The sequence below is a fragment of the Muscardinus avellanarius genome (genome assembly GCF_963383645.1).
Source record: "Muscardinus avellanarius genome assembly, chromosome: 15".
NCBI classification, from domain to species: domain Eukaryota; kingdom Metazoa; phylum Chordata; class Mammalia; order Rodentia; family Gliridae; genus Muscardinus; species Muscardinus avellanarius.
The window spans coordinates 42,002,318-42,074,406 of record NC_137801.1 but is presented as its reverse complement, the minus strand read 5'-3'; the positions used below and the strand labels follow the sequence as shown (position 1 = coordinate 42,074,406).

The 72,089-nt window shown below is 43.7% G+C and overlaps 1 pseudogene across 1 annotated transcript; it reads left to right on the top strand.

Annotated features, from left to right (window-relative positions):
- The first annotated feature begins 12,643 nt into the window (after positions 1-12,643).
- Positions 12,644-49,445, top strand: LOC308273967 (survival motor neuron protein-like; annotated as a pseudogene). The gene is made up of 3 exons: positions 12,644-13,528; positions 42,303-42,327; positions 48,788-49,445. The product of its transcript is annotated as a survival motor neuron protein-like (transcript).
- The last annotated feature ends 22,644 nt before the right edge of the window (positions 49,446-72,089 follow it).

The following is a 72,089-nucleotide window of genomic DNA, read 5'->3' as shown; positions in this document are numbered from 1 at the left end:
ATGTGGTTTAATCGGTTGTTTGTGCTTTGAATTGAGGCCTTTACTTCATTAATTGCATCCTTTATCTCTTTTTGGCTCTCTCTGAGTTCTTTTCGAAGCACCTCTATTATTTCTACAGTTATTTTCCTGATTTGATCTTCTAGAAATCTGATTTTCTGTTTTATCGGGTTCTGATGTTGTGGGGTTGTGGGCATTCATTGCTCCATTGTTATTCCTCTTTCCCATGATTTCGGAAGTTTGTGCCTTCTCTGGGTTCTTCCCTTGGGTCACTATGACTTCACTTAAGGTGTTCTGGATCTCGAGTCTGTAGTATCTCTGACCCCACTACTCCTTTACTGGGTTGTATCACAGAGTCTCCGACCCAGGGAGTCGATAGAGGCTGCTTTAGACTATGGGGGGGGTGCCAGGTTGCACGTTCTCCTATGGTGTGATATCTCTGCCACTGCCACTCTCCCACTGGTTCAAGTCCCAGGGAGTACAGTACTGGGATTTCTCCTCTGTGGCCCGCAATTTGACTCACTGTTCTTGAGTACGCAGATGTACCTGTACTGGACTCGGTGAATTTGCTGCTGCTGCCGCCGGTGGCAATATGGCGCTGCTGCTATGCCCTCGGCCGTGAGGCTGGCGTATTTCTTCTTGGTTTTGAGTTCCACTCTGAGTTCCTACAGCGTGTGCTGAGCTCAGCCACTGGGAGCTTTAGATGCTCCCTGAGCCGAGAAATCCCGCCTGGCTGTTCCACAGCGGCTCACCTCGGCTTGTTGTAGCCGTCCGGTGAACTCGCCGCTGCCGCTGGCAGTAAAGCGCTGCTGCCGCGTCCTCGGACGTCAGACTGGTGTATCTCCTCTGTGGCTCTGAGCTCTGTTCTCAGTCCGCTTCCTCTCTGGAGCCTGGTGATTTTTTTGTTTCTCTGGTGATGGTGTTTTCTGGCTATGAAAGGCGCTGATTTTGTGGTAATGGAGATTGGTTGTTAGCGGGGCTCTTAAGCCCCGCTTTTCTCGGTCGCCATCTTCCCGGAAGTCGGTCTGGCAATTTTTTTTAAGGCAAGACATTTTCGTTTAAGCATACCCTTTGAGTCCAAAGTAGAAAGGTGTAAAAGGCATGTCATAGAGGACTCTGGGGAATTTTAAAAATAGATTGTCCAGTAAGACAACTGCCAGGAGACTAAGGCATTTCACCCAGCATTCCAGGTGAAGACTGCACTCCTTCTGGATCACTCACACCACTGGTGGGACCATAAATAGAAAGGCAGGTGTTCTCACATTTTTGTTTTGGCAGTGGAAAAAAATTCCCTGGAGAGAGAATTTTGGAGCCAGGGATTTTGGTAAGAGAGAGGGATCTCAGGAGCCAGGAATCCTGGGCAGTGGGAGGGGATTTGGGGGAGGCCTTTCTGTGTACTTCAGAAAGCGGGTGAGGGAAGGACTTACTGAGCCAAAATTGATGACCACTGTTTCATGCACAAGTCCCAGATGAGCAAAAAAATATTCCAAATGCTGGAGTTGTGCAAAGAAGAGGAGGAGGAGGGGAGGGGTGCTGGCCCATTGGAAGGTGACAGGCCTAAAACCTCTCTGCATCAGTTAACAATAAAGTTCTGGCTGCCACTGTTGTCCTGGAGTTCATTTCCAGGCCAATGTGCTATCTGTTGGGAAATACCAGGACAAGGAGTATACATCTCAACAGCAGGAAAATAATTTATTTGGGGTTAAATCTGAGAGGAGGTACCTGACCAGAAGAGAGAGTCCATGAGAGTTGGGGTCCCTGCCTTACAGACCAGGGGCTTTTTATGGGACATTGGTAAATGAGGGGAGAGATGGTTGTGCAGTTTCTCCATTGGTGGACTTGCAGGGCCAGGACAAATGATTTATGAGACTGGAGGCAGGCAATGGTTAGGGTACCTTTTCTGCCACTGCTGGGGTTCTTTTATTCTCAATCTCTTCTGGCCAGGCCTCATAGCCAGACCTCACAATCCCCACACCTTTGGCAATAGGCAAAGTAATATCAACCCCCACCCCACTCAGACCAAAGACTTTTTAGGGTCCTTGCTGGAATCTACTTAGCCACTACAGGATGGCCCTAGATCAAGGCAGCAGACTCAATATTTGCTTTAGACTGTGGGGTGTAAACTGGATGCCAAACCCTGATGTTCATCTCATTCACACACTCACACTCACCATTCACACACACTCAACCCAAATCCTGAACTGAATTATGGTTTTGTGTCCCTGACACTAAGGCAATTCCCTGAAAGGAGGTGATCAGACCCTTCTTCTGATAATCTTATACTGGGACCTGACTGAACCCTGGGGCAGCCTCCCATAATTCAGATGTGAGTGCTGGATGAATAAGACCTGCTCTTTCTCCTGCCTAAGATCCCCCCAAACAAAGGAACACCATGACTGGATTGGAAAAGTAGGCTACTTTATTCACCACTGAAGATCCAGAAAGCAAAAGCTTCCTCAAACATGGAAATTACAAGTTGTTTATACATATGTTCACTTAATTCTGGAAATGGTAAGCAAGATATTTATTACACCTAGTGTAAGCAAGATTATAAAATCAGAATAACTGTTAATCCATATATTCTCACTCTCTCTCCTTCTGTCTTGTGTCCTATCTTGCAGATGGCCTAGGAAGACTCTACCTTGTTTATAAGGGTGGAGGGACATGCTGGGTTGTACCTCCTGATCTGTCTAGGGGGGAAGCTGCTTTGTTTATATCTGAGTCATTGTTATTTTTACTCTATTGGACTGTCTGTTAATAGTCAAAAGAGGAAGGAAGACTGTGAAGGAGTTTTTATTCTTTCCATTTTGCTTTTAAATTCTTTTTTTTTATTATTGGTGTGTTATATTCAGACATCATATTGGGGTGAAAAAACTGATGTGTACATACATGTACACATCACTGATTTAACCCCTACCCAATTCCCAACCAGTTCCCTCCCCATCCCTCCTTCCCTTGCTTGGCTTAGTGGTTGACTTCGATATGTTTAAGTACATTGTGTGTTTTAGAGATTTTCCTCTTCCCCCTTCCTTTCTCCTCCTTTAGGTTGTCTTGTTTGCTCCTCTACAAGATTTCCATTTTCATGTAGAGTTCTTCCTATGACCCATTTCTCCCTAGCTCTCACATATTAGGGAAAGCATCTGATTTCTTATTTTTTGTGACTGACTAATCTCACTTAGCATAATGTCCTCCATTTCCATCCATTGCCCTGAAAATTATGTAATTGAGTTTTTTTTTTAATGAGGCTGAGTAAAATTCCGTTCTGTACATATCCCACAGTTTTGTAATCCATTCATCTGTTGATAGACATCTTGGCTGGTTCCATAGTTTGGCTATGGTAAATTGTGCAGCTATGAACATAGATACACATGCATTAGTTTGGTAGTTTGGCTTCCTATCTTTGGGTAGATACCAAGAAGTGGTATTGCTGGGTCAAATGGTAGATTTGTTCCCATTCCTCTGAGGATTCTCCACACTGTTTTACAAAGTGGTTGCACTAATTTGCAATCCCACCAACAATGTCTTAGAGTTCCCATTTATCCACATCCTCGCCAGCATTTGTTGTTCTTTGTGTTTTGAATGATTGCCATTCTAGTTGGAGTTAGGTGAAATCTCAGGGTAGTTTTGATTTGCATCTCTCTGATTGCCAGTGATGTTGGGCATTTTTTCAAGCATTTATTGGCCATTTGAATTTATTCTATTTATTTCACTTGCCCATTTTGTTATTGGATGCTTTATTTTCTTAGTGTTGAGTTTCTTGAGTTCTCTGTATATTCTAGATATTAGTCCTCTATCGGTGGCATAGGTGGCAAAAATCTTCTCCCATTCAGTTGGCTCTTGATTGAGGTTTTTGACAGTCCTTTGCTGAACAGAAGCTCTTCAGTTTCATGCAATCCCACGTATTGATTTGCCTTTTAATTTGTTGTGCCTTTGGGGTCTTGTTGAGAAAGTGTTTATCTGTGCCTTTGTGTTGCAATGTTGGACCTATGCCCTCTTCAAGGAGCTTCAATGTCTCTGGTTTGATTTCCAAGTCTTTAATCCATCTTGAATTGACTTTTGTACAGGGTGAGAGAGTGGGATTAATTTCCAATTTTCTGCATATGGTTAACCAGTTTTGCCAACACCATTTGTTGTACAGGCTATCTTTTCTCCAGTATGTTTTTGGCCCTTTGTCAAAAATCTATTGGCTGAAAGTGTGTGAACTTGTTTCTGGGTCTTCTATTCTGCTCCATTGGTCTATGAATCTGTATTTTTTTTTTTTTTTGGCCAGTACCATGCTGTTTTTATTAGAATGGCTTTGTAGTATACTTTAAAGTCAGGTATTGTGATTCCTCCTGCATGATTTTTGTTGCTGAGAACTGCTTTGGCTATTCTTGGCTTTTTGCTATTCCAATTTTTTTTTTTTTTTTTTTTTTTTGTGGTACTGGGGTTCCTGGAAGCCCTTCTACCTCCGGGCTACACTCCCAGACCTATTTTTACATTTTTATTTGGAAACAGAGTCTCCTAAGCCAGTGTGTGCAGCTGGCTGTGAACCTGCACAATCCTCTTGTCTCTGCCTCCTAAGCACAGGGATTACAAGCGTGCGCAACCCCCCGCCCTGGCTTATTCCAAATAAATTTAAGGACTGGTCTTTCTATGTCTGTGAGGAATGATCTTGGTAGTTTAATGGTCAGTGCATTGAATCTGTAGATCACTTTTTGGAGGATGGCAATCTTCATGATATTTATTCTGCCAATCCATGAACATGGAAGATCTTTTCAACTTCCAAGATCTTCTTTGATTTCATTTTTCAATGTTTTATAATTTTCTTTGTAGAGATCTTTTACCTCCTTGGTTAAGTTTATTCCTAAGTATTTTATTTTTTTTTATGAGAGATCCTGAGTGGTAGTGTTTTCTGAATTTCTTTTTCAGTGGATTTATGGTTGGTGTACAGGAAAGCTTCTGATTTTTCAAGATTGATTTTGTATCCAGATACCTTGCTAAATTTGTTGATCAGTTCTATAAGCCTTTTGGTTGAGTTTGTTGGGTTTTCTAAATATAGTGTCATGTCATCTGCAAATAGTGAAAGTTTGAGTTCTTCTTTTCTTATTTGTACTCCTGTGATTTCCTTTTCTTGCCTTATTGCTCTGGCTAGAGTCTCTAGTACAGTATTGAAGAGAAGTAGTGATAGTGGACATCCTTGTCTTGTTCCTGTTTTTAGGGTGAATTCTTGGAGTTTTTCCCCATCTAATATGATATTGGCAGTGGGTGTATATTGCCATAGTAATGTTGAGACATGTTCCTTCTATTCAAATTCTCTGCAGCGTTTTTATCATAAATGGATGTTGAATTTTATCAAATGCTTTTTCAGCATCTTTTGAAATGTTCATGTGATTTTTGTCTTTGATTCTGTTTATATGGTGATTACATGGATTGATTTTCATATGTTGAACCAGCCTTGCATCCCTGGGATGAACCCTACCTGGTCACTGTGTATGATTTTCTTGATGTGGTTTTGAATGCATGTTGCTAGTATTTCGTTTAATAGTTTTGCATCCAAGTTCATCAGAGAAATAGGCCTGTAGTTTTTCTTCCTTGAACTGTCTTTATTTGGTTTGGGTATTAGTGTGATGTTGGCTTCATAGAATGTATTTGAGAGAGTTCCACTTTTTTCTTTTCACAGAATAGTTTGAGGAGTATTGGGGTTAGCTCTTCTATAATGATTTTATGAGAGAGGAGGGGGACTAAGAACTGAGCTCAAATCCAGAGGGGAGATACGCCGGCCTCACAGCCGAGGACACAAAAGCAGTGTCATACTGCCAGTGGCAGCAGTGAGTACACCGAATGGCTCCAGATCAGCGAACTCAACAAACCACCAGGCTCCAGAGAGGAGGGGTGGACAGCAAGCTGAGGTGAGCAGCTGCGGAACAGCCAGAAGGAATTCAGCAGTTTTTTCTGTGCAAGGAGCATCTAAAGCTCCCTGGGGCTGGGCTCAGCACACCCTGCAGGGACTCAGAGCGGGGCTCAAAATGAGAGAAGAAATACACCAGCCTCACAGCCGAGGGCATGACAGTGGTGCCATATTGCCAGCAGCGGCAGCAGCAAGTTCACCGAGTCTGCAACAGCTACAGATCAGTGCACTCAACAACCGTGAGTCAAATTGTGACCCCTAGAGGAGAAATCCCAGGTCTGTACTCCCAGGGACTTGCGCAGATAGTCTCCCTGGGTCAGAGATTTTTGCAGTTCAACCCAGTGGGGGAGTGGCAGTGGCAGAGATATCACACCATAGTCACAGCTCCCTGTGGGAGAACACCCAGCCTGGCACCCCCATGTTCTAAAGCAGCCTCAATTGACTCCCTGGGTCTAAGACTTTGCGATTCAACCCAGTAAAGGAGTGGTGGTGACTGAGATACCACAGACTCGAGATCCAGAGCATCTTAAGTGAACTCGTAGTGACCCAGGGAAGAAACCAGAGAAGGCAAAAACTTCCAAAATCATGGGAAAGAGGAATAACAATGGAGTAATGAATGTTCACAACTCCACAACATCAGAACCTGATAATACAGAAATTCAGAGATTTCTAGAAGATCAAATCAGGAAAATAACTGTAGAAATAATAGAGGACTTTCTAAAAGATTTCAGAGAGAGTCTAAAAGAGATTTAAAAAATGCAATCATTGAAGTAAAGACCTCAATTAAAAGTATATAAACAACAGATTAGACCACATGTAGAATAGAATCTTGCTCCTAGAAGAGGATCACTCCAAAAATGAATGCATAGTCTCTAATTTAGAAAAAAAAATCCAGCCACAGGAATTTGACATTGAAGAAATTATGGGCCCATTTTAAGAGAGCTAACCTAAGAATAATTAGAATAGAGGAAGGAAAAGAAGGTGAAACCAAAGGGATCAATAATCTCTTCAAGAAAGTAATAGCAGAAAATTTTCCAAACATAGAGCAAGAGGTCGATACACAGGTCCAGGAACCTTATAGAACTACCTGTAGACAGGATCAGAGAAGAGGATCCTCACGCCACATAATTGTCAAAATGACCAATGTGAAAGCCAAGCAGAGAATCTTAAAGGCAACAAAAACAAAGAGCCAAGTGATATTCAGAGGCAAGCCAATTAGAATTACTCCAGACTTCCCAAACCAAGTCATGAAAGCCAGAAGGGCTTGGAGTAACATATTCCAAACTCTGAAAGAAAACAACTTCCAGCCAAAAATTTCCTACCCAGCAAAACTTTATATCAAATTAGATGGGGAAATAGGAAGTTTCCATGACAAACAGAAACTGAAGGAATTTATGTCTTCATAAATACTCAAGGAGAGCTGGGCGTGGTGGTGCACACTTGTAATCCCTGCGCTTGGGAGGCAGAGACAGGAGGATCATGTAGGTTCGAAGACAGCCGCGTGCACTGGCTTAGGAGACCCTGTTTCCAAATAAAAATCTAAAAAATAGGTCTGGGAGTGTAACCCGGAGGTAGAAGGGCTTCCAGGAACCCCAGTACCACTAAATTTATAATCAATCAATCAATAAATGAATATACTCAAGGAGATTAGCTGCAAAGAAGAAATAGGTAATAATATACACCAGAACCAAAGAAACAAGATTTCCATTTCAGCAGACAACAAAGCAAAGAAAAATAAACAGTTCAAACAGAAATAAAAACCTAACATGTTAGGAATTAAAAATAATCTCTCTATAAACACACTGTATGTAAATGGCCTCAACTCCCCAATAAAAAGACATAAAGTGGCAAAAATGGATTAAAAACCAGAATCCATTCATCTGCTGCTTATAAGAAACACACCTTACAAGTAAAGATAGGAACAAACTCAAGGTAAGGGGCTGGAGCAAGGTAATCCATGCTAATGGAACTTGAAGACAAGCAGGAATAGCAACTATGATATCAGACAAGGTAGACTTCAAACCCAAACTTATTAGAAGAGACAAAGAAGGTCATATTTTACTGGTAAAAGGAATAATCCAGCAAGAAGAAATAACAATAATCAACATCTATGCCCCAAACATAGGTTAAGCTACAATCATAAATCAAACTCTTTGAGACATGAAGTCACACATCAATCCCAATAAAATAATGCTGGGAGACTTCAACACACCTCTCACAACACTAGACCCATCTTCCAGACAAAGGGTCAGTAAAGATGCCTCAGAACTAAAGAACACCATTAAATAAATGAACCTGTAGGACACATATAGAATATTTCACCCAACTACAGCGGAGTTTACATTTTTCTCAGCTGTTCACGGAACCTTCTCCAAAATAGATCACATCCTGGAACACAAAATCAGCACTAGCAAATTTAAAAAGTGTTATATACTTCCCTGTGTCATTTGAGACCATAATGGAATGAAACTAGAAATCAACTATAAGAAGACCCAGAGAAACAACATAAACACGTGGAGACTGAACACCACACTTCTGAATGAAGAATGAGTCATAGAAGCTGTAAGAGGTGAAATCAAGAAATTTCTAGAAACAAATTAAAATAAAGATACAACATATCAAAAGCTCTGGGACACTTTGAAGGCAATATTAAGAGGAAAATTTATAGCACTGAGTACTCACATAAGAAAAACAGAAAATCTTCAAATAAATAGCCTAACAACACACCTCAAAGCCCTTGAAAAGCAGGAACAATTGAACCCCAAAGCCAACAGAAGATGGGAAAGTATTAAAATTAGAGCAGAAATTAAAGAAATAAAAAATAAAAAACACTACAGAAAACCAACAAAACCAAAAGCTAGTTTCTTGAAAAAATTAACAAGATAGATAAACCACTAGCCAACCTAACTAAGAAAGAGAGAGAATCAACCCAAATTATGAAGATAAGGGATGAAAAAGGAGACATTACTACTGACAGTGTAGAAATCCAGAAGATTATCAGAAACTACTATGAAAAACTATACTCCAACAAAATGGAAAATCTGGAGGAAATTGACAACTTCCTAGATAAATACAACCTTCCTAAACTGAGTCAAGAAGATATAGAACACTTAAACCAACCAATAACAATCAAAGGTATTGAAACAGCAATAAAGAGCTTACCATCAAAGAAAAGCCCAGGACCAGATGGTTTCCCAAGTAAATTCTATAAAACCTTTATAGAAGACCTAACCCCAGTACTCCTCAAACTATTTCGTGAAACAGAAAAAACCGGGACTCTCCCAAATACATTCTATGAAGCCAACATCACACTAATACCCAAACCAAATAAAGACAGTTCAAAGAAGGAAAACTACAGGCCTATATCTCTGATGAACTTGGATGCAAAACTATTAAACGAAATACTAGCAACATGCATTCAAAACCACATCAAGAAAATCATACACCGTGACCAGGTAGGGTTCATCCCAGGGATGCAAGGCTGGTTCAACATATGAAAATCAATCCATGTAATCACCATATAAACAGAATCAAAGACAAAAATCACATGAACATTTCAAAAGATGCTGAAAAAGCATTTGATAAAATTCAACATCCATTTATGATAAAAACACTGCAGAGAATTTGAATAGAAGGAACATGTCTCAACATTATTAAGGCAATCTACAATAAGCCCACTGCCAACATCATATTAGATGGGGAAAAACTTTAAGAATTCCCCCTAAAAACAGGAATGAGACAAGGATGTCCATTATCATCATGTCTCTAGCCAGAGCAATAAGGCAAGAAAAGGAAATCACAGGAGTACAAATAGGAAAAGAAGAACTCAAACTTTCACTATTTGCAGATGACATGATACTATATTTAGAAAACCCAACAAACTCAACCAAAAGGCTTATAGAACTGATCAACAAATTCAACAAAGTATCTGGATTAAAAAATCAACTCCTACTGTGTCACCATCTTGGCACTCAACGACCTCACACATGGTTGTCTTGGACCTACCATTTTTCCCTACCCACCCACCCCCATCCAAATTTTTTTTCCTGTTAATTTCACATGGATTTGCGCACTTAGTTAAGTCTGATTTATTTATGTTTTATCTAACTTTGTGCCTTCTTTTTGTTTTTTATTTTTTTTCTTTTGATATCTTTACTGAGGTCACCTCTCAGTTACATCCTGGATCAAAGGACAGAAGCCATCCTTTTTGGGAATCTCGGAAGGAATAAAAAATGGGAGTTTATCTACTGCAGTTTCTTCACCTGATCTCCATGGGGATTATAATACCCCTGAGGGAATTTAGGCAGGAAATCACCCCATATGTACTGAGAGGACAGCACAGCACGTAAGCCTGTAAACTATAATGAACTGGCCTCAGTGAAAATTCCACAGCATTTGGAGAGGTCTCAAAAAGCTTTTATTAAATGCACCACCCTGAGACCTAACTTCCCTAAAGGGACATAGGTCTAAATGATGAGTTCTCTAGAAAATTTGCCCCCAACACTAAAACAATCTCCTTGGTCTTTTTAGCTAAGACCAGGATCTAGAGGCAAAGGATAAATAAAAAGGAAAGTCCCATCAGTAGATTGCTTTAAAGGTCGACAGCCGACTCAGGTTGACACCCTGGGAGATTCTTCCCTAAGAAAGTTTCCAGACACTTAACTGGGAGCCTGGACACTGGTGAAGTAAATGTCTGGAGGAGACAAAGGGCCTGAGCACCCTGTCCTCTGTGCAAAGGCCGGATTGCTGGAAGACTACTCTGAGAGTCAAGGGGACCATGGGTCCCACTTCCCATGGCTGGTCCTGGACTAAGAACGCCCTTCATGCCAGTTGGTTTCTACATCAGAGATCACCATCAAATGGGTCAAACCCAGGGCAATCTTGGGCCAGTCAAGTTTTGCGTTCCAAATTTTCTTTAAGTCTAGAACCAGTCTATTCCATGCTAACTTCCTCTTCTGGAGTCCTTTCCTCTCTGTGTCCTGCCAGGTAATATGGGCACATAAAGGACCAAAAGAATGGTCATTTATACCTTCTTATACTATTCGTGGGGAAACTTTGTTTGCCCACTAATTTTTATTTATGTCAAAGCCCTCTCTTTATCCTAACTGCTGGAAGCTCATTTGGTTTTCTCTCCCCAGCCACAACTAAGAGACTGTTCATAGGTAAGGAACTCTTTTAAATTATAGTTTATCAGCCATGGTATCTTTATGCTCCAAAACAATCACTAAGTTCCAGGCCTCTACTCTGGCTCAGCCCATATGGTATAAGAGTTCTTACCCAGGGCATGACTGACAATTGAACTTCATTCAGTTATCCCTTTTTTCAGAGGTTATGAATTCTTTTGGGTCTTTATCAATACCTTCACAGGCTAAATAGAAGCCTTTCCAACAGGACAAAATGTACATGTGAGATATTGTGGCACTTCCTATACACTGACCTAATGCTTAATACAAAAAAGATTAGCCTAACCAAATATTTAACTTCTCTATATTAATTCTGATATGTATGCCCATGGACAAAAAGTCAACCAGGTAGTAAATCTAAAAGCCAAGCCCTTATCAAGCCTTGAAGAGGCAGCTTTCCTCGATTCCAGTTAACCCTTCTTGGAGGGCCCCCTTTACTGTCCGCTCCTACAGCCATTAAAGTACAAAAAAATAGGTTGGAGGCAGAATGCCCCTGGGTTCAATCCCTGGTACTGAAAAAAAAAGAAAAAAAAAGTCATAGTACAATAGTACATCATAGTAAATAATAAGCGGTGACTAAGTGCCAGGAATAAACAAAGCAGCTAAAAAAATTTTTAGAATAATGAGAAATTGATATTTAGCTGAATTACATGAAATTGGCAATATGTGATCATCTTCGACTTACAAAAATAGCAATTACATGTGGTTCTACCTAATAGATTAAAGTCAGGTCAGTCTGACTCTCAGGTTAGAATTATTTCCTGCAGGGAAGAGGAGTCAATCCTGACTGGCTGAGGTAATGATGACAAAAAGAGGCTAGTTGCAGTAATGCATGCCTTTAATTCCAGCTACTGCAGAGGCTGACACAGGAGGATCCCAAGTTCAAGGCCAGGCTGAACAATTTAGTAAGACCCTGTCTCGGAATTAAACAAAAAGGGCTGGGGGTATAGCTCAGTGGGAAAGCACTTGCCTAGCATGCATGAGGCCCTGGGTTTAAGCCCCAGTACTGCCAAAAAGGATGTCAAAAGCCTGAAAGAGGGAAGGCCAGACAGGTAGCAGAGCATAGAGCACAAGGGCAGAGTTAGGCCTGGGGACAAGTAATTGAGGGCAGGAATGTGCTCAGAGCCACATCCATAGCTTCAAGCAGATAAACCCTGGCAGCTCCATGTCCTTGGTGTGAGAAGATGTACACTTGACAATTCCTTTTATTTCTATTTTTTATATAGGCACTATTTCAACAAACATGGTCAAAACTGTTAGCATATTTGTTTGTTTTCTTCTTCTACAGTTAAATTAATCTAAAGGGCCAGGCATGGTAGCATATGCCTATTATTCCAGCACTGAGAGGCTGAGACAGGAGGATTGCAAGTTTGAGGACCTCCCCAGCAATTTAGCAAGGCTTTCAGCAACCTAGCAAGACCAGATTTCAAAACAAAACAAAACAAAGGGCTAGGGGACAGGTCAGAGGTAGAATGCCCCTGGGTTCAATCTCAAGTACCAAACTGAACAAACAAAACAAAATAAAATATAATCTAAAAAGAAATATCCCAATGCCTCCCTCCCAGGACTCACCATGCCAATGGACTGCGGCTGTGTCCTGGAGCCAAAACAGGAAGACACGGTGCTGTTCCAGTGTGGCAGGGGCCAGAGTGATGATTCTGAAATTTGGGGTGATAAAGCATTGATAATATCTTATGATAAAGCTGTGGCTTCCTTTAAGCATGCTGTAAAGAATGGTAAAACAAATTCCACAAATGTTTTGGGACATCTGTGAAAGTGCAGAGAAACCAAAGGGCATGCCTAGAAGAAAACCCATTTAAAAGAATAAAAGCCAAAAGAAGACCACAACTCCCTTGAAAGAGTGGAAAGTTGGTGACAAATGTTTTGCTATGTGGTCAGAAGATGGCTGTGTTTACCCAGCTACCATTGCTTCTGCTGATTTTAAGAGAGAAACCTGTGTTGTGATTTACACTGGATATGAAAATAGGAGCAAAATCTTTCTTATCTGCTTTCCCCAAACTGTGAAGTAGCTAATAATACACAACAGAATGTTCAGGAGAGTGAAAAGGAAAATCAGGTTTCAACAGACGAAAGTAAGAACTCCAAATCTCCTGGAAATAAACCAAATAGCATCAAGTCAAAGCAACCCCACAAAACTCTTTTCTCCCTCCACCTCTCCCAATGCCAGGGTCAGGATTGAGACCAGGAAAGCCAGGTCTAAAATTCAGTGGCCCACCACCCCCTCCACCACCCCACTTGCTATCATGCTGGCTGCCTCCATTTCCTTCTGGGCCACCCATAAGTCCCCCATTACCTCCCGTATGTGCAGATTCTCTCCATGATACTGATGCTCTGGGGAGCATGTTGATCTCCTGGTACATGAGTGGCTCTCATACTGGCTGTTATGTGGGTTTCAGGCAAAATAAGAAAGTAGGGGAGGTCCTCACATTTCAATTGAGTAAGTCTACCAATATTACAAATATGATTCCTACTTTTGTATAGATATTTTACTTGTGGAGAACATGTTTTTGGACTTTAAAAAATCCAAATGTTAAAAAGTTGAAATGTTAATGTAAAACCATATCTGACATTTTGGAGCAAAAAGTATTAGATAAAAATTGATTTACATCCCCGTTTAAATTATCTTGGTGTCAAAAGTGTCATCTCATCAAATACTTGCTGACTTGTCATGTGGACCAAACATGCCTTTACAAAAAAAAAATAAAGAAGAAGCCAGGCGTGGTGGCGCATGCTTGTAATCCCCGAGCTTGAGAGGCTGAGACAGGAGGATCACACGAGTTCAAAGCCAGCCTCAGCTACTTAGTGAGGCTCTCAGCAACTTAGTGAGACCCTGTTTCCAAATAAAATATAAAAAGGTCTAGGAATATAGCCCAGAGGTAGATAGATGTGGTGGCGCATGCTTGTAATCCAAGTACTTGGGGGGCTGAGACAGGAGAATCACAGGTTCAAGGACAAGCTTCAGCAAGTAGTGAGACTCTCATCAACCTAGGGAGATGCTGTTTCAAAATAAAAATAGGGGCGGCTGAGACAGAAGGACCAAGGGTTTGCTGCCAGCCTCAGCAACTTGTGAGACTCTCTGCAACTGAGTGAGATTTTATTACAAAATAAAGAATAAAAATAGGGCTGGGGATGTAGCTCAAAGTTAGAATTCCTCTGAGTTTAATCCCCAGTACTGCGGCAGACTGGCTCAATTGGAATGGCCGTGAGTCCACTCGGGATACATTTATCTCAGAAAAGATGGGCAAGGAATCAGGTGCCGTTCTGCAGCCACCTATCTGCAGCGATTCTTTCCCTTCTATGAAATAAATTCCTTTAAGTTCCTATTCACAGCGCTTTGGGAAAGAATCTGACATGGACAAAAGCTTCTTGAGCAATTGACACTTTATTACAAGAACCCAGAAAATTTATATCCTTTACCAGTGAGATTAATAGTAAGAAAAAAGAGAGAAGTGTAATCACTGCAAAACAATAGTGAATGACATGTAAACAAAGTAAAAAAAACTAGTCCGGCATTCAAGAGATTAGCTCTGGATCTTTCCGCAGATCCAGCTGCCCTTGCAGACAGGCAGTTCCAAAGGGCAAATTCCAGAAGACACAGGCACGCCCAGGGAGAATAGGCCGCTCATGGAATCTTCTTTAACTTTTTTGGAACTTTCCATCTTTAGGGCTTAGTCCATATGGCAGGCATGGAGAGATATGGCGATCCAGGGGGATGTGATGGAAGTCTCGCAGGTGTCGTCCACATTGCCTTCTAAAGTCTGAAAGCTTAAGCAAGCTCACAACACAATTTAGCAAGTAAACACCAAAAATTAACATGAAGTTTTTGGATTTAGTTGTCAGATGTACTTCTCTAGCTGCTGAACACTTTTCCTCAAACGATAGGCTTATTAGAAGTCTATTCATCTTATAAATAATCCATATTCCTATCACAGACCCTTACAATATCCTTTCCTTAGCCACGTGGCGCCTTCCTGTCTCAGGCAGTGCCCATACTGGGTGTAAAGGTCAAGAATCTTCCTAGCCTTCAGCTCTATTGTATTGGGCAGTATTAGCTGCTCATAAACTAGGTTGCTTTGATGTCACACCCAGCGTTTGTCTTCTCTGTATCTAGGCAGGATCACAAGAAGAGGGTAAACAGAGGCACCGGGTTGCCTCCCCTTTAGGGCTTTTGTTGGAAGTTAATGATTAGAATGAAGGTCAGAGATAGAGGGGAAGTCTGCGTTTTGTAATTGCTGTTACTGGAATGTTTTCCACAGCATCTGAATTCTGACTAGATTTTATTACCATTTGAACAAACCCGAGGACGTTTAGAGGCTTAGACAAATTACCAGAAAGTTTATTTTTCACAGACTCAGTTTCTCTCACAGTCCTGATCTTACATCACCGGAGCAATTCATGTGGAAAGTTAAAAGAATCTTTACCAAAAGAATAATAGTTATGAAAGAATAAATAAGAGTGGGGGGGTACTTTGGCCAGAGACAACACTTTCTCTTGGGACTTTGCTCACGTTGAGGACCAGCCAATTAACTGCGTGGGAGACCATCACACAGATGCCGAGAAGAAGCAAGTGGTCTCAGCACAGTATCACACACACACACACACACACACACACACACACACACACACACCCCTTAGTATCAATGACACTGTACATGACTATCAGTTAGACAACCAGACAGATTTTTATTTGAACTGCAGTATAAAGTATATTGAAACCTATGAAACTTTTTTTTAAAAAATGTTTAACTCAAGTTGGGCATGGTGGTGTACACTTGTAATACCAGTGCTGAGGCAGGAGGACCCCAAGTTTATGACCAGACTCAGCTACTTAGTGACACCCTATCGTCCCCTAAGACTCCGACCCACAGGGGCTTAGAGAATGACACAGACACCTCTTCAGCTGAAATATGAATTCTTCTTTAATGGATCCTTAATTCTTTTTCATAATATCTCTGAATGTGTCTCTTAATATGTCTGACAATGCGTAGAACAAGCACAATTTATATCAGCATCATAATCCCTCCTTCTATTCCCTACCAACCCCAAGCTTCCACAGCTAGGGCATGCACACTTCTGACTTTCTAATAGGCAGGCTGGTGGTAGGCGTCACTGATCATTCTGCAGGCACGTAGCATGGCACACTGTGCATGCTCAAGGAGACGTCCATCTTGTGAGTCTCATGACTTGGCTGCAAGTCTAGGCGCCATCTTGAATCCACGCTGGCAACAAGCCTGGGTACCATCTCGGTCCAGAGTGGGCCCCGACATCTCCCCCTTTTTGTTTTATTAAAATAAGGCTCGGGATCGTGCCTGTCTTAGGTCGTCGATCCTCAAGGACCAGTCTTACCCGTTATTGGGAGAACAATAGCATGATTGTTTCCCGGTCTTAGGTTGAAAGGTCCCGGGGAAGATCTTACCCGTCACTGACTACCGATCCAGCATACTGAGCCATACGTGGGGAGATGAGCCAGCTTCAAGGGCTGCCATAGCTTGCACCAATATACGCTGTTGTTGCAGTGTGCGTTGTCGAGTTTGTCTGATATATCCAACCAGGAAACAGCACGCTACCACCAGCAAGAATGCCCAGAATGCCATGCTACCCCAATCTTTTAAGAAACCCAATGTTCCATGTATCAAGTCCATCCATTGTTGTACTGTGGCAACTTCCACACAGGTAGAATTAATTGCAACGATGGACGCTCGAAGCTCAATCATGGTGTGTTTAAATTCACGGCTCCAAGTCCCTAGAAGCATCTTGCTTAATTGCCGAGACAAATTACCTGCATGGGAGAAATTCTGATATTGCACATACGTTATACATAATCCAGATAATTTATGAATACATGGTATCATGGCCATTTGCCCTAGAATGTCAACCTGTTCTTGTAACAGGTCTACTCTTTGATTTACCATTAATATGCCAGCTTTAAGTTGTCCATTTATTTGAGCTTGCTGAGCCATGGCAGTAGCCGCATGTGAGGATAGGGCATTCATAGTGGCTGCGGTATTTATAGACGTTGCCAAAGCGGCAGCAGCTGTAACTGCCGCGGTCACAGAGGCCACAATTACAGCAATAAGAGCAGAAATTTCAAAATTTCTCTTTTCTCGGTTCAGCAAAACTGGGAGGGAATTTACATCCACTCTTACTGGCCAAGGAACTGCTATAGGTAGTCGCATTACTACTGCCCAAGGATGCATAGAAGCATTCCAGCAGAAAGTTAGAAAACAGGTATCAATAAAACAACTTAGACTATCATTAACCAAGGAACTATTAGAAACAAGCCAAAAAAATGGAGTAGTTACACAAACAGGAGTGGGTCCAAACGGGAGTTGTGGTCCCATAGAACAATTTACTTTGACACTATCCTCAAAAGTATCGGAAAAATTCTGAGAATAGCTACGATTTTTTACAGTTCCCCCTAAAATCATAGACATAGCTGTTATATCAGTACAGCCTCCTGCTATTCCATAGAGAAGCCAAATATTAAAAGGATTGGGCGGCTTATACTGTATAGGATTTTGATATGTATAATTATATCCTGCCCAAGTATGATTGCGCATAGTAGATATGCCTGGAGAAAAACTTAAATCATAGCCTGAAGAGGCCCAGACTACCTTAGAATCTTGGCAGTCAGTCCATTTAACTGGCCAGCTACGTGGGCTATAACATTTTGGAGCCCACCGCGGCTGCAAAGGAGCTGTTTTATTTTGGGGATGTTCATATTTAGAAAATGCTAAAGGAGCATATCCTTCCAAGACAGTAACATTTCCTATGGGACTGGAATCATTAAATGGCTGAAATTTTCCCATAGTCTGATTATATAACTGCACACATGGATTAGGACTATCATAGGTATCATTCAAAATTTTATTAGCATAAAAACATAAACTACCACTTAAAGTTATATTGAAGAATGCATAAGGCCTAATTTCTTCATCAAAGGGAATCCAGGGCAAATTTAAGGAACTATTGGTCGTAAAGAACCGAGGAAAAATGGTGGCAGTGGTGGACACAGGTAAAGGAAGAGGGAAAGCAGAAATAATTCCCCAAAGATCTTTTCAACTCACTCCAATGTTGAACATTACCAACAGAGTTAGCCATATCCATTTGTTGCTTGGCATCTTCCATTGGTTCCTGTACATGGCGCACCAATCTTTCAGGAACCCAAATCAGCGAGTCTTTGTCCTGTGGGAAAACACACACCGACCCTCGACCCCACGTTAGCACTGGATCTGGACCATTCCATGCTCCTGTAAGAATATCTTTCCACATTGCTTGCCCCGCATAGCGCTCATGAGGCCTGTAATGTCTTTCCGCTGCTGTTCGTTCATTGGCGTCCAACGTTAAAAAATTTAGAATAAATAATATAAGATTTAGTTTATCTTTTGGTGTGGTCCATTGAGCCCCTATTCCCCCTTTTTGTTTTATTAAAGCAGATTTAATAGTGTCATGGGCTCGTTCTACTATGCCTTGGCCCTGTGGATTATATGGTAATCCATGATTTAATTGTATAGCCATTTGGGCACAAAAATGAGAAAATCTTTGAGAAACATAAGCAGGTCCATTATCAGTTTTAATTTGGTGAGGGATGCCCCAGGCAGCAAAAGCTTGCAGACAATGGGAAATTACATGTTGGGCCTTTTCTCCAGTATTAGCAGAGGCAAAGATAACTCCAGAACATGTATCCACAGAAACATGTACATATTTAAGAGATCCAAATTTAAGAACATGCGTGACATCCATTTGCCATAGGTGAAGAGGTCGCAAACCTCAAGGATTTACTCCTGTAGTAGGCTGTGGCAATAATGTTAAATAATTTTTGCATTGCAATACAATGCGTCGAGCTTGTTCTTTAGTGATTTTAAATTTTGGTCTCAGCGTTTGGGAATTTACATAAAATTTATTGTGAAATTTTTGAGCCTGTAAAACTTTGTCTTCATTTGAAAAAATAAGTACAGTTTGAGTATGAAAATCTGCAATAGCATTGCCTTTAGCAAGCGGTCCAGGAAGAACTGAATGAGCTCGTATGTGGGTTGCATAGAAAGAACATTTTCGGTTTCAAATATATTGTTGTAACTTAGCCAATAATAAAAGAATAGTAGATTGTCCCTTAATATGTCCTACACATTCAAGGCTATTAAGTGCCTGTACCACATATAAGCTATCTGAAATTAAATTGAATGGAGTGGAATCATAGAGCATAAATACTTGAATCACTGTCAAAATCTCTACTGCCTGTGCTGATGAATGGGGAAAAAGAATAGTTTGTGGATCAGAGCCTTTTTTGAATATCACTCCCATACCTCCTTTGGATCCATCTGTAAAAATATTTGGCGCTCCAGCAATCGGTGCAGATCGAGTGATTTTAGGAAAAATAATAGGATGAGCCAAAACAAACCTGAGCCATGAATGTTGTGGATAATGATTATCAAATTGTCCTGTGGCCATTACATGAACAATGGCCCAGTCAGAATTGGTGGCAGCTAGAGTGGCAAGCTGTTCTGTAGTATATGGAGTGATGATAAGATCAGGCTGCATCCCAAATGCAGTCAAAGTTGCCTTTAGTGCCTTAATAATTATTTGTGCAACACAGGCTAGATACCATGGCAACACTTTTTTGGGAGAATGAGGGAGGTGTACCCACATTATGGGACCATCTTGCCATAACACTCCAGTTGGTGTGAGATCTGTGGTAAGAATGCATAATAGCAATTTTTTCTGATAATCTATACGATCTACTTGTGCTTCAGATAATCTTTTCTCTACAAGTTGAATACATGCTCGTGCCTCAGGTGTTAAAGATCGTGAAGAAAATAAATCTGAATCCCCTTTTAGCAAATCAAACAAAGGTTTAAGGTCAGCATTATAAAGCCTGCAATATGGTCGAATCCAATTTATATCCCCTAAAAGTTTTTGGAAATCGTTTAAAGTTTGTAAATTGTCCACCCTTAAGCTAACCTTAAGAGGACGAATAATAGTATCTTCTAATTTAGTGCCAAGGTATTGTTTAACATTTTTGTTGTATTTTTTCTGGAGCTATAATTAAATTCCATTGTTTAAGACATGATATAGTTTTTATAAGCATATCATCCAAAATTTTTGGGGTTTTAGCACATAATAAAATATCATCCATATAGTGATAAATCATGGAAGAAGCAAATTCTCTTCTAATAGATTGTAGAGCTTTATCTACCATATATTTGGCACAACGTAGGACTATTAGCTATACCCTGTGGTAGTACTGTCCATTCATATCTTTGATCCACCTGCTGATGATTAATGGACGGTATAGTAAAAGCAAATCGAGGGGTATCTGCAGGATGCAGTGGGATAGAGAAGAAGCAGTCTTTGATGTCCAACACAACAGTGGGCCAATTGGCAGGGAGGGCCGATATAACTGGTAGCCCCAATTGCACTGGTCCCATGATCTCCATACTATTATTTACTGCTCGGAGATCATGTAACAATCTCCATTTACCTGATTTCTTTTTAATAACAAAAATAGGTGTATTCCATGGAGATGTGGAGGACTGTAAATGTCCTGCTGATAACTTTCGACCTTGTTCAAATCGGCCAAGCCCACCTGTCCCTGAATAGCCTGCATTGTGCATAAGTTGTTGACTTTGATGGCTATATACAGATTCAGTAGTCAATTTTACTCCCATTTGTTGCAGTACATCTCGTCCCCACAAGGATACAGGAAGCTCTAGAAGAAAAGGTTGGAATGTCCCTGAATGACCTTCTTGATCTGCCCAATTAAGGTGAACAGCACTGCAGCTTGGACTATTTGCATATCCTAACCCCTTAAGTAATTGATCTGTCTGTTTTAATCCCCAATCTTTTGGCCATTCAGATAATCTAATGATACTACAGTTTGCACCTGAGTCCAAGAGACCCCAAAAAGAGACTCCCTGTATGGTGAGTTGACACATGGGACGTGACCCCATGTTCATAGTGAGCCATGCTCCAGGAGGACCTGTAGAACCAAAGCCCTTATCTTTTCTTGCCTGTCTTTGGCTAGGACAAAGAGAGTGTTTACTAGGCAACAGAATTATCTGAGCAATTCGGTCTCCATTATTTATAACAGAAATCCCACGAGGGGAGGAAACTAATATTTTCACATTGCCTGTATAGTCCTGGTCAATAACTCCTGGATACACCACTAGACCCGATAAGGTAGTGGAACTTCGGCCTAGAAGCAGTCCTACAGTATTAGAAGGAAGGGGTCCATGAAAATCTGAATCTACTTTTTGAACTCCCATTTCAGGGGTTAATATGAGTTGGGCGGTGGCACAGACGTCCAATCCTCCACTCCCTGGGGTTGCTCTCCGTATGGTAGGAGAGGCTGCTGAAATCGAGGCACCTGCCTCATCTGTAGTCCTGCGGTCCCTGTCTCCTGTTGAATTGCCCCATACATTTGAGGGCCCTGAGGCACAGGGCCCCTCTGCCCATTTTTTGGCCTAGCATTTGATTGTGGTGGAGGAAGAGGCTTTTCATCTACATCCCATCGAGATCTGCATTTTACAGCCCAATGGTTGCCTTTTCTACATCGAGGACACAAATTGGGAATCTTCTGGGCCTGGTTATAAGATGCTCCAGAATTAATCTGTGTACAATCTCTTTTTAAGTGTCCTGGTTGACCACATCGGAAACAATTCCCTGAACTGCCTCTCTGCTTTTGATTATAAGGCTTGCCCTGCAACCCAGAAACAATGGCAGCAGCTATAGCTTGTCCTTGTATGACAGAATCAGTTATGTCTCTGCATATCTTGAGCCATATTTTTAGGCCCTTATTTTTATAGGGACGTATTGCATCCCGACAAGGCTTATTGGCTTGCTCATAAGCTAACTGTTTAATCAATGGCATGGCAGCATCCACATCAGGGAAAACCCGAGAAGCAGTTTTTACAAGCCGTGATAAAAAATCAGCAAAAGGCTCATTGGGTCCTTGAGTAACTTTTGACAGACTGGCTCCTAAATTACCTGTCCCTGATAACATCTTCCATGCCCTTAATGCTGCTTGATTAATTTGCCCATACACCTGCTGTGGGTACCCATTTTGATTATTAGCAAATGGTCCTTGTCCCATAAGCATATCCAGATTCCAAGCAGGTTGCCCTGTCTGAGCATTTACACGAGCTTGGTCAGAGCAATATTCTATATAGGCTGACTTCCAATTAAGATAGGTTCCACCAGACAATACAGCCCTGCACAAATTTGTCCAATCACTTGGAGTTATGGAGTATCTTTCAAAGGATTCTACCAGTGACAAGGTAAATGAAGCCTGCACTCCATATGTGGACACAGCTTCTTTTAATCTTTGAACAACCTTCCAATCTAATGGCTCATGATACCTTTGCTGATTCTGGTCAAGAAACAGGAAATGCTCCTGGCGTAGGCAAAATCTCTGCCCACAGACTAGCCTCAGATGTATTCCGCCTATCAGACTTTCCTTTCTCAGTAAGATATGGTGGCAGACTAGGAGAGAGAGGGGGAGGAGCAGAAGGTTCAGGATGTTTCTTCTTACTGTGACAAGACATTTGGATCCTGCACCAAGATTCTAACAAGGCTTCTTCCTCCTTATCTCTCTCTGGTGGAACAGGCCATGCCTCTTGTTCCTCGAAGGAATCGGGGGAGTCGCTTTCAGAGGACTCCTCGTCCCTGTGAGAATCTGCCTGTCGACCTTGCTCTGAAATCTCTTCTTTTGCTTTCTCTAAAGCATTAGAGCCTTCAGCCAGAACTTGACTATACCTTCCTGTTTTATCTGCCAGGCATGCTTTAATTAAACTCCAAATAGCCAATGTCCCAGGTGGGAGAGCCCCTTCGGCATCGGCCTTAAGAAGATCCTGACCGAGACGCTTCCATTGAGAAAGATTCACATATCCTTCCTCCATAAACCATGGAGATACCGCTCTAACTGTGCTAAGAAAATTTTTTAAAGTGGCTGCTTTCACTTTCACTCCTCCCTTAGACAGAATATTACAAAGAGCCTCTTTGACCTTCATGGTAGCAACCTTAGACCCCATGATAAATTTTACTTTGTTATAAACCCTACACCCCTTATCATCGGAATTACCTCCGAACTTATCGTCGCATTTACCACGAGCTTATCATTGCATTTACCTGCGAACTTTGACAGCTGTCCCTCGCTTACCTGCGAGCCTCGCTTTTCTGCGAGCCTTATTTTGTCGCTTACCTGTGAACTTTTTGGTTACATTGTTTTTCTTCCCGGGTTTCGGCACCACTTATCGTCCCCTAAGACTCCGACCCGCAGGGGCTTAGAGAACGACACAGACACCTCTTCAGCTGAAATATGAATTCTTCTTTAATGGATCCTTAATTCTTTTTCATAATATCTCTGAATATGTCTCTTAATATGTCTGACAATGCGTAGAACAAGCACAATTTATATCAGCATCATAATCCCTCCTTCTATTCCCTACCAACCCCAAGCTTTCACAGCTAGGGCATGCACACTTCTGACTTTCTAATAGGCAGGCTGGTAGTAGGCGTCACTGATCATTCTGCAGGCACGTAGCATGGCACACTGCGCATGCTCAAGGAGACGTCCATCTTGTGAGTCTCATGACTTGGCTGCAAGCCTAGGCGCCATCTTGAATCCACGCTGGCAACAAGCCTGGGTGCCATCTCGGTCCAGCCGAGTGGGCCCCAACAACACCCTTTGCAACTGAGTAAAACCCTGTTTCAGAATAGGGCTGGAGGTATAGCTCAGAGGTAGAAAGCCCTTGGGTTCAACAATGAATCCACAATGAAAGAAATAAAACAATCAATTCCTTTCACTATAACCTCAAAACCAATAAAATACCTATGAATAAATCTAACCAAAGATGTAAAAGACCTCTATCACAAAAACTATAAAACATTAAAGAAAGAAATTGAAGAAGACCTTGGAAGATGGAAAGACCTCCCGTGCTTGTGGATAGACAGAATAAATATCACAATGGCCATTCTGCCTAAAATGATTTATAGATTCAATGCAATTCCCATTAAAATACTAACAACATTCTTCACAGACCTAGAAGAAGCAATCATAAACTTTATATGGAGAAAGAAAAGACCCAGAATAGCCAAAGCAATTCTCAGCAATAAGAATCACGCAGGAGGTATCACAATCCCAGACTTCAAACTATACTATAGGTCAATAGTAATAAAAACAGCATGGTACTGGCACAATAAGAGGTACACTGACCAGTGGAACAGAATAGAAGATACAGAAACAAATCCACACACCTACAGTCAATTAATCTTTGACAAAGGGGCCAAACTCATATGCTGGAGAAAAGACAGCCTCTTCAACAAATGGTGCTGGGAGAACTGGCTATCCATTAGTAGAAAGATGGAACTAAACCCCTATATCTCACCATGCACAGGAATTAACTCGAGATGGATCAAAGACTTAGAAATTAGACCAGAGACTATGAAGTTATTAGAGGAGAGCATAGGCTCAACACTATAACCTATTGGCATAGGCAGTAACTTTCTCAACAAGACCTCCAAAGCTCAGGAAATTAAAGCAAGAATCAACAAGTGGGATAGCATCAAACTAAAAAGCTTCTTCTCATCAAAGGAAACCATCAAGAACCTAAAGAGGAAGCCTACAGAATGGGAGACGATCTTTACCAGTCACCACTCCAATAGGGGGCTAATATCCAGAATATACAAAGAGCTCAAAAGACTCTACACTAACAAAACAAACAACCCAATCAAGAAATGGGCAATTGAATTGAATAGACACTTTACAAAGGAAGAGATACAAATGGCCAATAGATTCATGAAAAGATGTTTCTTCATCATTAGCCATCAGGAAGATGCAAATCAAAACTATGCTGAGATTCCATCTAACCCGAGTCAGATTGGCAAGCATAAAAAAATCAAACAACAACAAATGCTGGCGAGGATGTGGGGAAAGAGGAACTCTTTTGCACTGTTGGTGGGAGTGCAAACTAGTTCAGCCACTATGAAGATCAGTGTGGAGATACCTTAGAAAACTGGGAATAGATCTACCATACGATCTGGCTATACCACTCCTGGGTATTTAGCCAAAGAGGTTGAAATCAGAGAACTACAGTAACATATGTATACCCATGTTCATAGCAGCACAATTTGTAATAGCCAAAATTTGGAAACAACCTAGGCTCCCATCAACAGGTGAATGGTTTGCAAAGTTATGGGAAATACACACAATGGAATTATATTCAGCTATAAAGAAGAACAAAATCACGTAATTCGTAAGAAGATGAAAAGTGCTGGAAAGCATTATGTTAAGTGAGATCAGCCAAACACAGAAAGATAAGGGACATATGTTTCCTCTAATATGCCCTAACTAGTGAGCATTGGGGATACTAGAGGGAATTCACATAATGGAAGGGAAATCTCAGCAAGTTTGAATGGAAAGCTAAGAGAGGAAGGAGGCTGAACTTGATTGATGAGGGGCTACTTCCAAATAGGTGTAAAGGTACGATATATAGCAAGGTTAGCCTGGGTATTAATTGCCAGGAGGGGGGAAGGGAAAACGAGGGGGGGGGGAGAGGGCACCAAATACAAATTAAATGTATAACATAAAATATAAAAAAGAAAGAAAGAAAGCAAAAAGAAATATTGAAATATTATCTCTAAGTGGTCAAAAGTTTGATATCAAACAAATGAATCTGTTATGTGAGATTATCATTGTTAATTTTAGATAAATTGCTATGATATTAGATGTCAACCACTAAGCCAAGCATGGGAAGGAGGGATGGGGAGATAATGGGGTGGGGATTGGGCCCATTATGATGTATGAATACAGTGCACCAATAAAAAAAAATTTTAATAAAAATATAAAATATAAAAATAATAAATAAATAAATAAATAAATATGGAATCAGAATAGATAAAATTTAGTTTTAGCTTGGTCACCTGTAAGTGACCTTGTCTACACAATTGGGAACAAGTTACTTTATGAGTCTGCACTCTCTTTTTTTAAAAAATTGAATAAGAATTTTTAATTTGTCAAATTCACAGGGATATTTTAATTTATAGCTATAACAAAGAACAAAAAAAGTCTTTTGGTAAAGCTTAAAAAAAAATACCCAGTACCGCAAAAAAAAAAAAAAAAAAAAAAAAAAAGCTTAACTGAAATTTAAATCAGTTCTCAAGGCCTAATTTCTTTTCTTTTCTTTCTTTATTTTTTAGGAGGGAGGTAAAAACACCAACTGGGTTATCAGAGACCGCTTCTTTATTTGGACCCGGCCCCTCTGGAGAGTCAGCCGGCCTTGGGGGAAGGGACCAATGGGCCATGCGTCTGGAGAGTTGCACATAATCCTGATTGGCCAGCTGAATCACCTCGAGGTCTAATTCCTAATTTGCAAGAAATACTAAGGATAAAGCAACAATTAAATGACACAACTATCCTAGACAGATCTAGGATAGAAAATGTAAAAGAGAACTGGCTTCATTTCTTCAAAATATCAATGTCAAGAAAAAAAATAGAAAGGGGTGAGTGGATCACTATTCCAGATTAAAAGTTAATTAGGAGACATAATGTGGGATTACACCCAGGGTCTGTGGCAAGTGCTCTACCACTGAGCTACACCTCCAGTCCTCAATGGAGGATCCCTCATTGGACCCTGGTTTTATTTATTTATTTTTTATTTATTTATTTATTTATTTATTTATTTATTTATTTATTTATTTGTGGTACTGGGGATGGAACCCAAGGGCATTCTACTTCTGAGCTATACCCCCAGCCCTATTGTTTATTCTTTATTTTGAAACAGGGTCTCACTGAGTTGCAAAGGACCTCACTAAACAGCTGAGGCTGGCTGCGAACTGCAATTCTCCTAAGTTTCTCAAATGCTGGGATTACAAGCATGCGCTACCATGCCAAGCTGGACCCTGGTTTGAAAAGCCTTCTGTAAAAAACTTTGTGGGGTGGGAGCATTGAGGAAATTTGAATATAGACTGGATGATATTAGGTAATTTCTAATTCTATGAGCTATGAGAAAAAATGTTGTTTATAAAAGAATGAATTTTAATTTGTATACTCAAATATTTAGGAGTAAAATGTTACAGTGTCTCTAATGTTTTGTTTTGTTATGTTTTGTTTTGCGGGTCTGGGGATGGAACCCAGGGGCATTTGATCTCCGAGCTACACTCCCTGCTCTATTTTTTATTCTTTATTTTGAAACTGGGTCTTACTGAGTTGCAGAGGGCCTCACTAAGTAGCTGAGGCTGTCTGCGAACCGTGATCCTCCAGGTCTCAGCCTCCCGAATGCTGGGATTACAAGTGTGCACCACCATGCCCAGCTGCTAATGTATTTTTAAATGGTTTAAGAAAGTGTATGTGTGTGAGGCATACATGGAAAAGTGTTAATGAATCTAACTGGTATGTATACTAATGTACTATTTTTCTATCTTCTGTATATTTAAAGGTATAGAATAAATATATTTAATTTTTCAAAAATCAGTAAAAAAATAAAGGGAACTACTCCATTTTTTTGTTTGTTTTTTGGTAGAATAATAAGAGTTGTCACAATGAAAGGCCAAGAATTACCCCTCCCGTGGTACTTGCAAAATGATGTAACTATGGATAAGTGGCCTGCAAAGGGCCATGTATCCAGACAACCATCTGAAGATAAGATGTCCATAAGGGATCACTTCTGACCCTGTGCAAGGTCACTCAGGAATTTCCCCCTCTTACCTTCCCCTTATCTAATTTCCTTGAGCTACCCTGTAATCACTAACTGTCATGTTTCAGCTTCTGTAAGTGTGCCAGTATTGGGAAGAGGCATCAAAATGTATTAAGGTGCTGGTATTGGAAAATTGCTTTGATAATTTCCAAAGTGTAAAATCTAGTCAGAGCTTAGGTGCTGTGCAAGCACTCAGGCAGGGAGGGGGCTGCAGCGATTACAACGCAGAGTTCCTCTCTGTCTTTGCCTTTCATTCTAATCATTAACCTATAGTAAAACCTTAGAGTCAACTGAAGCCTTTAGCTCTAAAACAACAATAGAGGCAACCGGTGCCTCTGTTTACCTCCTCTCCGCTGGGATCTGGCTTGGGCATAGGAAAGGTAAACTTTGTGTGCGGCTGCAAAGCACCCTAGTTGATGAGCAACCAATACCGCCCAATACAATAGAGCCGAGGGCCAGGTAGATTCTTGACCCTTGCACTTAGTAAGTGCGTTGTCTGGGGACAAAGAGGCACCACCTGGCTAAGGAATAAGTAACTAGCCCATTGCCCTGGTAACACTGATGAAAAAGATACCAATACAAAATCTATTTAAAGGTTGGGGTCCCCAAAAGGGGCCAGAGTTCCATTTTCGGGCTCTCCAGCATGCGGGTCAGCATGCTGCTTTTTCCTTCTCTTCGCTATTTCCTACTGATCCATTTCCTACTAATTTTGTAATAAAGATTTGTTAAAGCTGCACTGAGCTGCCTGTTAGTTTTAATTTTTCTGTTCAACCAACCTTAGTTGAATAAGAAAAAGAACCCATGTCATTTCAAACCATAACAGTAAGCCCACCTGCCTGCTTCTGCCCTTTTCTCAAATCTATAAAATGAGAGCTCACATGGAGTTTTTCAGGAGTTATCCTAACTTTGACCCACCTGTGTAATAAACTTTATGTTTCCCACCCTAACTGGTGTTGGGTCAATTATTTCAGAGGATTTCTCCAAGTTTGTTTGTTTGTTTGTTTGTTTGTTTGTTTGTTTTAAGAAGAAGGGGGAGCAGGGCATGGTGGTGCAAGCTTTAAATTCCAGCGCTTGGGAGGCTGAGACAAGAGGATCATACAGGTTCAAAGCCAGCCTCTGCTACTTAGTGAGGCTCTCAGCAACTTGATGAGACCCTGTTTCCAAATAAAAGTATAAAAATAGGCCTAGGAATATAGCCTGGAGGTAGAAAAGCCCTTGGGTTTCACCCCCAATACAAAAAAGAAAGAAAAGAAAAAAAAAGAGGAAGGGAAGAAATAGAGCTTACAAGCATAGTTTTTCTCTATCAAGATTTTATTTGAGGGGTGGCAGGAGTCCTGGGGATTGAACCCAGGGCATTCTTCCTCTGAGTTAGCTATACCCCCAGCCCTATTTTACTTTTTTATTTGGAAACAGGGTCTTGATATAGGGCACAGAAATGGCTCAATTCTATATGTAAAAAGAGATATACTGACACCCCTTCCCGCCATAGCTAGATTAAAATTGTAAGATAACTGCATCTGGTTTCTGAACCAGGAAAACAAGGCATGAGTTGATGATTTTATGGTTTGGGGAAAAACAAGGCATGGGTTAATGGGTTTACACAAAACAACCTCATTTGGATTTACACCTTGCTATCCTGGAGCAAACTGGGTTTTTTTTTTTTTGTAAGTTTTATGCAAAGCCCTACCAGCACCAGTGAGCCTTTGTAAACATTCCAGATGGTCTGCTGTTGGGGGCTATAAAACCTGTACTCTCTAGTAGCTCAGGGCTGCATTCAGAAGGTTCAGACCCTGAGTGGAGCCCTAGTATACCAAAGTTTCTCCCCATGGAATAAAATCTTTGACTTTACATTTTCTGAGTCGGTGGTCTCTTTTTCATGATATCCAGACCCCACAACATTTGGGGGCTTGTCCGGAATATCACCATCATGAGACCCAACCCAGAGACCCCAGGGACAGACACTGGTCTCCGCCATCTGCATATTTTTGGTCTGAGAGTCTGACTCTTTCAAGTGTCCCCATGGAACAGGTGATAACCTCTGGAGGTAAAAATCTGGTTGTGCACACATCTGGTGACTTGTCAGAAGCTGGACACAGCATTAATCTCTGAGTCAGAGGATTTGAGGGAACACTCTCAATCCTCTCTTGCCCTCTTCAGAATTTCTGAGGGAGAATCTGGTTCTGTCAGGCAGCAGTGCATCGTATTACGTTATCTGCTACTTTTGTGCTATGTTGTCTGTGTCAATATCTATTCTTTTTGCAGCTGGTTTATATTGCTTGTGATAAATTGGGTCCTGCACTCGTGTGACTGTGTCACATGACCTCTGCAGGGCAAGGGAGGGGCCAAAACCCTGGCGAGAATTGGGCATTCCCGCGAGTAAAACCCCCATCTCTCGAGATGCATACCTTGAAAAGGAGAGCCTGCGTCCTCTAGCTTCGGACAGGCACACGGGCCTCACGGTGCCTTGCCCTGATCCCCGGGAGAGCCATGCCATTAAAACTTTACATGCCATGTGTACCAGACTTCTCTTGTGTTTTTCACACTCCGCCGTACTCACATTATTTTTTATTTTACTCGCATAATATTTTTATTTTACTTAACAGTTTGTTCAGTTGTTCTATTTGATGTAAAGACATTTTTACTTTCAGCCTTCCATTCCTGGGTCTCTTGTCTCCTTCCCATACTATAGGAGGCTCTACTTACGGGGAGGCAAGGCTGGCACTTGCCGCAGCTGAGGCGGCACCCATTCTCCCCTTTCATGAAGCACCTCATAAAAGAAATTGGGGAAGGTCATCACCCCTTTATGATTTATGTCTTGTTTTCTACCAGTAGTTTATATAATTGGAAGACCTAGAATCCCCCATTCTCTGAAAAACCCCAAGTTCTAATTGGGCTACTTGAGATTGTCTTCCACACATACCAGCCTACCTGGGATGTCTGCCAACAGTTATTAGCCACTCTCTTTACAGGTAAAGAGAGAGATGGAATTTGGGTGGAGAAAAAAAGGCTTCTCTGGGCCTGGGGAACAGCAGACCCCCCACCCCAGAAGATGAGGAACACTCTAGAGACACCTTCACTTCTACCAGGCCTGATTAGGACCCCAATAAAGAAAATAGCAAGAAAAGTTTGGACAACTATCACCAGGTTCTATTTCTGGGATTAGGTGGGTGACCTATAAGTCCACTAACTTATCTAAGGACAGTGAGGACATTCAGAAACCTCAGGATTCTCCCACAGGATTTCTGGGATGGCTCTGGGAAGCCTATAGGGTTTATACCCTGATAGACCCAGATGCCATAGAAAACCAGTGGGCTATTAACATTGCCTTTGTCATCCAGTCAGCCCCAGATATTTAAAGGAAGTTGCAGAAGCTAGAGGGGCTTGAAGGCATAAATAGGTCACAGCTTCTGGAGATTTCCCAGAAGGTCTTTAATAACTATGACATGGCTGAAGATAGACAGAACCTATCAAGAGCTAGCCAGTGCAGTAGTAGCATCTATGAGAGGGGAAAATATGAGAGGTGACAGGAAGCATAACTCAATGGACATAGGACAATCAGGAGAGAAAAAGATTAGAAAAGGACCAGTATGCCCACTGTAAACAAAAGGGGCACTGAAAAAATGAGTGTCCTCAGAAGAAGGATGAAAAGGGAGGTGCCAAATCCTTCACCTGGAGAAAGACTGAGAGGGCCAGGGCTTCATGTAGTTAAGCCTCCGAGAGCCCAAGGTAAAGATGAGAGTTGGGGCATCCTTGTAACTTCCTCCTAGACACAGGGACTGCCTATTCTGTTCTCAAACATCCTCTAGGACCCATCACATCTCAATGAATTCCTATCCAGTGAACCACCGGAACAACAGCCTCATACCCTCAAACAATGTCACAGATGGTAAATCTTGGACAAGGTACTGTGACTCATTCTATTGATGGCCCATATCCTCTACTGGGTGGGGACCTCCTCCAAAAATTGGGAGGAACCATTCTCCTTAATATAAGCCCTGAGGGATCTCCACTGCTCCATAAGCATGATGGGGTATCACTGACATGCCCTTTGTCAGAAGAATATCTTTTATACCCTGAAGAGAAGGACCAAGAGACTTAAAGAAAAGCTCCCTCGGGTATGGGCAGAAAATAATCGTCCTGGGCTGGCTGCCCATTGGCCTCTGATCCTGGTTCTGCTTTTAAGTAGAGCAACTTCAGCATAAATAGGCCAAAAAGGACTTGCCAAAAATATAAATGAACTCAGAGAAGTTAAAATCCTGATTCCTTAGAACACATCACTGCTCCCAATTTTTCTGTTTGTTTTTTGTTTTGTTTTGGGGATTTTTTTTTTTTTGGTGGTACTGGAGTTCCTGGAAACCCTTCTACCTCCGGGCTACACTCCCAGACACCTATTTTTTATATTTTTATTTGGAAACAGGGTCTCTTAAACCAGCGTGGCTGGCTTCGAACCTGCGCGATCCTCCTGTCTCCGCCTCCCAAGTGCGGGGATTACAAGTGTGCGCCACCACGCCTGGCCTGCTCCCAGTTTTAAAATTAGGAACCAACCCAGGAGTATTGCCTGACCAAGACCCCTGGGAGGTCAACAATTGGATTTAGACTATTCATCCAACAGTCCCCAACCCACACACCCTCCTGAGCCTACTCCCCATGAAGAAAAGATTTATGCATTCTTTTCCTTGCCACTAGCCCTCATAAGTCAAGCTAGTTTTGCATTTGAGTGGACAGATCCTGAGAGAGGATTTTTGGGGTAATCAACTTGGACTTGGCTTCTCCAAGGGCTTAAGAACATCCCAATCCTGTTTGATGAAGCCCAGACTGCCAACCTTCTAGAGTCCTGGCAAGTGTACCCCAAAAGTGTGCTCCAGTATGTGGAGGTATGCAAGAGTCAATGAGGGGCTCCTGCAAATGCTCCAGGACCTGGGATAATGCATGCCCACCAAGAAAGCTCAGCTCTGTAGGACCTGTGTGAACTACTTGGGTCATAGAGGGAGGAAAGATGATCCCTCAGAGCCGCATTGCCATAATCCTCCAGATTCCAACACCAGAGACAAGTGCAGGCATTTGCAGGGGGGGGGGACAGTAAAGTATTGCTGACTCCATATTCTGGGCTTTGCAGAGATCATCAAGCCACTACACAGCAGTCTAGAGGGAGATGGCTTTCTCAAGTGGTTAGAAGCTTTTGAGACTTTAAAGGAGGCCTTAGTATCCTTCCCTGCCCTCGTGCTCCCTGATATTACTAAGCCATTTCATTTGTTTGTGAATGAAGCTGGGACATTGTTAAGGGAGAACTTTTTCAATCTTGGAAGTGGCCAGTAGCTTAGATTCTGTGGCCACAGGCTGGCCGGCCTGCCTGTGAGCTGTGGCTGCTGCCGCCATGTTGGCAAAGGAGACCAAAAGCTGACCCTGGGCCAAAAGTTGCTCCTGATCACCCCTCATTCAGTTGAGACCCTCCTGATGGGGACCTCAGAGTGGTGGGTGTCTAATGCACAAGGGATGCTTTTGCCACTGCTCATGCATATGGGGCATTGTACAAGGAAAGAGGACTCCTCACTTTGGCAGGCAAGGAGATGAAGGATGACAGAATCCTAGCCCTACTAAAGGCCATCTGGCTACCAAGACAAAATGGAGATTCCCTTGAAGCCAGAGGTAACAGGGCGGCCAACCAAAAGTCTTGGAAAGTGGCCCTAGCACTAGTGGGGCCCTATCCATCTTGGTCATGTATCCCGAACCAGAATTACCACAAAAGCCGATATATGTGGCTAAAAAGAAAGACTGGACAAAGCAGAAAGGTGCAATACTGGATGAAACAGGGTGGTGGATACTACTGGATGGAAAAAATTAATATTCCAGCTCCACCAGACCATTCACCAAGGGTCAACAAGACTCAGTGAACTCCTCAGACCCAGCTGCTCATCCCAAAGCTAGATCAAACTGTAAAAGGCCTGGTGTCCAGATGCCAAGCATGCACATGGCGAATCCAAAAAAAAAAAAGAAAAGAAATCCCTAGAAGGAATATAAGCATGCCAGGGGAGCACTGGGAACTGGACTTTACAGAGGTAAAACCAACTGCTTTAAATACAGGTAGCTTCTTGTGTTTGTGGACACATTTTCTGGATGGGTGGAAGCTTACCCTACCTGGACTGAGACTGCTTCAATTGTCACTGAGAAATGACTACAGAAACTCGTTTTTGGGTTTGGGTTGCCCTTCTCATTGGGTTCCGACAATGGCCTGGCCTTCATGGCCGAAGTCTCCCAAAATTTGACAAAGGCTTTAAATTTTAATTGGAAATTACATTGTGCATATAGACCTCAGAGTTCAGGATAGGTAGAAAAGATAAATAGGATTCTAAAAGAGACCTTGACTAAACTGGTCTCCAAAACTGGTAAAAGTTGGGCTGCTCTTCTCCCCTTTGCCCTCCTATTAGTAATGTATATGCCATATTGGGAAGGTTTCACTCTTTGAAATAATGTCACCTCTCCTCCCTAAATTACAAGATGTGCCCAAGGTTGAAGTATCTGACCATTCCCTTCTCAAGTCCTTGCAGGCACTCCAGCAAACCAGGAAAGCTAAACACCATGCTGAAAGGCTCCTACCTGTCCCAGTATTGGGAAATGGCTTCAAAATGTTTTTGAAAATAACTTTGGTATTAGAAAGCCAGAAGCTTGCATTTGGGGAGAAACTCAGTCAGGAAAGGGACCCTGCAGAGTTTCAGGCACCAAGGATGATTAGCAAAAAAAAAAAATAGAGAGAGCCCAGAGTCTTTTATATTTTAAAGGTAAGCAAAATTCCCCAAGGATGTGGGGAGATACCAAAAGCCTTCAAGAGATCCCAGACTCAGATAAGCAATTAACACATTTTGGGGTTGAACAAAAGGCTTGGGCTCTGTACCAGAGACAGGGCAGACCTACAGGAAGGAATCCCCACATCAAAAGACCTGCCCCAGAAGAGGCAGATCTGGTCGGGTCAGAAGATTAATTTGTAGATCAAGATGAAGGACCATGTATCTATAAAAACTGCTCTATATCCAAAAACTTTGGTGACTTCTTTTAAAGTCACCCCACTATGTCACCCTCTATGACATAGTTCTTTAAGTTATGTCCTGTCTTTCCATCTTTGTAATAATAAAATTGCTTAAGCTTACAGCAAACTGAGTTCAGGGAATTATTTTTTAAGATAGCTCAGAACAAGAACCCATGACTACATCTCACTGTTACAATTTGAGAGCCCAACAGGGCCCCATAACATTTCCCATCATTACATGACCCTTTCACCATTGGGGAGCCAGGGTACTTCTTCCATCCTAGAGATCTGGCATGGATAAAACAGATGCCCTCCTGGATTGTAGAATCAACCTGAAAAGGACCCTATTCCATCGCCCTCATCACCCCCATGGCAGTAAAGGTGATGGAATCTCGTCTTGGATCCACCACACCCAGCTAAAGAAATCCAGTGAAGGACAGCAGAAAGAGAGTAACTCGAACTCCAGATCCACTAAAGATAGACTCAGACAGGAGGCCTGATTTTTATGTTATCACTGTATGTTAAAAATGCAATGAAAATTTATGGGCCTTTGCAAAAGTGGGTATGGAAACTTAAAAAAAAAAAAACTAGGGGATAAAACAGTAATACAGATAAAGTGACTCCCCTCAGACCAGTTACAACACATACCAACCCTCTCTGTGCTGGTCTTTGCTCTCCCCCACGTCTATCAGGAAGACAAAGGGCAAAAACACTTTGTAATAGAGACCCGCTCAGAGTCTGGAGAGCACCTCTGGCGCATGGCCTTAGGGGAAACATGGTACATTTATGCTAATAAGGAGTTATTGGAGAAAGCTTAACTTTGGTCAAAAACAACCTTAAGAAAAAAAAGTGCCACCAAGAATCTGACAATCGGCATCAGTCACTATTTTTGCAGGCCCCTTGCTCCTATTACTGCCTATAACAGAGGGGCCTGCATCATAAATCATCTAGTGGATAATGTCAGGAAAAGAGTAAATGCAGTCCTGTTACTAGTTATTAGGGGACAATATAACCTATTGCCTACATATAATGAGTCCATGATTTGACTCAGTGATAAAAACCAGTGGGGAATGAAGCCATATGTCCCTTTTAGGCAGAAGCCTTAGGCAAGGGCATCCTGTAACTACACCTGTATATGTAAAGAAATTTTAACTGCTATAGCCAGACCCCTAGCCTTGTTGCTATTAGGTTTAACTATCAGACCATGCATTATCAATACCCTAGTTAAGTATATAAAAAATAGAGTATGCGCAATTAAACTCATGGTCACACACACTCATTATGTTAGTTTGGCAGAAGTAGACTCAGAGTCAAAGATTTGACTCTGTTACAAAGAAAAGGGGAGAATGATATAGGGCGCAGAAATGGCTCAAGTCTATATGTAAAAAGAGATGTACTGGCAGCCCCCTCACCCCACCAGCCACCACAGCCTAGATTAAAAACATAAGATAACTGCATCGGTTCCTGGACCAGAAATACAAGGCATGGGTTAATGGGTTTAGGAAAAACAACCTTATTTGTATTTACACTTTGCTATGCTGGAACAAACTTTTTTTTTTCCAAGTTTTGTGCAAAGCCCCACCAGTGCCAAGCCTTTGTAAACATTCCAGATTTGGGCTATAAAACCTGTACTCCCCGGTAGCTTGGGGCTGCATTTGGAAGGTTCAGATCCTACATGTAGCACTGGTGTGCCAGAGTTCCTCCCTGTGGAATGAAATCTTTGAGTTTACGTCTTCTGAGTCGGTGGTCTCTTTTGCGCGATATCCAGACCCCACAACAGGTCTCACTAAGTTGCTGAGGTTGGTTTCAAACTGGGGATCCTCGTATCTCAGTTCCGAGAACTGGGATTCCAGGAATGTGCTACCACATCCGGCTTCCATCAAGATTTCAGTAACTACGCCCTGATGGTTTCATGAATGGGAGCACTTCCACTATTTATTTTGGCAGAACATATTTTAAGTAACAGCAGCTTTTACATAACACTCCTTGCATGACAATTTTAAAAAGAGGAAATCATTTTTACATTTGGGGATAGAACTTAATTGCTAGGAATACAAGTATAACAACAACAAAACTGAAAAAAAAAAAAAAAAACTAAAGCAGGATTACCACTGAAGCCTGAAAGAAACTAGAAAGCTTGTAGTCCCATTCCTGAAATGCAAGAAATGGCATAATTAATATAATTTACAAAGAAGTTATTGTCAAAGGGGGCATACTGCCAACCCAATTAATTCATCTAATTTAGCTAATAACCACTCTGCCATACCTACTCCCATTTACATGCAGAAAAATACTTGATACATTCACATGAACTATGCCACAGACCCCTCATCAACTGTGCCAAGGCACTTATTTTTTCAGTTCTGGAGATTTAACCCAGGGGCATTCTAACTCTGAGCCGCACCCCCAGCTTTATTTTTTATTCTTTATTTTGAAACGGGGGTCTCACTAAGTTGTGGAGGGCCTCACTAAGTAGCTGAGGCTGGCCACAAACCTGCAATCCTCCTATCTCAGCCTCCCAAGTACTGGGATTACAAGCATGCACCACCACAGCCCGGCTTTGCAAAGGCATTTTCCACATTGCCTGAGGAAGGATTTTGAAATATTTGTCTAGAGCAGGATGGGAGAGAACAAGAACCTAGTGGAAATCTGCGCTTATAGCTCAGAAAGTATGGGTCAACAGCATCAGATGACACATAAGAATGGCAAGGGACTGCTGACTGCCAGCCCCTCACAATGCGCAGGACTTCCATTTTCCATCCCACCCTGCATGGCCATGTAGACCAAGCACTATCCATTTTATTTTCAGAGACATACATCAGTAAACATTTCATAAATAGAATCAGCCAGCTATCGCTCGCACCTGGTTGTTGGAATACTCCTGTCACTATTAGCCCCAAACATATTAGAGTGAAGCTCTGAGCAAGACCTAAGCAGGCAGCTGCCACTTCTACCTTTACATGACACTGAGGTTCAGGAACCACAGATCAGGTCCTGTGATGTGGTCCTAAGACTGTGGTCACTCTAACTCCATCTGCTCCTCTTCCTCTTATTTCTTTCTAGCTCCAAGCACAATTTCATCTGGAGAATAAAGGAAAATCCTAGTTTACAAACTAAAGCTAAACACTAAAGACCAGAAGTGATGAACTCAAAGATTTGGCCACTAGAGCCAGGCATGGTAGCACATGTCTGTAATCCTAGTACTAGGGAGACAGAGGCAGGAGGATCTCAGGTTCAAGGCCAGTCTCAGCAATTTAGCAAGGCTGTCAGAAACTTAGTGATTATCTCTTTTCAAATAAATTTAAAAACAAATAAAATAGGGCTGGGGGTATAGCTCAGAGATAGAGTGGTCCTGGTTTCAATCACCAGTACCAAACAAACAAAACAGATCTTGCGAGACATTTGTGAGGATGGTTAGATTCAAGATAGTCGATGACTAGGACAATGACACACTAAGGCTCTTCAGGACTTGCCTCTTCACAGGGCTGAGGCATCATAGTGAGATTGGCTGAGTCCTTCATTGGGCAGGAAGACAGGGGCTTCCATCCCTCTTGGCTTCTAAGTAATTGAGTGGCCTTGTTCAGGCCACATTCTCTCTTGGAACTTCCATTTCCTCATGAGTGAGATTCTTGAGTATAACTAGATGGGTAATTCTAGATGGGTAATTCTCAGCCTTTCTTCCCCCATTAACGCGTGACACGTTTCCAAGGCAGCCCCATGGTCATCCCAGAATATGAGGTGCTTTGATGAGACAGGGCTATGTTTCTTACACTTCTCTCTCTCTCCGTCTCCCTCTCTCTGTTTCTTTCTCTCTCTCTCTCTCTCTCTCTCTCTCTCTCTCTCTCTCTCTCTCTCTCTCTCTCTCCCTCTCTCTCCCTCTCTCTCCCTCCCACTCTCCCTTCCTCCCTCCCTCCCTCCCTTCCTCCCTCTCTCTCTCTCTCTCCCTCCCTCCCTCCCATCCTCTCTCTTAACGCAGGCCCTCTTTTGAAGACCATGACAATATAAAGGTGATCTGAGACTGTCTTTAACTGTCCCTGATTCTCAGTAGAAAAAGTGATTGTCCCAGTCTGCCTCCCAAAAAGAACAGAGTTGAATTGGGTAGCTTAAATGTCATCCCTCTTCTGGACTAGGGGAGATTCCTTTTTTACTTCTTCTTCACTGTCCTTTGTTAAACTTCTCCACCATCCCTTCCTCAGCCAAGAGGTGCTTGGGCAGCAGGACAGGTGCAATTTGGCATAGAAACTAAACTCCTGACTTTACTCCCTGGCTCTCTGAAGCACAATCCAACCCCCAGGAGATCCACACTGATCTTGTAAGAGAGTTGAAGGTCAGTTTTTCTTCCCCTTTCAGCAAGCAGCAGACAAGAATGTTCTGCAGAGGGCCAAAGCCAGATAGACTTACGTAGAACACACTGGCGTCTTTCTGTTCCCATTCTCCCTATATTTTGGAAGCTCCAGTGGGAATGTGGCCTGAATATAAGCACTCCCGGGCTGCAATCATTAACAGTGAGCACTTTTGTGAATTCATTCAGCCCCCCTGCCTGTCTTATTTCGTGGCCTTGAATGATCTGTTGTCTCTGAACAATTCACTTGTTGTACTCCAGAGAGCAGGCAGATCCCAACTCTGCATTGTTTCTTATATGGGCAACAAAAGCTATCTTCTTATCCCAGAACACCACACTGATAAAAGACTGATTAAAGCTTCTTTTGTGGTGAAACTTAATGGGTCTGGGTTGGGCATTATATTTGATTAACCCCAACTAGTCATTACATGGCATTTTATAGAGAGTACAATGATAACCAATCACTCTGGTTCCTGAATTCCTGAGTGGGGCTAGGTCATTATAGGCAGGGCTGGCCTTCAGCAACTGGAAGCCAATGAACTTATCACGGGGGGGGGGGGGGGGGGGGGGGGGGCTCAACCTTCCCCTCTGGCTCCTCCCTTCCCTAGCCATCCTTCATTATCCTTCCTTCCCAGGCACCCAGGGCTTTCAAATTAGTAGGCTCTTTCAGGAAGATATCTGCTAAATTTGTTTCCACAGCATGATTGATTCAGCAGGCATCCCTTTTCCAGAGTAATAAAGAAAGGAGATGAGGTGAGTGTTGTGGAGCATGAAGGGGTAATCTCTCATGGTGATCTCAGAGTCCACCTAGATACTCAGCTCAGACTCTGTTCCATCACTGGGCCACTAGTTTCTCCTCACAGGCATGCCAGGACCTGGCCTCAACTTGGAGAGTTAAAAAAACCTCTGGTTCTGAGCTGTGTATTGTGTTTTATGTTCAAAATCCCAGTATTTTGAGACTGAGACTGGAGGATTGCAGATTCTAGGCTGATGCATGGTAACTTAGCAAGGCCCTCAGCAATTTAGAGACCCTGTTTCAAAATAAAAAATAAAATAGGGCTGAGGGTGTAGCTTAGAGGTAGAACCCCTCTCCCCAGGTTTAATTCCTAGCACTACTTCACACAAACTCTGGTCTGGCCCTAGAGGACTGCTGCATGTCTTCCTCTGCTTTATTCTCCCCATCCCCACTCCTAGTGACTAGACAGTGACTTTGCTTGAGCAACTGTCTCTCTGCCCTATACTTGGAATGTGACACCTGGGTGACCTAGGATGCCAAGGCTTCTAAGAATGGGTCATAGCCAGGCATGGTGGTACACTCTTGTAATCCCAGTACTTGGGAGACTGAAACAGGAGGATAGCAAGTTCATCAACATAGCAAGGTTTTTAGCAACTTAGTGAGACTCTATTTCCAAATAAAAATGTTAAAAATCATCCTGAGGGTATAGCTCAGAGGTAGAATGCTCCTCGGTTCAATCCCCAGAACCACACACACACACACACACACACACACACACACACACACACACACACAGAATGGATCTCTACTTGGTGTTTCCAATTCTGCCTCTATTCTCTCTAACCTTCTCTCTTTCACTGAGGTGGGATAGAAGAATAAAATATCAGGTAGAAAGGAAACAAACTGGGAAGAAAAGGGAAAATATAATTTAAAATCTAGAAACTTCATAATACTTAGCTTCACCTTACCAAGCCTGCTCTTTCTTAGACAAAAAACATTTATTTATTTATTATTTATTTATTTATTGTGGCACTTGATATGTCATGTCCCTTCCTCCTCCCATGGAACCCCACAGCGGGGACAGGAGGCGGAACCCCAGAAGCCAGAGAGGAGATGTTGTGAGACTCAGGTGTTGCGAGACTACAGATGTGAGAGGACTGGCTAGCCCCAACCCAAGAACTGGCTACATAAATGCCATCAGTTCCTCTGATCACATGACTCTGCCGACTGACTGTGACTGCTGGCTGACTCTGCTGACTGCATGGCTCTGGTGTTCAGTCATCGGTCCCTTCCCCTATGGTTGGCAGACCTCACCCGAAGGTGCCAGTTTGATTAAAGACACCTGGTCTCACACAATAACTTGGCTAGTGCTTGCCTCCTCTGCACCCTCCAACTCCATTTCAACATTACAGTACTGAGGATTGAACCCAAAGGCATTCTACCTTCTAGCTACACTCCCAGCCTGATTTTATCTCTTATTTGGAAACAGGGTCTTTCTAAGTTGATGAGTCTCACTACTTGCTAAGGTTGCCTTAAACCTGTGATCCTCCTGTCTTAGCTTCCCAAGTACTGAGATTACAGTGCCACCATGCCTGGCTCACACTTTTACTTATAATATCAGACCTGGCGTGTCCTTTCCTAAGACAGGCAAAGGTCTTCAATAAGCTTGGCCTATACACATTTGATAAGAATAGCCCACCTGGCCTGTCCTTCACCTGGGTTCTTAACAGGCCTAGCCTAAACTTTTTTTTTTTTTTTTTTTTTTTTTTTTTGGTGGTACTGGGGGTGGAACCCAGAGGCTTTCTACCTCCGGGCTATACTCCTAGACCTTTTTTAATATTTTATTTGGAAACAGGGTCTCACTAAGTTGCTGAAAGCCTCATTAAGTAGCTGAGGCTGGCTTTGAACCTGCACAATCCTCCTATCTCAGCCTCCCAAGCGCAGGGATTACAAGCATGCGCCACCATGCCCGGCTTAGCCTAAACTTTTAAAGCATAATGGCCTAGCTTCACACCTGAAATACCTAAGATGCTTGAAAAAACCAACCAAACAAACAAAATACCAAGAAGGAAGTTTCACATTTGTCAACCCCCCCCCCTTCCCACCTTAACTTTCTGGGAGGTAAATTCCAAAAACCTCCCCTTTTGTTAAGCACAGCACCTACCAATAAAATGTCAAGAACTTAAAAATTAAAAGGAAGGAGACCAGCCATCCTATTATCTCATCCTTGCCATGTACCCTTAGACACCCCCTTTCTTCCCTTATAAGAAAAGAATTGCAAAGATCTCAGGGGCCTTTCACACTCTCAAGGTGGCCCACATTCTCCCTTGAATGTATATCCCCACTTTTTCTTAAAAAAAAAAAAAAAAAAAAAACCTCTGTCTTTGTCTCTGACTGGCGTGTGCTGAAATCTTTTTACCACAGAAGCCAAGGACCCCAAGTTCCTGAGGTAAGTTTCCATCCCCAACCTAGGAAACTCCTCAGGACTCTCCACAGAATGATCATGTTTTCTTGTGACACTACCACTGATAAGAGCTAGAATCTTTTTAGGTGCCTTTTTTGGATTTCCAAATATTTTCTGCCTGTACCCCCCTTTTTTTCTTTTCATTACTGAGGATGGAACCCAGGGGTATTGTACTTCCGAGATACACCCTGAGCCCTATCTTTTATTCTTTATTTTGAAACAGGGTCTCACTGAGTTGCAAAGGGCCTCACTAAGTAGCTGAGGCTGTTGGCAAACCGCGATCCTCCTGTCTCCACCTCCCCACTGCAGGGATTACAAGCATGCGCCACCACGCCTGGCCACCCCTCCAGGAATAGGAAGCAACATGGATATCAGGGAAACTTACCCAGAAGATGAATAAATAAAGTACCCTTCAAAATTCCACTGGAACACCTACCCCTCTCTCTGTGTATTCTTGGGGCTCTGTATGCACCCCTTAGTCACAGCCGTGACCACACTGTGCTTACTGGTATAGTTATTGACTTGTACCCTATGCAATATTATAAATTTGAGAGCAAATACCATGTTTTGACTTTGTTAGTTCAGCACATAATCAGCCTTTACTTTCTTTTCTAATGAGGTGATAAATTGAATGAGTGATTTGAAAAGTAAGACTCATACCCCAAGTTGTGGAATCTTCATTCTTCACCATCCAGGAGCCCTGCCTGGTGCCTGGGCTTAATTGAAATAACCCTTTATAACAGGTAGCAAATCTTTTGGGATGATATTAGCATAGCAGTGTGTGTGTGTGTGTGTGTGTGTGTGTGTGTGTGTGTGTGTGTGTGTGTTAATGGGGATTGACAGGGACATTCTACATCTGAGTCTGAGCTATACCCCAGCCCCTTTTTAGTTATTTTTTTCTTGTTGTTGTTTGTTTGTTTGTTTTGGTGGTGGTACTTGGAATGGGACCCAGGGACATTCTACCTCTGAGCTATACCCTCAAACCTTTTTTTTTTTTTTTAAACAAGATCTCACTAAGTTGCAGGCGGCCTCACTAAGTAGCTGAGGCTGGCCATGAACCTGAGATCTTCCTGCCTCAGCCTCCCAAGCACTGGGATTACAGGGTGTGTCACCATGTCCAGTTTATGATTTTGTGTTGATACAGGGTCTCACTAAGTTTCTGAGAATTTCACTATATTGCTGGGTCTGTCCTCAAATCTTCATTCCTCCTATCTCAGCCTCCCAAGTATGAGGATTACAGGTGTGGGCCACCATGCCCAGCTCTAACATCATTTTAATACCAATTTTCTTTGACAAATATTTGTTTGGCTTCACTTTATTTATTTAGTGATAAATTCTACTTCTGAGCTACACCTCCAGCCCTTCTTATTTTATATTTTGAAACAAAGTCTCACTAAGTTGCTGAAGCTATTCTCAAACATATGATCCTCCTGTCTCAGCCTCCTAGGTGTATGCCACTGAACCCATATTGGCTTGCTTTTTTTTTCCCCAAATATTTGATGTGCCTGTTTTAACATGTGTCTCTTGCAAAAAGCATACAGCTGGAGCCGAGCACTGTGGAACAGCAAATGTGGGAGGGTTTTCTTGGAGCTTCCTTCATTTGCCTGAGGAAGGTCATCCACAGGGAAGGCAACTGTATGACTCACCTCCCTGGGAATCTTACCCATCAGGGAAGACAAATTCCTAGCACAGAGAGAATGGAGGTAGACACCAGGTGCAGTAAACTTTACCATAGGATCTCCTGATCTTCTGAGTGCCCATTCATCATTCCCAATCTCATTTACTCTTCCCTAAGTTGCCACATCTCCCCTCCCCTCTCCTCTATAAAGATGGGGTATAATCTGATAGGGTGCTATAGTCTGGATCTAAAATGTCCCCCAAAGGCCCACTTGGTAAAGGCTTGGTTCCCAGTTGGTAGGTGGTGGAAACTTAGGGAGTGGGGCCTGGTGGAAAAGCTTTTGGTTATTGGATGTGCTCTTGAAGAAGACTATAGGCCCCTATTTCTTCCTCCTTTTGCAACTATAGCCATGAGGTGAGCAGTTTTACTTCACCGCACATTCTGGGCCACAGTGCACCGCCTCACTACAGGCTCAGAAACAACATGAACTGATGGACTGAAACCTCCAAAACTGTGAGCATTGGCTGGGTGTGGTGGCACATGTCTACAATCCCAGTACTTGGAAGAATCAGACAGAAGAATCCACAGGTCTGAGGCCAGCCTCAGCAATTTAGGGAGACACTGTTTCAAAATTAAAAAAAAAAAAAAAGAGCTGGGGATGAAGCTCAGAGGTAGAATGTCCCTGGGTTCAATCTCTAGTACCAATAGATAATAAAAAATAAAAGACGAGGTCAGGGAATAAAGATGATGCATTTTGGAGGAGAAAATAAGCTAAGTTTGTATGTTGTTTTGTATGGTTAAAATAAAAAAAGATTAAATTATGATTTCATGAATCACACAGCTTATTGTTATACACAGAATTTTTTTTACAATGCTTAAAGAGGGGGAAATTGGGCAGGGGTGGAGTACAATATGGAATTCTTGTCTGACATATGCAAAGCTCAGGATTTGATCTTCAGCACTATACACACACACACACACACACACACACACACACACACACACACACAGGAGAATAACAAGAACAGATTTTATAGGAAATTGTATCAATAAATGAGATCCAATAACCACAAAATGAATGAGTTCCAGTTTTGTTCAGAGTCCCATTGTTAAAATCCAGTTGCTCAGTTAGGATGGAAGCAAGCCTCTATGGACGTAAAGTCTGATAGAAGTTTGAGGTTAACCTTTATGATGTAGGATAGAAGAAATAGTAGGTACAAAGGATACAGACAGGAAGTAAAAGTAAAATATAACTTTAATATAAGAACCTGAAGCTGAAGTGCTCCAGACTCTAATCCACAAACCAGTTCTTTTTCCCAGGCCTAACTCTCCCAAGTCCCTGGAATCCTATAGATCCTAGAGTTAACTAAAAGAAACTACATTGTACATTGATAACAAGACAGATATAATATTTTGAGAAACCATAATTTAGGACACTCCAGCTTATCTGTCAATTAGCTAAGAAGGACCCCAATCAGCCTGAGGACCCTAGGTTGACCAGTCCACCAGACCATCAGGACTACAGGACTGAGATCATCCACCCTAAAGCTGACTAGGCTACCAGACCACCCTAAACTGCCTCGGGGACTACTGGACTGAGATCATCCTCACACATCTCCTCTAGCCCACCCCTCATGAAAGTTCCTTATAAGAAGAGAACCCTGAACTCCCCAAAATGCCTTTCTTATCTTGAGGTGGCCCACATTCTCTCTTAAATGTGTATTTCCTCCCCTTTCCCCAAATAAACTTCTGTCCATGTCTTTGACTGGCAGGTACTGAAATTCTTTTTCGTCACGTTAGCCAAGGACCCTGCAGATCCTGAGGTCCTGAGCTGAGGACTCACCCCAAAATTTCTAAAAGAGGTTCTCAGAAGTGATGAACAGCTTGGCTAACACAGTGATCTGTGACAATGTAGAAGGTCTGGACACTATTGAGCTCTGCCTGTGTTGGCAGGCAAGACTGGAGAAAGACTGTGTTGGCTGGCAGAGAAAAGCCCTGTCATGGCCTGCGCTGAGCCTGTCTGTCATGGTTTTGAGTTTATTTTATTATTATTATTATTATTATTATTATTATTATTATTATGGTACTGGGGGTGGAACCCAGAGGCTTTCTACCTCCGGGCTATACTCCCAGACCTGTTTTATGTTTTATTTGGAAACAGGGTCTCGCTAAGTTGCTGAGAACCTCACTAAGTAGCTGAGGCTGGCTTTGAACCTGCGCGATCCTTCTGTCTCAGCCTCCCAAGCGCGGGGATTACAAGCGTGTGCCACCACGCCCGGCATGGTTTTGAGTTTATTTGTGTTTTAGAATCTAATGGTTAAGGTCAATCACTCAAGTCATGGTGTGATAAGGTGTGGTGTATCTAGGAGTGGTGGTGCACACCCATAATCCCATCTACTCAGGAGGCTGAGGCAGGAGGACTGCAAGTTCAAGGTCTTCCTGGGCTCATAGCAAGGCGCCGTCTCAAAATAATTTTTTAACTGTGATGTAACATTCTCACTTGATTACACTCTATATTTTTATCACATGTCACAGCAAGCTATGTAAGTGGAATCCTTTTACAGCTCCAAAACCATGCAATTTAGGAAGCAAGTAGTTTTAACTTCAATTCAGAAGTTTTCCTTGAGATGAGCCAGAAAGGACCTTGCTGTTATCAAAAACCTGGGACTAAAGGAGAGAGAAAACAAACTGGTTTTGGTGTGAATCACCAAACTGAAACTGGGAGAAAGCCTTTATTTTTCAGCGAGGTGAAGCTGAAGTTTATGACTAAGCTGTGTATGTGTATGTTTTTCTTTTCAACCATTTGGAATTTACTTTCCCACCAAAATTCATTACAGAGCATGTTAAAACTCAGGTAATGTTATGGTTTTGAAGAAGATGATGTTACGGTTTGGGAAACTGTCCCCAGTGACCTTTGTTAGATCCCTGGGAATAATTAAAAAAAAAAAAGCCACGAAAAGATAAAAAGGTGCAGGTTCTTGTCCTGAGCTAAGGATAAATATGCAATAGCCTGGACCCTTGCTGAAGATTTAAACGAGTTTATTAAAAAGATAGAAATAGCCGGGCATGGTGGCACGCACTTGTAATCCCCGCGCTTGGGAGGCTGAGACAGGAGGATCGCACAGGTTCGAAGCTAGCCTCGCTGGCTTAAGAGACCCTGTTCCAAAAAAAAATAAAGAAAAAAAATAAAGAAAAAAGATAGAAATACAGAAGACAGCTGGGTGTGGTGCTTGGGAGGCAGAGACAGGAGGATCGTGTTGGTTTGAAGCCAGCCTCGCTGGCTTAAGAGACCCTGTTTCCAAATAAAAATATTTAAAAAATAGGTCTGGGAGTGTAGCCCAGAGGTAGAAGGGTTTACAGGAACCCCAGTGCCACCAAAAGAAATAAAGAAGACAGTTACAGCCCCATGCCATTCAGGAGTGGCAATGGGGGGGGGGGTTCGAACAAATTCACCAAAGATACAACATGTGGAGCATTCTTATAGCCAGCCCACCAGATCGGCAGGTCCTTTGGTATGTAGATGTGCTGCCCTATCTCTAACCCAGGTATCCTGCTCTGTCTCCACCCCAGCCAGATCCATCCCCTCTGGGGCAAGGGGGTAGCTCTGTCTCTGGCACAGATCCCCACACCTTTTGTTACACTCCAAAATGTGTTAAGTTGCTTATCCGGAATCTGGGATTTCCTCAGGTCCTTGAGGAAGTTTGCCTCTCTTTAGAAATGTAAAAAGGTCCTTTTTCCTGAAGCTTCTGGCTTTCTTTACTACCAAAGACATATTTTAAAATTAGAAATCTTTCCCAATACTGGTACATTAATACATTTTAAAACCTCTTCCCAATACTGGTACAGGTACCTGCCAAGTATTGTGGTGTAGTCCTGTAATATCAGTACTTGAGAGGCTGAGACAGGAGGATTGAAGTTTTGAGGACAGCCTCAGCAATTTAGCAAAGCCTCCAGCAAATTATCAAGAGCCTGTTTTGAAATAAAATAGGGCTAGGGGTATAACTCAGAGGTAGAATACCCCTGGGTTCAATCCCCAAAACTAAAACAAACAAATTCAGATGTCCAGAATCTCCTCTTATACTTTGACTCAATTGATCTAAAATAGAGGCTCAGAGTTTATATTTTTATGGCTGGGGCTTAGTTTGGTGGTAGAATATTTGTCTAGCATGTAGGAGGGAGACTCTGAGTTCAATTCCTGGCACTGTGAAAAAATATATATATATGTTTTAAGCGGGCGTGGTGGCATACACCTTGGGAGGCAGAGACAGGAGGATCACGCAGGTTCGAAGCCAGCCATGCTGGCTTAAGAGACCCTGTTTCCAAATAAAAAAAAGTATAAAATAGGTCTGGGGGTGTAGCCCGGTGTTAGGTCCTCGACCCCCATATGGGACAGGGGTGGGGCTGACCCGCCTATCCTGCGAGACCCAGGATGTTCCCACGGAAAGCCACTCCCCTTTGATAAAAAGGGGAACGCGGCGATCTCGAGAGGGACAGAGAGAAGCCACACACAGAAGAAGCCTGTGGGACGGAGAGATTTCTGCATCCGTGGAAGGCTCTCTTCCACCCCCCCTCCCACCCCCCATCCCGCACCCGCGATACGGGGGTGGGGGAGGGAGCTGCCTGGGACTCATGGGCTGATCTAATAAAGACTTATGCCGCCTGCATGGCCGATCTCGCGTGTCGGTGGATCGCTCGCAAATCAATAATCTGGTGCCGAAATGAAACCCGACGTACCTATTTTGGCCTTTGGATCTATGCGCTTTAAACTTCTGCACTTCCCGGAGCCACGGACTCCTGAAACCTCCCGCGGCCGCCTCCTCCCTGCAGATTCCTGGGCGTCCTGAAGCCCCCGGCAGCCTCCCGCGCTCTGCTGGGAGCCGGCGGCCATGTTCTCATTGCTACGGCGCTCTGCCTGCCTGCCTGCTGGTTGGACTGTCCCAGCTCGGCGCTCCGGTCACCGCCGGGACGGGGCCGGCGCCAGGCGGCGACCAGGATCGCGGCCGGCGGTCCTGAGCCTGGGAGCCCGCCGCCTCCCAGCCGCTGCCCGCCGGGCGGGCCGGGAGTGATGCGCCGCGGGACCCGGATCCTGGCCGCGGGCCGCCGCGGCCCACCGCCGCCGCCGAGACCCCAGACCCCCGGGACGCCGCCGCCATGGAGAGCGGCCCGCACGCCAAACCGCAGCCGGGCGCAGCCCCAGCTGGGGATCCCCCCAGCAGCTCGGCGCGTTCCCGAAAGACGCGGGGACCTGGCTTACTGGACTCTCAGCTTATTTAACTGCATGCGCGGCCTCCGCCCGCCCAGACTTCTGCAAACTGCTGAAAAAAGATACGCGCTCGCGCCTCCCGCCCTCGCCTGTGCTACGCCCGCGGCCCCGAGCCGCCAGCTCGCCGTGCCATGGAGGATTCCATCACTGCTGGGACCTCTAGCTAATTTGCCCCTGGCGGTGCCCCTCGGGGCCCAGCCTCACCATCTGGCGCGCGCCTAAAGCCATTTTTGTCTCCACGCCATGGGCCCGGCAACCCATGCCCCGCGGCGGATCCCCATTCTCCCAGCCCGCGCTCAACGCGCCCCAACGCACAGCTGGGCTCCCGCGGACAAAGGCACAGCTCGGCGCCTTCCAAAGAGACACAGCGGACTTCCAAAGGGGCAGCCTCAGCCCCCAACAGTTCCCAGCCCCGGCCCCAGCCCCCAGCAGCTGGGCTCCCGCGGACAAAGGTGCAGCTCGGCGCCTTCCAAAGAGACACAGCGGACTTCCAAAGGGGCAGCCTCAGCCCCCAACAGTTCCCAGCCCCGGCCCCAGCTCCCAGCAGCTGGGCGCGTCCCAAAAAGGTCCGGCAGATTTCTGCTTCTCCCCGCCTATGGCGCTGGCTACTACGTTGCTGTAAGTACTAGGTTTTAAAACCAAATCCTTGGTGGTCTATTGGTTAGGATTGGGCGCTCTCATCGCCGTGACCTGAGTTCAATTCCTGGTCGGAACAAAAAAAAAAAAAAAAAAAGCCATTTTGATACTGGCCCCCGGGCCTCAAGGGGGATGGCAGCAGCCATTTTGATACTGGCCCCCGGGCCTTAAGGGGGACGGCAGCAGCCATTTTGATACTGGCCCCCGGGCCTTAAGGGGGACGGCAGCAGCCATTTTGATACTGGCCCCCGGGCCTTAAGGGGGACGGCAGCAGCCATTTTGGTACTGGCACCCGGGCTCTAAGGGGGACGGCGGCAGCCATCTTTGATACATGGTTATGCTGGTGGAAGCCATCTTCCCCTGGCACGTGGTTATGCTGATGGAGGCCATGTTGATTTCTGCCTTAAGGGGGACGGTAGCAGCCATTTTGGTACTGGCACCCGGGCCCTAAGGGGGACGGCAGCAGCCATTTTGATACTGGCCCCCGGGCCTTAAGGGGGACGGCAGCAGCCATTTTGATACTGGCCCCCGGGCCTTAAGGAGGACGGCAGCAGCCATTTTGGTACTGGAACCCGGGCTCTAAGGGGGACGGCGGCAGCCATCTTTGATACATGGTTATGCTGGTGGAAGCCATCTTCCCCTGGCACGTGGTTATGCTGATGGAGGCCATGTTGATTTCTGCCTTAAGGGGGACGGCAGTAGCCATTTTGGTACTGGCACCCGGGCCCTAAGGGGGACGGCGGCAGCCATCTTTGACACATGGTTATGCTGGTGGAAGCCATCTTCCCCTGGCATGTGGTTATGCTGGGGTGGCCATTTTGTCCAACCTACAGGTCGGCAGCCATTTTTGCCTCCTTTCTTCTCTGAGGGTGACGGCGGCCATTTTTTTTCCCAAACTGCAAGTCGGCCATCTTAGACTCCACCCTATTTTCACTCTTAACCAATCCTAGGGCTAATTAAAATTCTAAAACCCTCCCATTTTTTCTCCTGGCCAATCATAAAAGTCGGCGGACATCTTAAAATACTATTAACAGCCATTGTTTCACACACATCTCCACAGCGTGGGCCTGGCTCTGCAGCCCCTCTGTGCTCACACTGCGGTAAGCTTCCCCTTTAATTTGGATAAACGGGTTCCGGCTTTTAGCCCCCTCCGGACTCAGGTTTCTGGCTGATTAAAGAAATCCGAACGTTCGGCCCTGAGTCCCCTCCAGCCGGCCAGGCCGCGCTGCGGGTGTGTACGGGAATTAGAGACGTCTTTTCTCTGACACGCCAATCTGTTTCTGAACAAAGGGTTGGACCCCAGGACGCTGGAGTTCTGACTTTGTTCCTGCCGCTTATCCGAGATGGGGGGAAACCAACAATCTAAGATTAAGATCGATTCCCAGTCGGCACTGGGCCGCGTCCTGGCTAATCTCCAGGCTTTGGGCTTCTCAGGGGAACTGTCCCCAGAGAAACTTATTTCTCTTTGCACTAAGATTTGGCCGACATATGATTTAACCGATAACCTTCGATGGCCGGTGATGGGGACATTAAACCCTAGGATGTTAATGGCTCTCAGTGAATATTGCACACGTTCGGCGAAATGGTCTGACCTGTTGTATTTACAGCCATTCTGGCGCCTGCATTTCCTGTTTTCCTCCCCTCCCAGCCCTGCTGCCCGAGTCATGCTGGCTGGGGAGTCCCGCGGGTCACAGCCGCCATCTTGGACACCCCCTGGCAACCCACAAGCGCCACCTGGTGGTCCCTCCGGGACACAGGCTGGTAACCCACCTGACTCACAGCCGCCATTGTACAAGGAAACATGGATACCGGAGTCTGACCCGGCCGAGGCACCGGCCTCATTTACGGATGAGCCTGACCCACAAGATCTCTCCTTACCGTTGCGACCGTCAGCTCCTTCCGGGGCGGCCTCTTGCTCTAACCCACTTCTTTCCCCCCCGCCTTCCTCCCTCAAGGGGCCGATCCTGGCCTCCCCCTCGCCTACCCCCATAGGTCACCGGACTCGTTCCAGGAATCCTCCTTCTCTCCTGGCCCCGCTTCGTGAGGTGGCCGGTGCAGAGGGCGTGGTCCGCGTACATGTTCCCTTTTCCCTTCCAGACCTCGGACAACTTGAGAGAAAACTGGGCTCGTTCTCAGCCAATCCCAGTGGCTTCATCAAGGAATTCCAACATATCATACAAGCATATGATTTAACTTGGCGGGATCTTCATGTCATTCTAACCTCTTCTTTAACTCCAGATGAACGTGACCGTATCCTGAAAGCGGCCAGGGAGAGGGCCGACCAGGCCCACGTAACCAACCCATTACTTCCTACCGGTAATGCTGCAGTTCCCTCTGAGGAACCCAATTGGGATTATAATGTAAAGGAGGGAATAGAAATAAGAAATTATATGATACAATGTCTTATTGATGGTATGAGAGATGCCTCCCATAAGGCAGTTAATTATGATAAGCTTAAGGAAATTACCCAGGGTCCAGATGAAAACCCAGCTGTTTTTCTAAATCGGTTACGAGAGGCTTTTACCCGTTATACCCATTTAGACCCATCTACGGAGGCAGGCTCGGTCATATTGGCCACTCATTTTATTGGGCAGTCAGCTCCTGACATTCGGAGAAAACTAAAAAAGGCTGAGGATGGCCCCCAAACTCCTATCCGAGACTTGGTGAACATGGCATTTAAAGTTTTTAATTCCAGAGAGGAACAGGCAGAAGTAGAACGTACGCTCCAACTTCGCCAGATGGCGAATATACAGGCCCAAGCCCTGGCGGCGGCCCTGCGGCCAGCTGAGGATAAGCAGCCTTCGGGACGGCGAGCGCCACCTAGGGGAGGACGCCAGCAACGACAGCCACCCTCTGGAACCTGTTTCAAGTGCGATGGTGCTGGTCACTGGGCACGCAGTTGCCCCCAACCACGTCCGCCAACCAGACCGTGCCCGGCGTGTGGCCAAGAAGGACACTGGAGAAGTGAATGTCCTTGGAGAGGAGGTGAGTCTCAGGTGCCTCAACACCGGGGAACCACCCCTCCAGATCAGGCCCCGCCAATGGCACTACTGGGTCTGGCTGAAGATTGACACTCCCCGGCCTCGGCCACCCGTATTACCCAAGCTGAGCCCAGGGTCACGCTACAGGTAGCGGGTAAACCAATCTCTTTCCTGATTGATACGAGAGCTACCTACTCTGTCCTCCCTTCCTTCTCTGGACCTAGTTTCCCTTCCCAAATCTCGGTCCAAGGGATTGACGGCCTACCCTCCTGCCCACGTATCACGGGCCCCCTGTTATGCCATCTGGAAAATTTTATGGTCAGCCATCCATTCCTGATTATTCCATCATGTTCTACCCCCCTTTTGGGTAGAGATTTTTTAACCAAACTTGGGGCAGAACTTTCATTTAATCTTCCCCCGGTGTCTGCTTCCTCTAACATATTTTTAATAGCTACAGCTACAATAGAAGACCAAAAGGAACCCCCCCCCCTTCCAACAGATGTGGTAGACCCCATAGTATGGGACACCAGTACCCCAGTGGTGGCAACTCACCACACCCCGGTTCGGGTTACCCTACGTGACCCCAATATTTTTCCTGCTCGCGCCCAGTTTCCAATATCCCTCCTTCATCGGCGCGGGCTTAAGCCAATCATTTCTCGTCTCCTGGCGCAGGGATTGCTCATCCCTATTAACTCCCCTTATAATACCCCTATCCTCCCAGTTAAAAAGCCTAACGGGACATATCGTCTAGTCCAAGACCTCCGGTTGATCAACGAGGCAGTGATACCAATCCACCCGGTGGTCCCTAATCCCTATACCCTCCTGTCTCAGATTCCCCCCAATACTACCCACTTCTCAGTCCTTGATTTAAAGGACGCATTTTATACAATTTCCCTTCATCCGGAATCATATCCCCTTTTTGCCTTCACTTGGGAGGACCCTGACACCCAGGTCGCCCAGCAACTTACCTGGACTGTCCTCCCCCAGGGTTTTCGAGACAGCCCACATCTCTTTGGGCAGGCTCTAGCGCGGGATCTCCTCCAGTGCCCCTTAGAGCCTAGTTCTCTACTACAATATGTAGATGACCTTTTGCTTTGTAGCCCCTCCTTGGAAATGTCTAAGCGCCACACTGCTCTCCTCCTTAATTTCCTTGGGAGCAAGGGCTATAGAGTGGCCCCACATAAGGCCCAGTTATCAATGCCTGAAGTGCAGTACCTAGGCCTCCACCTTACCCCCAACACTCGGGGACTCACGGTGGACAGGGTCAAGGCCTTACGAGACTTACAGCCGCCCACCACAGCTGGCCAGATCCAGTCCTTTTTGGGCTTTGTGGGATTTTTCCGACATTGGATCCCCAACTTTGCCATCATAGCTAAGCCACTACATGAGGCAATTAAGGAAACCCCGGCTGGCCCTCCACTTCGCCTGCGATCGTTCGACAAGCTTTCCAGGCTCTTCGAGAAGCTCTCCTTAAATCGCCTCCATTGGCACTCCCCAACCCCACTAAGACCTTCTTGTTATTTACTGATGAAAGGCAAGGGATAGCTACAGGAGTGCTCACGCAACCTCTGGGACCAACTCAGATGCCAGTGGCCTATCTGTCCAAACAACTGGATGCCACCACCCGGGGCTGGCCACCCTGCCTCAGGGCTCTAGCAGCAGCAGCCGCACTCACAAAAGAGGCTCTTAAAATCTGCCTTCAGATGCCCCTGCAGGTCTTTTCCCCACATAGGCTCCAGGATTTGCTCTCTCCACGAGCACTCCCTCTTTTGTCACCATCCCGTATTCAGGAACTTTATTGGCTGTTTATGGAAAACCCAAGTGTTAAACTATCTCATTCCCCAGCCCTTAACCCGGCCACTCTATTACCAGTGAGCCAGGGTCAGGGCCCTGATTCGGGTTCATTCAGCGATGTTCACTCATGTGTTGATGTAATTGAAGCTCTAGCCAAACCTCGGGCGGACCTTCAGGACACCCCACTTCTTAATCCAGATGTCACTTATTTCGTTGATGGCAGCTCTGTTCCTGACGCCAGAGGTAAGAGGAGAGCAGCCTATGCAGTGGTCACCCTAACTCAAACAGTTGAAGCTGCCAGATTACCGGACGGTACTACCTCACAAAAAGCTGAGCTGATTGCCCTAACTCGAGCCTTACAGCTGGCAAAAAACAAGCGGGCAAACATTTACACCGATTCTAAATATGCCTTTCTAATAGCACATTGTCATGCCTCAATCTGGAGAGAGAGAGGGTTTCTCTCCACCAAGGGATCACCCATTATCAATGCTACGCTAATTAAAAAGCTTCTAGACTCCCTTTCTTTACCATCCGAGCTGGCCATCATTCACTGTAGGGGCCATCGGACGGAGTCTTCCTTAGTGGCAAAAGGAAACAATAAAGCTGATTATACAGCGCGACAGCTGACACAGCAGGCTCAGCCAAGCCCACCAGCACCTATACTGTTTCTAACACTCCCTACAATGGTGCCTAATTACAGCCCGGCTGAACGGGAACACCTGACAAAACTTGGGGCATCCAGCACAAAAGATGGCTGGCTCATGGTACAGGATAAAATTGCTCTGCCTAAGGCCCAGGCTGAAGAGATCATCAGCTTAATACATAACTCTCTTCACGTGGGACCCATGGCACTAAAACATTTTCTGAGCCCCTTGTTCTATTCTCCTCTCCTACTACAGCTAATTGGTAAAGTCAGTGCCTCCTGCTCCACTTGCGCTGCTGTATCCACTCAGGGAGGCCTTCGCCCCTCCTTCCCCACCCACCAAATGAGGGGACACCTGCCAGGACAGGACTGGCAAATTGACTTCACACATATGCCTCCCCATAAAAAACTTAAATATCTTCTTACCATGGTTGACACCCTAACAGGTTGGGTGGAGGCTTTTCCTTCAAAGGATGAGACAGCAAGCACGGTGGCCAATGTTCTTTGCTCAGATATCATTCCTCGTTTTGGACTCCCTAACTCCTTACAATCTGATAACGGTCCAGCTTTTGTTTCTAAAGTCATTCAACAGGCGACACAAGCTCTGGGCATTGCGTGGAATCTCCATATTCCATACCGACCACAGTCTTCAGGAAAGGTAGAAAGGATGAATGGAATTCTTAAAAATCATTTAACGAAACTCTCTCTGGAACTACGGGTTTCATGGCCGGAGCTCCTGCCACTAGCTCTGGCCCGGGTGAGGGCCACCCCCCGAAGCCCCACCTTTATGAGCCCATTTGAATTGCTATACGGCCGCCCTTTCTTGCTTAATCACACTCTTCCTGCGGACCCCCCTCCTTTGTCTTCCTATCTCCCTTATTTGTCTCTCCTCAGGCACCTTCTTAGAGAACATGCTGACCGATACCTTCCCCAACCGGGGACTGATGAAACAGCTCCACATCATACAGCTAAGGCCCTCAAGCCTGGGGATCAGGTCCTTCTCAAGTCACTCCAGCCAAAACAACTTCAACCACGGTGGACGGGGCCCTTCACAGTAATCCTCACCACACCCACCGCAGCCAAACTGCTGGGGGACCCCAACTGGCACCATCTTACTCGGCTAAAAAGGGCCCCACTACAACAGTCCCAGGACGAATTTTCTTGCACAGTATTAGGACCTACTAAACTTCGTTTTTCTCGACATAACTCTCTTTGATGTTTATATTTTAGCAGGTCCACTTGTTTACATACTATGATGCTCTCCCTCTTCGGATGCTAAACTGCCATAAGTATTAAACTTTAAAAGTCGGGTACTGATGCTCCTGACGCAGTAGCAGATGTTCGTTTGACCAGACAGACCTATACCCACTCGGGAGTTGCTGCTATTTGTAACTCTGGTCAAATAGAAACTGCTGGAGGGGCGGAAGATATTCTCCTCAGGGAAATGCTGCTATTTAATTTAATAGATCTAGCGACAATCTACCTCATATTTAAAGGGCTCCTAGGATCTGCTCTCACAATTTTTTCTTTTTCTAATAGCACCTTGCCTGTTAACCAGGGTAACCTCCAGCTCTCACTGCGGCCACGCCTGCCTGCCCCCGCCCTTCCAGGGGATTGGACCCTGACTCCCGGCCTGGGGCCCCTGACTCCGCCCACTCTGTCAGCAGGAAGTAGTTCGATAGAGTCGTCGCCCTTATGACCAAAAAGGCCGGGATGTTAGGTCCTCGACCCCCATATGGGACAGGGGCGGGGCTGACCCGCTTATCCTGCGAGACCCAGGATGTTCCCACGGAAAGCCACTCCCCTTTGATAAAAAGGGGAACGCGACGATCTCGAGAGGGACAGAGAGAAGCCACACACAGAAGAAGCCTGTGGGACGGAGAGATTTCTGCATCCGTGGAAGGCTCTCTTCCACCCCCCCTCCCACCCCCCATCCCGCACCCGCGATACGGGGGTGGGGGAGGGAGCTGCCTGGGACTCATGGGCCGATCTAATAAAGACTTATGCCGCCTGCATGGCCGATCTCGCGTGTCGGTGGATCGCTCGCAAATCAATCACCCGGAAGTAGAAGTGTTTCCAGGAACCCAATACCACCAAAAAAAAAAAAAATTATGTTTTAAAAATTTTCCACAAATGTTCATATATGTAGCCAAGTTTGCATAAAAGTTATGGCTCTTTGTGTGTGTGTGTTGTACTGGGGATAGAATCCAGGGACATTCTACCTCCAAGCTACAGCTTCAGACCTATTTTATATTTTATTTGGAAACAGTATCTCACTAAATTGCCAACAACTTCATTAAGCTGCTAAGGCTGGCTGTGAAACTGCGATCCTTCTGTCTCAGCCTCCCAAATGTTGCAGGAGACTCAGCCTCTCCTTCTTTGGTTTCCCCCGATTCTGAGACAGGATTTCCAGAGGCCGAAATCAGAGACAGGCTTTCTTTCTTTCTTCCTTTCTTTCTTCCTTTCTTTCTTTCTTTCTTTCTTTCTTTCTTTCTTTCTTTCTCTCTTTCTCTCTTTCTTTCTTTCTTTCCTTCCTTCTTTCTTTCTTTACCAGTAAACGGCTTAGTTGACAAACTCATGGAACTGAGCCTTGGACAAAGGGCTCACATGATTTTTATACCCTCCATATCTCACTTTGGAGAGGGCAGGAGTAAGTTTGAAATTTTTATCACACCTAGCAAGGCCTTGAGTTACTTGCCATCCCCCGACTCTCCAGTTGTTTAACTGGCTCCCTCTTATTTACATTAGGAAGAGCTCCTAGATCATGCCCCTGGGTTGCCTAAGGAACAACTGTCTGAAGTGTCTGCTCTCTGCTTACTTGCTCATGGGCAACTAGCGGGAGGGGTTGGGGAACTCTTATTCTTTCCCATCTTAGGTCTAAACTCCTGACAATATTTTTAAGATACTGGCTGGGTGTCCTATCTCACAAGCACTGGGATTACAAGTGTGTGCCACCACATCCAGCTTAACAGGAGGATTGAAGGTTTGCAGTCAGCCTTAGCAACTTAGTGAGACCCCATTTCAAAATAAAAAATAATATATGGCTTGGGGTATTGCTCAGAGGTAGAACACCCCCGGGTTCAATCCTCTGTACCAAAAAACAAAACAAACAAAAAAATATGTTGTTTTGTGGTACTGGGGTTCCTGGAAGCCCTTCTACCTCCGGGCTACACTCCCAGACCTATTTTTACATTTTTTTATTTGGAAACAGGGTCTCCTAAGCCAGCGCGCACAGCTGGCTTCGAACCTGCGTGATCCTCCTGTCTCTGCCTCCCAAGTGCGGGGATTACAAGCATGCGCCACCACGCCCGGCCATGCTATATATATTTTTAACTGCACATAGAACAATTAGTTTTGACAGTTTAGTCAGTGTCCAGCTTAGTCCTAAAATATGAACAAGTTGATGACATTCCACAAAGCTTTTCAAGAAATTCAATAATCGGGAATTACAGAAGACCAGATAAAATTCATTTACCGCAATGATGAAAACCAATATTTTCAGATTTTTGAGACAGAATAGATGTCGGATTTGTAGGAGAAATGAATTTTATTCAGAAGAAATCTTAGCATGCAACTCTCTAAGTATCCAAGAAAGACTGCTTTTGTTGTAAATGAAAATACGATACATTAAGAAAATATAAAATGCAGCCAGGTGTGGTGGCATAAGTGTGGTGGCATATGTTAAGTAAAATAAAAAATGTGAAGTAAAATAAAAAATATGTGAGTACGGCGGAGTGTGAAAAACACGAGAGGTCCGGTACACGTGGCATGTAAAGTTTTAATTGCACGGCTCTCCCGGGGATCAGGGCGAGGCACCGTGGGGCCCGTGCACCTGTCCGAAGGTAGAGGACACGGGCTCTCCTTTTCAAGGTATGCATCTCGCAAGATGGGGGGTTTACTCGCGGGAACGCCCAATTCTCGCGGGGGTTTCGGCCCCCCCTTGCCCGTGCAGAGGTCATGTAACGCAAAGTCACACAAGTGGAGGACCCAACTTATCAGCGTACACCTATAATCCTTGGCTGAGACAGGAGGATTGAAGGTTTGAGGTCAGCTTCAGCAATTTAGCAAGACCCTCAGCGACTATTTCAAAGTAAAAAAGGGCTGGAATGTAGCTCAAAGGTAAAATGCCCCTAGGTTCAATCCAGGCAGGCAGGCAAGTCAAAACTATACTCAGGTGAGGATGTGGGGAAAAGGGAATTCTTATACACTGTCTGTGGGACAGTAGATTAGTACAATCACCATGGAGATTCATACAGAGATTCCTCAAAAGACTAGGGATGAAAACACCATATGACCCAACTATACCACTCTTCGATATATTTCCAAAATTAGAATACTATATTGATATATTTCTGGTTAGAATACTATCATTGAAGTTTGAATACTATATAGTGCTATAGTGCTATATGCATACCCATGTTTATGGCAGCACAATTCACAATAGCCAAATTATGGAACCAACCTAGGTGTTCATCAACAGATGAATGGATAATGAAAATGTGGTATATCCACACAATGGAATTTTATTCAGCCACAAAAAATAACAAAATTATGTCATTTGCAGGAAATTAGATGGAACAAGAGAATATTATGCTAAGTGAGACCAGCCAATCTCAGACAGTTAAGAGTTGTATGCTTTCTCTCATATGTGGAAGCTAGAGAGAAAATGGGTGGGGGCCTTCAGATAAATGAGGAGAGACCAATAGAATAGTGGAAGGACTTGAGGGGAGAGAGGTGTGCAGGGGAAAAAGGAAGACTAAGGAAGAAAATAGGCCAAATAATGTTATGTGTGTATATCAAAGTATCACTATTATGTATAATTACAGTGTACCAATGAAAAATTAAGATAAAACATAGTCACTTAAATTATTTTCTTTAATATCCAAAAATAATCTTTAAAAGTAAGTACCGGCTATATTCACTTAGTATAATATTTTGGACTTTCATCCACTTTCCTGCAAATAGTGTGATTTGTTCTTTTTTATGCCTGAATAAAATTCCATTGTATGTGTATACCAAAGTTTTGTGATCCATTCACAGGTTGAAGGACATTTAGGCTGGTTCCATAATTTGACTATTACAAATTGTGTTGCTATAAACATAAATATGTTCATAAATTTAAAATTAAAAAAAAATTTCCTGGTCTTGGGATGGAACATTTGAGCTCGGAGCTACACCCCCTGCCCTATTTTTTATTCTTTATGTTGAAACAGGGTTTCACTAAGTTGTAGAGGCCCTCACTAAGTAGCTGAGGCTGTCCACGAACTGCGATCCTCTGGTCTCAGCCTCCCAAATGCTGGGATTACAGGCATGCGCCACCATTAAAATTAAAAAATTTGTAAATGTAAAAGAGAGACCCTAAAAGAATGGTACTCAACTAATGGAGATTTTTATCATTCTCAATGAGGACAACTCAGAAAGGACCCACAGATGGGGCAGGCCTAAAACTTAAACTAGATGAGGATGAGAATTGGGGGAAATACCTGAAGACTGGTCACCTGCCAGGTGGGGAAGAAGCTCATCACAGTGGGCAGGCAGCTCGCCATGACTGAGAGGCAGGAGACAGCGATTGTGTCCCAGTACTGTGGGAAAACGCCAGATCTGAAATGCAGAGTCCAAAGCAATGGGGCCCATGAGCAGACATAGTCGGGGAATCTTGGGGTGGCTGATGGCTATCACCTCTGGATTTGTCACCTTGTAGCAGGACCCTGTTTGGGGAAAAAAAAAAAAGACAGTCCTTAGATGGACAGGATCAAAGTACTGGATGGGTCATGAAGAAAGGGAACCAGCAGGCATGGTGGTACACACCTGTAATCCTAGTACTTACGAGGCTGAGACAGGAATATTCCAGCCTCAGCACTTCAGCAATGTTAGACCCCATTTTAAAATAAAAAATAAAATAGAGCTAGGGGTATAGCTAGGAGTGGAATGCCCTGGGTTCAATAGTCCTCACATTCCCCAGAGGGGGGGGAGGGAGAGAGAGAGAGAGAGAGAGAGAGAGAGAGAGAGAGAGAGAGAGAGAGAGAGAGAGAGAAGGGAGGGAGGGAGGAAGAGAGGAAGGAAGGAAGGAAAGGAGGGAGGGAAGGGAGGGAGGGAGGGAGGGATCCAACTCAGGAGAACAAACTGGAAGTCAGGATCATGTGACTATTTTTTTAATTTGCACTTTGAAATGTGTCAAGCACACATTATATATTTTAGAAAGATGTACATTTTAATATCTAGCTATAAAAATATATGCTATAAGTCAGGTCATCCTGCCCTTTACAGCTACACAAAATTGACTCATTTTTGGGTATGTTTAAAGTTCAGTGTTTTCCTCAAATTTTCTGGTAAAACCCTAAGAGCAAATTCATAGTCACTTTTAGTTCTCATTTCCTGCCTCCACAGAATTGTTTGAGGATCCTTTGGCCATTCCATAATGCTGCCTCCCAGACTTGGAATTAGTCCTTTTTCTTGATTCATATCATCCATCAGGTCATACAAAGCTATTTTGCAGCTGGGTGGGGTGGCACACACTTGCAATTTAAGTATTTGGAAGGCTGAAACAGGAGGATTGCAGATTCTAGGCCAGCCTCAGAAACTTAGCAAGACCCTGTTTCCAAATAAAAAATAAAATAGGAGCCGAGCATGGTGGCACACGCTTGTAATCCCAGCATTTGGGAGGCTGAGACAGGAGGATTGCGGTTAATGGACAGCCTCAGCTACTTAGCAAGGCCCTCTGCAACTCAGTGAGACTCTGTTTCAAAATAAAGAATAAAAAAACAGGGCTGGGGTTGCAACTTGGAGGTAGAATGCCTCTGGGTTCCATCCCCAGTACCACCACAACCACCACCACAACAACAAAAATCGTGCTGGGGATGTAGTTTAGAGATAGAATGCCAGTGGATTCAATCCCCAGTAGTATACACACACACACACACACACACACACACACACACACACACACTCCACCACAAGAGGTTCATTTAGAAGTAGCACTGCTCTTAGACTCAGAGGAGAGGGGCTCCTGCTCTGGGCACTGAGCCTCAGAGGTGCTGGCTCTAGTTATCCTCCTGCTGTGTCCCCATCTATATACTGAGACATTCACTTGGGCAGGGGACATGGTTGCCCCAGTTTCTAGGTGACATAGTAAATATTTTAGGCTTTGTGGCCTTATAGTCTCTATTAAAACTACTTAATTCTGCCATTGTACAAAAAATAAAAATAGCCGGGCGTGGTGGCACACGCTCGTAATCCCCGCGCTTGGGAGGCAGAGACAGGAGGATCGCGCAAGTTCAAAGCCAGCCGCCTGCTGCGCTGTCTTTGGAGACCCTGTTTCCAAATAAAAATGTAAAAATAGGTCTGGGAGTGTAGCCCGGAGGTAGAAGGGCTTCCAGGAACCCCAGTACCACACACACACACACACACACACACACACACACACACATAAACAAAAATTAAAAATAAAATGGACATGATTGTCTTCCAATAAAACTTTATTTTATAGCTGGAATGGTGGCTCATGCTTGTAATCCCAGTACTTGGGAGGCTGAAACAGGAGGATCACAGGTTCATGGCCAGCCTCAGAACCTCAGAACCTTTGGAGTGAGGCCCTCCAAAACTTAGTGGTGCCCTGTTTCCAAATAAAAATAGGGATGGGGTATAACTCAGAGGTAGAATGTCTCTGGGTTCAATCCCCAGTACTATTTTTCTAAAAATTCTTATGAGATTAGAAAGAAGGCAAGATTTGGCCCATGGGCTCTACTGTACAGACCATTCTTTTAGTCCACCCTCCAGGTACCTTGGAAGCAAGAACTCTGGCCAGTGTGGCCTGAACTCACTTGCAGGGCCTGCTCCAATTTTTCCCCCCAGACTCTCAGTGCACGTGTGCACAACCCTAGGCGAAGTGAGTGCCACAAGAGGAGTGTTTTTGGAGCTTGGCTAAAAAGGCAGAGCTGTCTTCACATTTATATAAGAGGCTTCATTTATGTGGGATGGAATGGGAAGGAGTTCCTGCTCAAGAACCCCAAACCTTTTGCTCCCTCCCAACACTCCCCAGGACGCTAAGTTTTGGCTGAGAACTCTGAGGCATGGATAGAGTTCAACCTGGCTTTGCAGGTCTTAAAGGAGGAATATTTGTCATGCTATGAGTATAACATCTTATTAAGTTTGTTAACTTGATTAACTTTAATGTACCAGTATTAGGAATGACCTAAAAAGATTCAAAAAAGAAATTTTGGTTATTCAAATATATCAGTTTGTAGAAAATGGAGATTTTCACATTCTAAAAACAGGTTTGCATAATAAAGGATATCTAGCTAAGGATTCCCCAAGAGGATGGGAGGAGGAAATTGACCTTCTTGTGAAAGGGAAGCAGATACCACACAGCCCTTGACCTTGTGAATCATTCTGGTTTAAACAAAGAAACTGGATGTAGACCAATAGTTAGGCGGAAAAATTAAGGGGGCGGACTTAGACTTATGTCACAGAATTGCGTAGGAGAGCAAGATGGAGGACTTGATGTCTATAAAAGCTGTTGTGTGTTTTGTATTCCGGTGACTTCGTTTTGGGTCACCCCCTATATTATTCTGTATTCTTTATTTCTATCTTTGTTTATTAGTAAACTCACTTAAATCTTCAGCAGGAGTCCGGACTATTGCATATTTATCATTAGTCTGGACAAGGACCCGCAATTACAGGAATAATCTCTGGGAGCCTAACAGAGGTCCCTGGGGATATTTCCCCAAATAATAACCGGTCAAACCATAACATCTAAATATTTATTTAAACTGGGCATGGGGGCGCATGCCTATAATCTCAATACTTAGGAAGATGAGCCAAGAAGGATTCCAGGTAGAGGCCAGTAAAGCCTTTGTAACTTAGTGAGAACCTGTCTCAAAATAAAAATAAAATAAAATAAAAATAGAAGCCAGGTGTGGTGGCACACATTTGGGGAGGCTGAGACAGGAGGATCACGGTTTACAGACAGCCTCAGCTACTTAGTGAGGTTCTTTACAACTCAGTGAGACCCTGTTTCAAAATAAAGAATAAAAAATAGGGCTGGGGGTGTAGCTCGGAAGTAGAATGCCTCTGGGTTCCATCCCCAGTACAGCAAAAATAAATAAATAAATAAATGAATAAATAAATAAATAAATAAATAAATAAGGGCTGGGGGTGGGTTGGGTTGGGGGAGTAGTTCAGAGGTAGAATGTCAATGAGCTCAATCCCCAGTACCACACTCAAAAAATAATGTATTTATTTATTTACTGTGGTACTAGGGATTGGGTTTAGGGATATTCTACCTCTCAGATATGTCCCTAGCCTTGTTTTACTTTTTATTTTCATTACAGGCATGCTCTACCACAGACATGCTCTACCATACCAAGCTGAATATCTATAGACATATGGTATGTGGATCTCCTTTGTAATTTACCAAGTCACTCATCCCATGAATGTCAAGGGATTTTTTTTTCCTTTTCTTCAGTATGAAGGATAGAACTGGGCCTTTAGCTATATCCCCAGCACTCAAGGGGTTTTCGTAAACAAAAATTCGATTCCATCTTTAAAAGGAATTTTGATTTTATTTTAATTCTTCACTCCACTACAATAATGTATTTCCTTTTCAGCTCCAAATATTTAAGGCCAACATCAGATGAGTAGGTAGAAAAATTTGATGTTAAATCTAAGATGAGCAAGACAGGATCACTTCTAGTGTCAAATAGAAAGGGCTAAATCTCCCGGTGGGGGTCCCTGTAAGGAGAGATACCTGACAAGGTCAGTATTCAAGCAGAATCTGGCCAACCCAAACTGGGTCTAAACTTGGTTTAGACACCAAGTTTACCAACTGCTAGTACAACTTGCTATTATCCTGAGACTAAACACCAGGAGAGAAAGACACAAGGGCTTCGTGTCAGCCTCGAGGCTGTTTAGGCTGGAGGTTGGAAAAGAGACACCATGGCTGCCAAGAGGGCTTTTCCCTCATGTTTCTCTTGGCCATCTGTCAGGACAGTTCCATCAACTTTCCATTGGAAACGTCAGAGTGGGTGTGTGGGTAAAGCCTAATGTTGGCTCTGCATGCCACATTAGATGCAGCTGCTCTTGACTTGGTCATGCCTGAGTTTGCACACCCAGGACTCTCAAAAGCTCTGTGCATTATGATAATTAGCCATCTGCTCCAGCCTTTCCAGGACCAGCTGATCACAAAAGGAAGCCGGGATGCTCTCTGACAGCAACAGAAAAGGAGGTGTGAGAAGGAGCCTGCAGCCACTGGCATCTTCCCCACCCCCTCCAGCAAACGTCAAGGCCCAGAACTCTGCCTAGTGGCTCATCTCTTAGTGAAATGGATAGTTTTATTTTATTTTATTTCATTTTTATTGGGGTTCTTGTCTACAGAGTGTGAAGATTTACACTTGGAGACAGTAGAAAAATGAGCAGGGAGTTTATTGTAAAGCGACTGGGGAAGGGAAAAAGAGGCAGAACGCCATTTTGAGCAAGGGGGAACCTGGAGCCCAGCAGCTGCCTTCTGGACACTACCTAGGAGTAGCCCAAACCACAGGCAGTCAATTGTCAATAGCAAGCTGCTTTCTCCCAAAGTCCATGTGACCCGCCAGAGAGAGGTGCCACCTGCAATCTCTTAAGAGATGATAATTTTCAAAGGAATGTAAGTTCCTACCAGATTACAAAATGGTGATTTAAGTTGAAACTACTCCTTTTACAGAAAAGATACAACTACATTCTCCTAATTGCTCCCCTCTTTTATTATACACTATTACTCTTTTCTTAAAATTTATTAACATAAGGCAACTCTTGCTCTCAAAGGTGTTTAACAAGAGATTATTTTGGTATCTGTGGAGGATGAACTGTCTCTGCCTGTCTAAGGAGTGTGGCCCTAAGAGATCATACTGCATCCTAATAGATCATTATCCCAAATATTATCAGAAATATTATGAATGGAGCCATTATTTCTCCTTATTTTTCAGGTGGCCTTGTTTTCTTCCTAACCCTAAAGGGGATGTTTCTGGCATTACACTATTAAGTGTGGTATGTGTAGCTTTTATAGATTCCTTTTATTAGATTAAGGAAGTTCCTTTCAAATCCTGGTTTTCAACAAGGTATTTTGTTTGTGTGGGGGATTATTTGATTGTTTGTTTTAATTATTTGTCTTGTTTTTCAGTATGAAAGATGGAACCCAAGGCACCACATATGCTAGAGCTCTAGCACTGAGCTACCTCTCAGCCCTTTTATTTTGTATTTAAGACAGGGTCTTGCAGGGCTTCGGTTATGGTGCCATCTGTTGCCATATTGTTTGGGATACAGATGTAACATCGATCCCTCTCCATGGTGCATGGTTTTTCCCCTAAGATCATTTCTAAGGCTAGTCCATTCTCCCTGATTATTTTGTTAGTAGCATCTGTTTATTTCCTGTATGGCCTCTAGGGTATGATTGACAACTCTTTGTTGATTTTATCCAATCTACCTTTTTTTCTTAATTAGTGGTGGACCACCAACGTAATACTGGCATAAACCATGTAGTGACTTGGATTTTAGCCTTAAATTCCTTGGAACCATACTCTGAAGTCCCAATTGAATCAACATAAATGCAGGGGTATAATGACTCACTTGCGGTTTGAATTGCCAGGGTGAAAAGGATTGCCAATTTACTTAAGTCTCCAGTAACAGTCCTCCACAATACCACCGGACATTTGCTAATACAGACTGATTACCTAGCTTCTCAAAGGACCAGCATCCACTGCAGCCAGAAACATTGCCCCCAAACACTGATTGTCCCTCCTACATTGAGAGGCACGAGGTATAGTCAGTATTTGGGAATGAAAGCTTAACAGTTTTGGGGAACTCTTGCTTTGGACTCTGACCCACTAGGAACAGGAGACATAGGGTCTTATAAGATTTAATGCCCCATGCTAGATTGTCCTGGAAGAGGGCTATCATCCATGGAAATGAGACCACTCGAGCTTCAGGCCTGCCTGCTGCACAAATGTGAACAGCCATTTTAAGGTTCTAGCAGAATTTTAATCCACTTTGACTGGGCATTTGTTTTTCCATATACTGGTCTTAACTTTTATCATCTAGTATAAATCTTTAATTACCTTTACTTGATGATGATCATATACACTTTAGGAGTAAGCATATATAAACCTTAAAAATATTACTATTAACAATTTTTTGATTAGAGGATATCGGATTAGTAAAGTGTTTTCTTAAGCTTTGTATTTTAGAAGATACTTAGGAAACACAAATATATCTAACTTACAAAGGAGTCAGTAATAATAAAACTATAGTCACATAGAAGTTAACATATAGTAACCATTGTAGTGAAGTTCAAAATTTGTGGTTCAGTAAGATAACTATAACTCCAAGTCTATTTAGGTTAACAGCATTGATAAAAGTCAGTGAATAACTCTCGATTTTTTTTTTTCAGGTCTGGGAATGGAACCCAGGGGCATTTGACCTCTGAGCTACACACTCTGCCCTGCTTTTTATTTTTTTATTTTTTTGCAACAGGGTCTCACAGAGTTGCAGAGGGCCTCACTAAGTAGCTGAAGTTGTCCGCGAACCACGATCCTCTGGTCTCATCCTCCCAAATGTTGGGATTACAAGCGTGCACCACCATGCCCAGCGTAACTCTAGATGTTTATAAGTTTAGAGGACCATATTAATGTTTAGAGGACCATATTAATAATCAGAAATAAGCTTATTACCTGATAGCCAATTTTATCTCTCTTATACAATAATTAGATATTTATTCAGTGAAGGCAAACAGATGTAAAGCAAGCCTTAATGATGTATCTTTGCATGGTATTAAACATATATGACAAAAGTTTTAGTAACTTAAGATGCAAATACAATGCACGTTGCATAAAGAGATCACCTATTCGTTAGTTTGTATGTATATAAATCTTACATACCTTTGACTTAATAAACTTTTTATAAAACATTTAGATGAACCTGGATACACAGCATATTTAGCTTTCAGGTATATACACATCTATGGTCACAGATATATATATATATATATATATGGTGTCAAATATAGTAACCCAATGTTCTAAACTCTGATTTTGTTAACATGCTGCTTGCTAGGTAATCAAGAATGGTAAACAAGCCAGGCATGGTGTCACACGCTTGTAATCCCCGCACTTGGGAGGCTGAGACAGGAGGATCGTGCAGGTTTGAAGCCAGCCTCAGCTACTTAATGAGGCTCTCAGCAACTTAGTGAGACCCTGTTTCCAAATAAAATATGAAAATAGGTCTGGCAGTATAGCCTGGAAGTAGAAAGCCTCTGGGTTCCAACCCCGGTACCACACACACACATAAAAAAATCAGTCCACTGAGTAGCCAGGCCACTACTGGGACCATCAAGAGTGGGATCGGTACTTGCAACGCAGCATGCACAGAGAAATATCGCAGAAAATATAAATCAGACGCTTCTCTTAATGAGCAATAACTAGGAGGAAAAGGGCAACAGGAAGAGGTTGAGCTATAGAAAGGGCCCTATAGTGAAGCAACTAATGTGACCAATCAGAGGGTATGTAATACTGGAGGATGGAGCCTCTTTAAAACGCAGGAGGTACATAAACAAATGTATCAAAGTAAATCACCAAAGAAGCGTGGGATGGAGGGAGGGGAAGGGAATGGGATGGGGGCTGGAGGAGGGCTAATTGGATGATGTGTGCTTGTATATCCTCTCAAGTCTTGTACTCCAATGTGATTGATATATGACTACAATGCACCAATTTAAAAAATAAATTAATAAAAAAATTTTAAAAAAAGAATAGTAAACAGATTATCTTGCTAAAACACAACTTTTAAGCTAGTTCTTAGTAAATGTTAAAGGCACAAAACCATATTATTTTAAATATAAAGAACATAGGGATGTACGAGAAGATGGCGACCGAGAAAAGCGGGGCTTAAGAGCCCCGCTAACAACAAATCTCCATTACCACAAAATCAGCACCTTTCAAAGCCAGAAAATAACATCACCAGAGAAACAAAAAAAATCACCAGGCTCCAGAGAGAAAGCGGACTGAGAACAGAGCCACAGAGGAGATCCTCACGCCCGAGGACGCGGCTTCCCGCCCGAGGACGCGGCAGCAGCGCCATACTGCCGGCGGCAGCGGCGAACTCACGGGACGGCCAGAGCAAGCCGAGGGGAGCCGCTGCGGAACAGCCAGGCGGGATTTCTCGGCGCAGAGGGCATCTAAAGCTTCCAGTGGCTGAGCTCAGCACACGCTGCAGGGATTCAGAGTGGAAATCAAAACCAAGAAAAAAAAAAACGCCAGCCCCATAGCCGAGGGCGTAGCAGCGGCACCATATTGCCACCGGCAGCAACAGCCCCGAATTCACCGAATTCAGTAGAGCTACATCTGCGTACTCAAGAACAGTGAGTCAGCGACTTCCGGGAAGATGGCGACCGAGAAAAGCGGGGCTTAAGAGCCCTGCTAACAACCAATCTCCATTACCACAAAACCAGCGCCTTTCATAGCCAGAAAACACCATCACCAGAAAAACAAAAAAACCACCAGGCTCCAGAGAGAAAGCGGACTGAGAACAGAGCTCAGGGCCACAGAGGAGACACACGCGCCCGAGGACGCAGCAGCAGCGCCATACTGCCGGCGGCAGCGGCGAACTCATCGGACGGCTACAGCAAGCCAGGTGAGCCGCTGCGGAACAGCCAGGCAGGATCTTTCGGCGCAGAGAGGATTTAAAGCTCCCAGTGGCTGAGCTCAGCACACGCTGCAGGGATTCAGAGTGGAAATCAAAACCAGAGAAGAAAAAATACGCCAGCCTCATGGCCGAGGGCGTGTCTGCGGCGCCATATTGTCACCGGCGGCGGCAGCAGCAGTGAATTTGCCGAATCCAGTACAGCTACATCTGCGTACTCAAGAACAGTGAGTCAAATTGCGGGCCACAGAGGAGAAATCCCAGTACTGTACTTCACTGTACCCAGTGAGGGAGTGGTGGTGGCAGAGATATCACACCATAGGAGAACGTGCAACGTGGCACCCCCCCATAGTTTAAAGCAGCCTCTATCGACTCCCTGGGTCGGAGACTCTGTGATAAAACCCAGTAAAGGAGTAGTGGGGTCTGAGATACTACTGACTCGATATCCAGAACACCTTAAGGGAAGTCATAGTGACCCAAGGGAAGAACCCAGAGAAGGCACAAGCATCCGAAATCATGGGAAAGAGGAATAATACTGGAGCAATGAATACCGCCCACAACCCCACAACATCAGAACCCGATAAAACAGAAAATCAGAGATTTCTAGAAGATCAAATCAGGAAAATAACTGTAGAAATAATAGAGGTGCTTCGAAAAGAACTCAGAGAGAGCCAAAAAGAGATAAAGGATGCAATTAATGAAGTAAAGGCCTCAATTCAAAGCACAAACAACCGATTAGAACACATGGAGAACAGAATCTCGCTCTTAGAAGATGAGCAATCCAAAAATGAACGCATAGTTTCTAATCTAGAAAAAAATATCCGACAGCAGGAATCTGACATTGAAGAAATATGGGCCCATCTTAAGAGAGCTAACCTAAGAATAATTGGAATAGAGGAGGGGAAAGAAAGTGAAACCAAAGGGATCAACAATCTCTTCAAGGAAGTAATAGCAGAAAATTTTCCAGACATAAAGCAAGAGGTTGATACACAGGTCCAGGAAACTTATAGAACTCCCTTTAGACAGGATCGGAGAAGAGGATCCCCACGCCACATAATTGTCAAAATGACCAATGTGGAAGCCAAGCAGAGAATCTTAAAGGCAACAAAAACAAAGGGCCAAGTGACATTCAGAGGCAAACCGATTAGAATCACTCCAGACTTCCCAAACCAAGTCATGAGAGCCAGAAGGGCTTGGAGTAACATATTCCAAACTCTGAAAGAAAACAACTTCCAGCCAAAAATTTCCTACCCAGCAAAACTTTCTATCAAATTAGATGGAGAAATAAGAAGCTTCCATGACAAACAGAAACTGAAGGAATTTATGTCTTCAAAACCAGCGCTAGAGAAAATACTCAAAGAGATTAACTACAAAGAAGAAATAGGTAACACTCACCAGAACCAGAGAAACAAGATTTTCCATCCAACAGACAACTAAGATTGGTTATCTGTGGAGATTCATTATTTATGTTAGTCTTTTACCTATCTCTAAATTGTATTGTTTGCCTTTATTGTTGCTAATTTTTAGGATTTCTAGTTGGAATATTAATATACCTTCAGATATAGCATTTGGAAATATTTTATCCAATTCTATTAGTAACTTTTAACTCTGTTTACATTGTCTTTGGATATACAATATTTTTTTTATTTTTTAGGGAGTTTGTATATTCTTCTGTTGCCTGTGCCATTGAAATCATATCCAAGAAATCACTGCCAATTTCAATGTTGTGAGGTTTTATGACCCAGATTTTCTTCTAAAAGTTTATAGTCTTAAGATTTATATTTAGGTCTTTTATCTATTTTGAGTTAATACTTGTATATGGGATTAGGTAAGGGTCCAATTTTATTCTTTTCCATGTAATTATTATTTTTCAACGATATTTAGTTAAAAGATTATTATTTCCACCACCAAATGTTCGTGGAAACCTTGTCAAAAATAACTTGACAATACAGGGAAGAATTTAGCTTTAGTCTTGTATTTAACTCCAATGGTTTATATATCTGCCTTTAGAACAGTACTACACTGTTTCAATTATTGTAGCTTTATATGGTTTGAAATCAGAAAATATATATCTTCTAGCTTTGTTCTTATTCAAGATCGTTTTGGGTATCTAGAATCCATATTCCATATTAGAATAGATTTTTTTCTGAA